Here is a 69,902-nt window from a genome sequence, read left to right on the forward strand (position 1 = left end):
TCAGTGGCAATGACCTAGTCTCCGGCCCCACGTGGTGCCCCACCATGGATACTGCAGGGACGGGTCTCTGAGCTGTCTGACTTGGTGGGCTCAGCCCAAGGTGTACACATGCCCACGGCCCTGCTTCTAGAACGCTGTCTCAGAACCACATCCAGCCCCCCACAGAGAAATGCAGAGAAAGCCCTTCTGCAATCACTGGCTCCCCCTCAGCTTGTCTGTGCAAAAAACAAGAAGGTGGGACTGTGCCCATTGCCAAGATGGAGAGCTTGCTGTGTGAAGGACTTAGCCTCACCCTCTCAGTGTCACAGCAAACTTAACCCGCGAGAGAGGCCCAGGAACAGGGCAAGGCTACAGAGCAGAGGATTGCTCCAAAGTGCCGGGGGCTGGACCCCATCCTCCCTTCAGACAAAAGGAGGTTTGTAATAAAGTGAGGGTGATTTCTGTAGGATCTCACCCATCCTTGGAACAAGACTAAACAAAAGGCATTGCTGCAAAGAAGAGCCACCAAATGAGACGAACCAAACTGGAATTATGTATGACAGCCCAGTCAAGGGCAATGGCAACCTTCCCAAACTAGGACTGGAGCCAGGTGTCCGACCTAGCAGATATTAAGAAGAGGTGGCAAGAATACATAGAAGAACTGTACAAAAAAGATCTTCATGAACCAGATAATCACGATGGTGTGATCACTCACCTAGAATCAGACATCCTGGAATGCGAAGTCAAGGGGGCCTTAGGAAGCATCACTATGAACAAAGCTAGCGGAGGTGATGGGATGCCAGTTGAGCTATTTTAAATCCTAACAGATGATGCTGTAAAAGTGCTGCACTCAATGTGCCAGCAAATTTGGAAAACTCAGCAGTGGCCACAGGACTGGAAAAGATCAGTTTTCATTCCAATCCCTAAGAAAGGCAATGCCAAAGAACGCTCAAACTACCGCACAATTGCACTCATCTCACACGCTAGTAAAGTAATGCTCAGAATTCTCCAGACCAGGCTTCAACAATACATGAACCGTGAGCTTCCAGATCTTCAAGTTGGTTTTAGAAAAGGCAGAGGAACCAGAGATCAAATTGCCAACATCTGTTGGAGCATCGAAAAAGTAAGAGAGTTCCAGAAACACATCTATTTCTGCTTTATTGACTATGCCAAAGCCTTTGACTGTGTGGATCACAATAAACTTTAGAAAATTCTGAAAGGGATGGGAATACCAGAACACCTGACCTGCCTCTTGAGAAACCTGTATGCAGGTCAGGAAGCAACAGTTAGAACTGGACATGAAACAACACACTGGTTCCAAATAGGAAAAGGAGTCTCTCAAGTCTGTATATTGTCACCCTGCTTATTTAAACTTATACGCAGAGTACATCAAGAGAAACACTGGGCTGGGAAAAGCACAAGCTGGAATCAAGATTGCTGGGAGAAATATCAATAACCTCAGATGTGCAGATGACACCACCCTTATGGCAGAAAGTGAAGAGGAACTAAAAAGCCTCTTGCTGAAAGTGAAACAGGAGAGTGAAAAAGTTGGCTTAAAGCTCAACATTCAGAAAACTAAATCATGGCATCCGGTCCCATCACTTCATGGCAAATAGATGGGGACACAGTGGAAACAGTGTCAGACTTTATATTTTGGGGCTCCAAAATCACTGCAGATGGTGATTGGAGCCATGAAATTAAAAGACGCTTACTCCTTGGAAGGAAAGTTATGACCAACCTAGATAGATATTAAAAATATTAAAAATATAGATATATAAATAGATAAATAAATATTTAATATCTAGATATTAAAAAGCAGAGACGTTACTTTTTCAACGAAGGTCCATCTAGTCAAGGCTACGGTTTTTCCAGTAATCATGTATGGATATGAGAGTTGGACTATAAAGAAAGCTGAGTGTCAAAGAATTGATGCTTTTGAACTGTGGAGTTGGAGAAGACTCTTGAGAGTCCCTTGAACTGCTGGGAGATCCAATCAGTCCATCCTAAAGGAGATAAGTCCTGGGTGTTTATTGGAAGGACTGATGTTGAAGCTGAAACTCCAATACTTTGGCCACCTGATGCGAAGAGCTGACTCATTGGAAGAGACCCTGATGCTGGGAAAGACTGAGGGCAGGAGGAGAAGGGGATGGCAGAGGATGAGATGGTTGGATGGCATCACTGGCTCAATGGACATGAGTTTGGGTAAACTCCAGGAGTTGGTGGTGGATAGGGAGGCCTGGCGTGCTGCAGTTCATGGGGTCGCAAAGAGTTGGACATGACTGAGCGACTGAACTGAACTGTCCGGCCCTGGGCGGTGTCTCCTGTGTGTCTCGCTCAGCCTCTGCCTTGGCAAGCGACCAGCAAATGTGACTAGGGAGGAAGGTGATTTGGCTTTTTTCCTTCCAGGCTCTTTGCTTTTGAGCCTGAGTTTAAGTTTGGGCCTCAGCAGCACAGCCTTTCGTGGTGGCCTCTGTCTGGCCAAGAGCTCACCCTCCCCACCTCCAAGCAGACCCTCAGTCCTGCAGGTGGCCAATGGCTTTAGGTGGATGGTGGAGAACTTTGCGGGGAGTGGTTCAGAGTGGACGGACAGAGGCCTAGAGAAAGGAAGACTAAATCTCCAAACAACTTATTTCAGTAACGTTCTCTGGCCCTATAGCCCAAGTGGGTCCAGAGATCCTGCTTAGGAGGGCTCACCCACATTGATCCAGGTGGGAGAGGATCTCCCAGGTTTATACAAGAGCTGGAAAGACTCAATCATCCACAGGAAGAAGTGGAGAAGGTACTGATGTTTGGAAACATGGAGTGAAATGGGCTGAGGCCCTCAACTGAACCCTCTAGCCTCCCCCGGCCTGCAGGCCTCAGACTGGGACCTGTATCAGTGTGAGCCCCAGAAACACAGCCTCTAATGCAGGTTGTGAAGCTCCCTCCTCACCAAGGACCCACCAGGTATCCCTCCCCTCCACCCAAGCCCAGCCTGTGCTGTGCTGTGCTAAGTCACTTCAGTCGTGTCCAACTCTTTTCGATCCTATGGACTGTAGCCCATGGGATTCTCCACACAGGCAAGAATACTAGAATGGGTTGCATGCCCTCCTCCAGGGAATATTCCCAACCCAGGGATTGAACCCTCGTCTCTTATGTGTCTACATTGGCAGGTGAATTCTTTACCACTAGCGCCACCTGGGAAGCCCCAGGCCCAGCCTAGGACCTCAAAAGTGGTCTGTGCTGACAACGCTGTTGAAGATGCTGTTTTGTAAACAGTTGTGTGTTTTCTCACTCCAACACAAGCCTGCTCTTTGCAGCCAAAAGTCCAGGATAGGGGCAGTCTATCAAAGCAGAAGAATTAGGTAATAACAGTTCTATTCCAGCCAAGAAAAACCAGGGTGCCCATGCTCTGTTGTGCACATAGACAAAAATTTCTGTGGGACAAATTCCTGGATTCAGATATGTTGGGGACTGTGTAACTTTTAAATGTTTGACAGAGATTGCTAAATCACTGTGAACAAAGACTGTTGGATCCCCAGGTACCAATGCTGATGAAGGTGGCTTATCAACTAGGCACTGTCATTGCATTCAACCTTTTTCCAAAGAGTAGGGGAATGGTGATACTTCATTGATCTGGATTAATTAGAATTTCTGTTAAAGATGCTGAGCATGTTTTCACGTGTGTTTTAGAGATATTTATATTTCTTTTTCTGTGTTGATGACTTCTCTCCAAGTTTCCTATTAGATTCTTGTCTTTTTAAAGACTACTTCCAAAAACTCCTTGATATGGTGAAAATTGAAATGTTCTACATCACACTTGTCAAGTTCTTACCACTTGTCTCCCTTCATGCCCACTAAAATTTCAGTTCAGTTCAGTCACTCAGTCGTGTCCAACTCTTTGAGACCCCAAGAACTGCAGCACGCCAGGCTTCCCTGTCCACCACCAACTCCTGGAGTCTACCCAAACCCATGTCCAATGAGTCGGTGATGCCATCCAATCATCTCATCCTCTGTTGTCCCCTTCTCCTCCTGCTTTCAATCTTTCCCAGCATCAGGGTCCTTTCCAATGAGTCAGCTCTTTGCATCAGGTGGCCAAAGTATTGGAGTTTCAGCTTCAACATCAATCCTTCCAATGAACACCCAGGACTGATCTCCTTTAGGATAGACTTGTTGGATTTCCTTGCAGTCCAAGGGACTCTAAAATGGTGATCATCAAAAACAGAGGTCATAACCAGTGCTGGCATAGATGTAAAATGGGAACCCCCAGACACTGCCCATGGGAGTGCAAAATGCTATAGCCATTTTGGGAAATCACCTAGTAGGTTCTCAAAAAGTTAAATATAGAATTCAGGTAACTCAGTAACTCAGTGTATACCTGAGAGAAATAAAAGCATACGTCCACACAAAAGCCCGAATAAAGATGCTTGGAGCAATACTAGTCATAATAGCCAAGAAGTAGACACAACCCTCATGTCCACTCATTGGTGAATGGATAGATATAACACAGTACACACATATGCAGTTCAGTTCAGTTCAGTCGCTCAGTCGTGTCCTACTCCTTGTGACCCACGAATCGCAGCACGCCAGGCCTCTCTGTCCATCACAAACTCCCGGAGTTCACCCAGACTCACATCCATCGAGTCAGTGATGCCATCCAGCCATCTCATCCTCCGTCGTCCCCTTCTCCTCCTGACCCCAATCCCTCCCAGCATCAGAGTCTTTTCCAGTGAGTCAACTCTTCGCATGAGGTGGCCAAAGTACTGGAGTTTCAGCTTTAGCATCATTCCTTCCAAAGAAATCCCAGGGCTGATCTCCTTCAGAATGGACTGGCTGGATCTCCTTGAAGTCCAAGGGACTCTCAAGAGTCTTCTCCAACACCACAGTTCAAAAGCATCAATTCTTCGGCGTTCAGCCTTCTTCACAGTCCAACTCTCACATCCATACATGACCACTGGAGTAAGCGTCTTTTAATTTCATGGCTGCAGTCACCACCTGCAGTGATTTTGGAGCCCCCCAAATTAAGTCTGTCACTGTTTCTGCATATAAGTTATATGTACTCTGCATGTAAGTTAAATAAGCAAGGTGACAATATACAGCCTTGGTGTACTCTTTCCCGATTTGGAACCAGTCTGTTGTTCCATGTCCAGTTCTAACTTTTGCTTCTTGACCTGCATACAGATTTCTCAGAAGACAGGTCAGGTGGTCTGGTATTCTCATCTCTTTCAGAAGTTTCTACAGTTTGTTGTGATCCAGACAGTCAAAGGCTTTGGTGTAATCAATAAAACAGAAGTAGGTGTTTTTCTGGAACTCTCTTGCTTTTTCGATGATCCAACAGATGTTGGCAATTTGATCTCTGGTTCCTCTGCCTTTTCTAAATCCACCTTGAACATCCAGAAGTGCACTGTTCACTTACTGTTGAAGCCTGGCTTGGAGAATTTTGGGCATTACTTTGCTAACATGTGAGATGAGCTTAGAAAGGGCTCCTGAATTCCAGCCCAGGATTCCGTCTCAGACATCTGACCCTTCAGCAGGTAACTTTCAGGTCTCACATGCCCTGTCTGGATCTCATCTTACAGGTCTCAGGTATGATCCTCCTTGGGCTGTATGTTATCCTGGAAAGAGAAACAGTGATTTCCCAACGTCTGAGTTCATGGAAGTCCCTCACCACAGCTGAACCAGGGCCCTGTGCTGAGAGAGACGGAGTCGTGACCGTCAGGGGAGCCTGACTCGGGATGAGAAGTACACACAGGGGAGGAAACTGGACCAAGGGAGCCCATCTGAGACAAGCCTGGAGATGTGGAGAGATGGCTGCCATCTGTCCATCCCACGGAGGGTCACACACCTGTGGCCATCGCCAGCCTTTGGCTTCGTGTCCTTGGCACTAGCCCTGGGCTCCCCTCCTGAGCGAGGAGGCCCAGGGCCCCTGAGCCTGGCTGTTTGGCGCCTCCTCCTGCCTCTAAGACCAAGGGGTCCCACAATGAGACCCTGACAGAGACTCGCTGAAGGTGGCTTCACTTCCAGCTGCCCATCCAAAGCACAGAGATTTAGAAAGTCCAGAGGCTTGGGACAGGATGGGAACTCAGTACTGGCGGCAGATGCTGTGGGCTCCCCAGTGAGTCTATGGGCTTGAAGGCAGAGGGTCCCTCGTCAGAGGGGCTGGTCACTTGGGCCGCATCAGTGGGGCAGGGCTTAGGTCACAAAGGGGCCACAGAGGTGACCACTGGCAGGGAGGGCAGCTAGGGACAGAAGCATTCGACCTTGGCCCTGACAGACACCCCAAGCAGGCACATGGCTGTGAACTGAGTGGGCCGGAAACGAGCTGGCCACAGGCGGGAGCCACCGTGCTCAGGTCCTGGGGAGGGGGAGAAGCTGCCTGAGGCCGGTGGCCAGCTCAGGGCTCAGCCACAGCATTGTGGAAAGGGCCTTGGTGCTCAGGTGGGTCTGGGGGTAGCCCTGGTGGGCAGGAGACGGCCCCGGGCGGCCGCCCATGTGCCCGGGCACATGGAGCAGGAGAGTCACCCCTGCCCCTCGTGCGTCACACTGAAGCTGCCGTGGAGCAGAGCCAGGGCGGGAAGGGATAGGTTACCGCCGGCCGGGAGGGTAGGCACCCTGTATCTGTGTGCGTCAGCCTCCCCACAGGTCAGTCTCTGGGAGGCACAGGTTTGGTTGGTGATTCCTGGCAGAGGGCACATGGCAACCCCAGATGGGCAGCTGAACTAAGACCCTGGGAGTATTTGGTGCTGGGTGTCTACACCTAGGCCCCAGGAGTCTCTTGGTTTAGACACCACATCCTCTGTTCAGCCCGGACACTTGGTCCTTACTTCTCTGGGCAAACGCACCGCCCCCCATGGATTCAGCTTTGGCTCAGGCTGCAGGCTCCTGGTCTGCCCCCGACACCCGAACCTCTGCTTCGGCCTCGAGAGCTACGTCCTATGGGTCCTTGTTGGCTGGAGGGATTCCTCTAAAGCAAAGGCGTTTCACAAGTGGCATGCCATCCCTCGTACATGTGGGCGAGACTGAGCCAGACAGCCCTGGGCTAAAGCAGACGCTCAGTCCTGGGACTCTTGCCTCCTGAGTGTAAAGGATATCTCCACGGGGCTCGGAGAGATGGGAACACAATGTGCAGGGCCTTCCACGGGCTGGAGAGACTCACCCCCACTCAGCAGACAGGTCCCAGCACAAATAGGCAGCCATTAGGAAGATCAGGGGTGTGTGTGTGTATGTGTACACAGAGGTGTGTGTCCTTCCAAAAAGGAAGCATCCGTGCTGGGCAAATGGACTGAATTACATGTCTCGCAGGTGGCTTTTTTGGGGGCAGATGATTTTAACAGTTGTTCTCCACTTTCCACCTGCAGCAGCACTGGGAGGGGCCGGTGTGGAGGCAGCAGGGCCCACTAAGCCTTGGCAGGACAGGAGGGACTCGGCCTGAACACCCATTTGAGGAGCCATGGCCAGGATCTGCCCTGGCCTGCTGCTCTGGATGACCGTGGCGGCCCTCGCGTCCAGAGGTGTCCAAGCCTGGGATTCGAAGAAGGTGACGAGGGAATTCCAAGACATCCCAGCCTCCTATGTGTACGTGCAGCAGGCGCTGTGGTTTGCCATGAAGGAGTACAACAAGGCCAGCAAGGACACGTATGTCTACAAGGTGATGAACGTTCTGAGGTCCCAGGAGCAGGTTAGTGGCTCTCGCTTCCCACCCTTTGTCCCTGTGCCCACCTTTGTGGGAGGGCCATTGTCAGCTGAGAGCAGCTGAGAGATACCTGGAGCCAAAATTTATAAACTTTAGGGGTTTGGGGAAGAAAGTTAATTAAGTTTTCTCTTTTATAATTCTGGGGTAAAACATAATATATCCATTCAAATAACTTAAAAGTAGTTATAGTCACATCAGAAAACAGGTAAGAGCACAGAGGGGCTCTTAAAGGGGCCACGTTTGGGATGGTGTGAGCAGATATCATCCACCTGAGTGTTGAAGGGGATGCGTTATAACACAGTGAACAAGCAAACAAACTCCACAGCCAGCTTTCATTGTAAGTAGGAATCAGGGCAGAAGGGAAGATTCCTTTTCTGCCTACTTAGAAATGTGAAAGAATAGGAAACTAGAAAATCACCTTTTGCAACCACCATGGTAATAACAAACTCAGGCAAAGATCAGCAATGGATCTGCCACCCAGGATGGAGAGAAGTAAAGGGAAGGGGCCATAGCTACAGGGATGGCTTGTTAATTAATTACAACCAGAACACGCTGGACAAACTGATACTACGTGCCTCTGATGGGACATCAGTGCAAGGACGTGGCATCACTTGTATACCGTGTTCTGCCCCAGATGTGTGAGGGTGCTCGTGAGGGACAATTAGACAAGTCCATGTTACAGGTGCTGCTTCCCAGGTGGTGTTCATGGTAAAGAACCCCTCTGCCAATGCAGGAGACGTAAGAGATGTGGGTTCAATCCCTGGGTCAGGAAGATCCCCTGGAGGAGGGCATGGCAACCCGTTCCAGTATTCTTGCCTGGAGAATCCCCATGGACAGAGGAGCCTGGCGGGCTACAGTCCATGGTGTTGCAAAGAGTCAGACACAACTGAACTGGCTGAGCACACACACAAGTATATTATGGGGCATTCTCTAAGACCACTTCAAAATATCAGTGCTGTAGATTTCAAGGAAAATAATACCGATGAACCTATTTGCAGGGCAGGAATAGAGACACAGACGTCGAGAATGCACTTGTGGACAGAGAGAGGGAAGGAGAGGGTGGGACAAATTGAGAGAGTAGCACTGATATATACACACTGCCATGTGTAACATAGATAGCTAGTAGGAAGGTGCTGTATAGCACAGGGAGCTCAGCTCGGTGCTCTGTGATGACGTAGGGGGTGGGATGGGGGCGTCAGAGGGGGGTTCAAGAGGGAGGGGATATATGTGTACATATAGCCAGTTCACGATGTTGTGCACCTTGTTGTACAGCAGAACCTAACACAACATTGCAAAGCAATTATACTCCAATTAAAAAATCGATAAAAATTTAAATATCAGTGCTGTGAAAGACAGAGTAGAGCAGGAAATGGATCTCATGAAAGGAAATTTAGGAAGCATGATGATAAAGGCAAGATGTGTTTCTGTGTTGTCTCTTGGATTTAAAATAATACCAGGGACTTCCCTCGTGGTCCAGTGGCTAAGACTCCGTACTCCCACTGCAGGGAACCTGGGTTCATATCCTGGTCAGCGTGCTAGATTTCACATATCACAACCAAGACGTGGTACAGCTAAATAAATAAACAAACAATAAAATAATGCCATAAAGGATGCTCTTAGAGCAGCTGGAGGTTGGAATATGGACTGTGTCTTAGAGGAACCAGCACTGTGTTTCCTGAGAAAGAGTGTTGTCCTGCTGTCTATGCAGGAGCCCAAGGTGGGGTTGTTGGGGTGCAGGAAGCAGTAGTCACGGCGGGCAGAAGGTGATGTGCTGTGGATGATGCTGGCCTGACCCACACCTCTCCTCCACTCAGCCCATCTTCCCTCCAAACTGTACTACCCACCTTCCAGCCACTGCCAACCTGCCTCCCTTTCCAGCTTCCTTACGTGGGCAGAAGTTTCACTGTGTCCTGACCCCCTAAGAGGTGGGGACACCTGGCACCCTGTCCATCTGCACAGGCTGCAGCCCTGGGCTCCCTCTGGTCCTCTCTGTAGCCCCAGTTATGTGCTTCGTGTTTTTAGGAAGCAACACCTGGGCCAGGAAGTGCGTTCCCCAATGGGTGGCTGAATTAAAACCCCACATCCCTGGGGGCTCAGACTTAATAGCTGTTCTTAATGAAGTTCCTGCCTTTCCTGGGACTAGTCCATTTTTCTTAATCTGTGCTCTCTGTTTATATAAACAGAAATAGATGGCTCTGCTTTATAGGCTGATATTTAATCTCTTGGGCTTCTCTGGTAGCTCAGTCAGTAAAGAATCCTCCTGCAATGCAAGAGGCCAAGGTTGGATCCCTAGGTCGGGAAGATGCCCTGCAGGAGGGCATGGCAACCCACTCCAGTATACTTGTCTGGAGAATCCCATGGACAGAGGAGCCTGGTGGGCTACATTCCATAGGGTCGCAAAGAGTCAGACACAGCTCAGTGGCTAAACCACCATTTAATAATAAAATAAACCAAAGACCCACATATCTCAAGACTTATATATCATTTCATACTGTTCGCTGGTTCTTTTCATGAATGTCCATTTTATTTCTTAGTTCACTGTCAGCTCTAGAATTCAGATAAGGATACAAAAGAATCAAGTGGAAACAGGTTTAAAAAGAGGCTAGGAGAGAGGTGTTTTAAGTTCACTTGAAAACATATTGAAGAAAGGAGTAAGGAAGAATACACCATCCCCAAGCAAAAGCTAAAAGAAAAATACTGGGTGACAATTCAGATAAAACGTAACAAAATACCCACAGGCCCTATAAATGGAAAATTGCTCTATTCCACTGAATGACTTAAGTTAAAACTACAAAGATATTTATCAGCAGTTGTCACTCACAGCCTGTAGCCAAATCTGGCCCATGGCCCTTCTTAGTACATCCCATGAGACATGAATGAATATAAGAAACAAAAGGAGACTATTTTGTGACATATGAAAATTATATTACACTGAAACGTATGTCCATAAATACAATTTTATTAGGACACTGCCAGGCACACGTTTTGAATGCTGTCTGGGCTGTGTCCGTGCTGCAAAGCCTGGAATATTTTCTCTCTGGCCCTTAAAGAAAAAACGGGTAGCTACCAGCTCCAGTTCACAGAGGAGGAAAACAGGCACAGAGACATTTAGAAACCTGCCAGGGTCACACAGATACTAAGAGAAGAGCCAAGATTTAAACTCAGGCTGTCTACTCTTAATCCACCAATGCTACTGCTTCTGAATGATGCCAGCTGGGCCAAAGATACAACGGTGCAGCCAGCCAGGAGGGCACGGTGTCACAAGAGGCCAGGGGAGTCAGAGAGCCCTGGCCATGGCAGGAGTGAGTGGCTGAATCCACAGCTGGACCCTCATTTGCCTCCCTTTCCTGGACAATCGGGGGCGAAGGTGGGGCTGGGGGTTGGTCAGTGGTTGTTGAGGATGATTTAAGGAAGTCTGTTTTTTTGGTAATTTTCACTTGGAAATTTACTCAAATACAAAGCACTCATTCTCAGTTGGGCATAGATTTTTGCTCTTCAGGGCATTTTTGGCCATAGCCTGAGATGTTTCTGGTCATCACAACTGAAGAGGCTGCTACTGAGATTTGAGGAACGGAGTCCAGGAATGTGGGTCATTATGCCTCAGGCATAGCACGGCCCCCACAGCCAAGAAATTCAAATGCCAACAGCCCCAAATGCCAACAGCACTGGGAAACTTGATATCCAGTCCTGGAAATGGAGAAGGCAATGGCACCCCACTCCAGTACTCTTGCCTGGAAAATCCCATGGACGGAGGAGCCTGGTAGGCTGCAGTCCATGGGGTCGCTAAGAGTCAGACACGACTGAGCGACTTCACTTTCACTTTTCACCTTCATGCATTGGAGAAGGAAATGGCAACCCACTCCAGTGTTCTTGCCTGGAGAATCCCAGGGACAGAGAAGCCTGTTGGCTGCCGTCTATGGGGTCGCACAGAGTTGGACACAACTGAAGCGACTTAGCAACAGCAGCAGTCCTGAAAAATGTGCTTGGGGTACACTTGGAAGTAGTTTTGAAAGTGACCACTGATTTCTTTACATCCCCCACAGACATCGATCCTGGTGGGCACACCTGCAGGTGTCATTTCATACACTTAGTGCATAGCTGAAAATTTTAAAGTATGTTTTATACTCATGAAACCATACTTAGATTTCTGCCTACACCCATTTTGTTCAATGCCCAGGTGACTTTTCCAGAACTTCCAAAATATTTACTCTATTTTCTGAATTATCTCTTATTCTTCTGCACTCAGGTACAGAATCTAACTAACCTGGTCATTCTCTTTAAATATTCTTTCCTTAAAGTCTTATAAACTTTGTTTTCCTTTTCAGATTGTTTTTATGTCCTGGCTATTGTACATAGTGCTGCAGCGGAACATTGGGGTACATGTGTCTTTTTGAATGATGGTTTTCTCAGGATATATGCCCAGGAGTAGGATTGCTGGGCCATATGCAAACTCTATGCTTAGTTTTTTAAAGTCATCTTCATACTAATCTCTATAGTGGTTGTATCAACTTACATTCTCACCAATAGTGTAGAGGGGTTCCCTTTTCTCCACACCCTTTCTAGCATTTTTGTTTGTAGGTTTTTTGATGATGGCTATTCTGACCTGTGCGAGGTGATACTTCATTGTAGTTTTGATTTGCATTTCTCTAATGTATAGTAAGGTCAAGCATCTTTTCATTCTTCAATCATGGGAGTGGACATTTACCATTGCTCATCTGGGTTTCTTTGTGAGGCCTCCTTGAGTACAGGGCTATGGTGGGCTCTGGACAGGGTAGGCGGTGGTGAGGGGAGATGCCTGGAAAGTCAGGAATTTGGGAGGGTGTATGACATGGAATAAGGTGTAGATAACTAAAACTGCCAAAGGGAAGCAATATATTCTAAGTGGATTTCACTGAAAATGTTGATTCTTTCCCAAGCTCCGGTGAACAAACCATTAGTTTTCCCAGAAAAATGGTCTTTAGGAAATAGCTTTCTTGATTTATCTCGGTGAGAGCTGTCATTGCTTTAAAATTAAATATCATAATGAAAAAGATCGAGAAACAGAGAGACAGAGAGAACAAGGTAAGGACCACTTCTGCGTTACCCCAAAACTCTGTCCAAAGAAACTATAGGAGGGAGGGAGGTGGGGAGACGTCCTTTGCCCCAAGCAGTCAATGACATGTTTGTTTGTCAGAAATGACAACTGATGCCACATATTCTTTGATGATCTCTAACTTGAAATGATTCACGGACAGGTCACGGATAGTTTGGATTACCTTCTTGAAGTCGAAATTGAGCGGACACAGTGCAAGAAAATTTCAGGGAAAACTGAAAACTGTTCAGCACAAGAGGATCCCCAAATGCAGAAGGTAGGTGCTGAGACAGCCTTCAGCAACCTTGAATTATCTTGCTTGAAATCACTCATTAGCCTCCGGATAGTCTTTCCCATCTCTGCCCTTACAGGGCTCATGCAACTCTTAGAGATTCCCCATTTCAGATCTCCTATAGGTTTTGAGCTTATCTGTTTTCTTTATTGAGTCTTATAAAAGAAGAAAGGGTAACTATCTGATCTCCTTGGGGAAAGGTTTTAAAACCTGGTATTATTTTAAATAGTTATAGGCCTGGTTCATGGAAGGTAGGAAATTTAAAAATTTTCCAAAGTATTAAGTAGCTGAAAATCAACTACAGAAGAAAAAAACAAAATCAGCTATAACTACCCTTATGGAAAATTTACTGCTGTCAACTTATTGTTATATATCCTAGTTTTTTTTTATATTTTATATTTGTGTTTTGTGTAGTAGGGAATTGCACTGTATACTATTCCATAATTTAGATTTTTACTTAATAATAAAATATAAGAATTTCTGAAACTGTACAGTTACTTGAGGGCAGTGCCACTGCAGACAGAGACTACAGCCATGAAATTAAAAGATGCTTTCTTCTTGGGAGAAAAGTGATGACAAACTTAGTGTATTAAAAAGCAGAGACATCACTCTGCTAACAAAGGTCCATATAGTCAAAGCTATTGTTTTTCCAGTAGTCATGTACAGATTTGAGAGTTGGACCATAAAGAAGGCCGAAAAAATTGATGTTTTCAAACTGTGGTGCTGCAGAAGACTCTTGAGAGTCCCTTGGACTTCAAGGAGATCCAACCAGCCCATCCTAAAGGAAATCAATTCTGACTATTCATTGGAAGGACTGATGCTGAAGCTGAAACTCCAATACTTTGACTGGCTGAAGTGAAGAACCAACTTATTGGAAAAGACCCTGACACTGGGAAAGATTGAAGGTGGGAAGAGAAGGGGACAACAGAGGATGAGATGGTTGGATGGCATCACCGACTCAATGGACATGAGTCTGAGCAAGCTTTGGGAGATAGTGAAGGACAGGGAAGCCTGGGATGCTGCAGTCCATGGGGTCACAAGGGGTCAGACGCAAATTAGAGACTGAACAACTAGAACAACTAATATGTTCCCCAACACTGCCAGGAACCAGCTCAACTCATCCTGATCCCCTGCAACCTGGACGCCCCCCCAGTCTGGATTCAGTTCCTCCATGGCCAGTTTGGGTTCCTGGTTGCTTGGTCCTTTCTCCCCCTCTACCTGACCCCTTAGTTCTTTGTATCTTACACAACTTCAGTTCTACTGAGCGCCACGTTGATGTAATGGAGGTTTTCTCACTTTATATTTTCATTCTGATTGAATAAAGATTTTAGGCGAGGAGAGGGACAGAGTGATCTCACCCAGGTCAGAAGCTGGGAGCACTGCTCCTTCTTCAGGCCCTGTGTCTCCTCCCAGCTCCACAGCTGCAAGCTTTTCCTGGTGGGACCTGGCCAGATTCTGATCCCCTTTTCAAAGCCTGTAGGACCCCGACTATTCTTGTGGTTCTGCCTCCCCTGGGAAGGACCCACTGGGCCCTCCATGCAGCATGGGGTCTCCAGGGGCTGCAGGAAATCTGTGTGGGGTGGTGGCGGGGGAAGTCCAGAGCTGGACAGGAGGATTTCTCCAGGCTAATTCATCCTGGGCTCCAATGCTTGCTCTCCTGGAGCAAAAGGAGCCCTGACTGTGATGGCCTCATATCACAGGGACATGAACCCAAGTGGCACTCATCTCAGTTGTGAAGCTGTCTCCTCAGCCACCAGGTCAACTGTTCAGGGGCCTGTAGGAGCATGACTGGCCCCTCCTTAAGCCAAATCTTGACACCTGGAAATAGGACCTTCTGGTTTTCTTTTTTGGGGGAATTTTTCTTGCTTATGAGTTATTATTCTTTTTATCTCTTCCAGGCATTTTATTGCACCTTTATTGTGGCATCCAAACCCTGGAAATTTGAACTCCAGATGCTAAAGAAAGAATGCAGTCCTATCTAATGGTCAGCTAGCCACTCTACAGCTCTCATGTGCATTTCAAGAAGTGAAGATACTTGTAAAACACTTAAATAACACATCTGACCTCTCAACTTCCCTTTTGTGGCCTGCTTGCTTTTTGTGCATTCTCCAGGTGCGAAGGCTATGGATGCGGTGCTGGTAGGGTAGCATCTTCTGCTTGGTCAGTGCATTTACCAGCGGGGACAGTCTGCTCCCAATGAATGGAAGAGAATGTGAACCTGTTACTGTATTTCACTGAGGTCTGGGCACAAATTACTTTCCACTGACAGCTCTTTGTGTGGAACTAACAGGAAGCCCCACTCCTCCATTGCTTTAGGTGGGGAATTTCTGCAAGGCCCTGAGGATGCATTGAGAATGTCTGTCCACAGATTTCCATGGATTTCCACGGAAAGCTCCCTCCCAGGGCTGCAGAAGGCACAGTGTCATGGCTTCAGCCATAGTTTTAACCCCTCCCGATCCAACCTGGGAGGTAGTTGGGTGATTGGGAGACTTGTGTTTTACTTTCGTTTTTGAATTGAGGCAGGGAAATGAGAGTGATGGTGCAGGAAGAGAAAGCTGCATTTGGGCATGTGCCTGTGCATGTGTGTGTGTACTCAACTCGTATGTGTGCTCGCACAGAGTGGGAAGTATGATCTAATGCCTTATAACTGATCACCCTACCCTTGGTGCCTCAAGCAATTTATCTATTTCGCTGTGGTGTCTGTGGGTCAGGGATCTGGGGTGGTTTGGCTGGTGTCACCTCTCCAGAGGTCACTCTCAGGCTCTCATGGCATGCCATGGTCTGAAGGTGAGCCTGGCTCTGGGGAGCCCACTCCCAAGGTGGCTTGCCCTTGTGGCTACTGGCTGGTGTTGGCTGTGGGCAAGTGGTCTCTGCTGTCCTCTGTGAGGGTCTGTCTGCACAGCCGCTGTGTACTGGGTGAGGCGGACGGCTTCCCCCAGACAGAGTGTCTGAAAGTCCAGGTTGGAAGCCATGGCACTCTCGGTGGCCCAGCGTCGGAGGTAACACAATGTCACCTCTTTGGGTTGTTGGCCACCTTGATTAACTTCAGTTCAGTGTGGGAGAGAGGGCTGCGAGGTGTGGCAACCAGGAGATGCCAATCAGGGGAGGCTCCTACCGTGTGTGTGTGTGTGTGTGTGTGTGTGTGTGTGTATCTGTCTGTCTGTCTGTCTGTCTGTGTGTCTGTGCATAAGGCTGGGCTGAGATGGTGAAGTGAATTAACAAATGAAAAAAAAGCACTTTCCAGAACATAGTGGTGGATACAACAGCCCTGGAGGGCAGGTCAGGGCCAGCCAGGTAAGTGTGAACAAGCACACAGGAGCAGGTGGGTACCTACCTGACTGCCGGGTGAATCTCCTGGGACTTCTCCTCCTGCAGAACCCACAGTGGGCACCTTGTGTGGGGCAGACTGGCCAGTGAGGGATCTGAAGCTCCTGAGAGGAGCCTGCAGCCATTGCAGGACTTGGGAGAGAAACACCTCAGTTCTTTTTTTTAGTAAAGTACAGTGTAATTGACATACAACACTGTTAGTTCCAAGTGTAGAACTTACAGTGATGCAATATTTCTCTATGTTACAAAGTGATGGCCACCATAACTCTAGTTACCATCTGTTATCCTCCAAAGGTATTAACAACATTATTGACTGTGTTTCCATGCTGGATGGTTCAGCTTCGTGACTCATTCATACCTAGAAGGTTGTCCCTCTTCATCTGTCATAGCCATTTCACTGCTTGTCAGCATACGTCATCAAGGATTTGGGGGGGGTGGAAATAAAAACTCACAAGCACATTTCCCAGCAGAACATGTTGCTTTCCAGGGCTGACTACAGCAAGAGGAACCCAGAGTCCAAATCCCAGGGTGACTCTAGGCCCCTGGGGGTCTGTGGACCAGGAGGGGAGATGCAGCCTGGGGAGCTGACTGAGGCCAAGGAGGTCCCACAGCTGGTCCTGCCCATCACTTGACAGCCCTGCCCCCACCCCTGTTTCCACGGGTGAGGTCCAGGGAATCTGCAGAGATAAGGTCTCCACTTGCTTGTTCCTTTGTGTTCAATCCTTATTTATTCAACCCCGAATATTCATTGGAAGGACTGGTGCTGAGGCTGACGTACCAATATTTTGGCCACCTGATGTGGAGAGCTGACTCACTGGAAAAGACCCTGATGCTGGGAAAGATTGAGGGCAGGAAGCGAAGGGGGCAACAGAGGATGCAATGGTTGGATGGCATCACCGACTCAGTGGACATGAGTTTGAGCAAACTCCAGGAGATAGGACAAGGAAGAGTGGCATGCTGCAGTCCATGGGGTGACAAAGATTCGGACATGACACTGAGCGACTGAACAACAGCAAGGGCTCTTCCTGGACCCTGACACCTGGGAAAGCTGAGGAAAGTGTCGAAATGTTTCCTTGCAGATGAGAAAGTGGCCACAGAGCAAAGCACAGGATCTAGAGGTAACACATTGGCCATTGATGCTGTACTTCCTTCCATGGCTCTCTCAGGACCCAGCTGTCAGCCTTGGTGATGGCGCCTAGGGCCAGCAGGTTAGCAGCTGGGAAGGCAGAGACCACTCTATAGTCTTGTTTCTGGAGAGGGTGCGCCTGCCTGAGCTGTGGGTGAGGCTTGGGGCCCAGCCACTTCGCCTCTACTGGGGGGGATGGGGTTGTTGCCCAGGGAGGGACAGCTGGGCCAGAAACCCACTCCCATGATTCCTCAGCACACAGATTCCGGACGGAGGAAGGGGCCAGGTCGTGCCATCCCAGGCGAGGTGCACAGGGCCAGGGAGGGAGCTCCTCCCTCCACGATGAGTCCCTCCATCCACACCTGGGCTCACGAAGCCAAGCACTCCCAGGGGCCCTCCCTTCTGGACAAGTGGGGCCAGTGGGGCCAGACAAAGCCAGGCCCTGCAGCCCCCTGCAGAGGCAGGACCACTGACACAGCCCCACTCCCGTGGGCTGACAGCAGCAGCGTCGTCCAAGTGGAAACACCGAAGCCCTCAGTACTTATAGTGGGAATTTCTGATAATGTACTTTCACAGCCTTGGGAAATTTCATAGAAATAGCACCTGGAAAAACAGCATATATCAAGAAACTGTGTTGATGATTATTTTCCACGTTTTTCTTAGAATAATAGTCTTGTTACAGACCCCAAGGCCAAACCCAGAAGGGAGTATGATTGGGACCATGAAAGCATGGACCTTGGAACACTGGGTCAGCATCAGGCATGAACACTGCCTACGCACTTGCTAACTGTTCCCAAAAATTTCCCAGAAGGGAACAGCTCAGGGTAAAAACAAGGAGATCTGGACTATGTCAATGTAGTGTCTTAGGAAAGATAGGTCAAAGAAAGCCTTGTAGTCTGCAATCGGAAATAAAAGCTGGACTCCGAGTGGACTTTGCACCTCAGTCCAATAGAGGCAGCAGGTCCCCTGACACTGCACCGGCTTTCATGTTCTGTTTTCAATCTCATCGCTTGCTCCTGGACCTTTAGGGCAACAAGTACCCCTCTTGGTAGCCCTGCCACTGCCCCAGGAAAGGGGTGAGCTCATGAAGGGCCAGCAGCTTCCCCACTCTGGAGTGACCCCAGGGAGACCCTTCCCAGGAGCTGCTTGAGGGGAAAAGTGGGGTTGATTCCTTGGAAACATGATGGGGATCACAGTGCCTAAAGGACCCTGAAAGCTTCCTTTGATGGAAGAGCCAGGAGCCAGGAAAGGCCTTGGAAGGAGCAGAAGAAGGGGTCAGGGAGGGTTGTGGAGAAGAACCAGTGGGGTCTGTGACCAGGTGGCAGGGGACAAGCACACAGCTGTGCCCACACTGAGCGGTGCCCGCCAACAGTGAGGATGCCTGCCAACAGTGAGGATGCCTGAAGCCGGGCTCCCTTCAGCCCTGCCCAAGCCCCGGGCTGGGAAGCCAGTCAACCCTGGGTGGAGGACACTCACATGCTGAAGAGTTCTCACACCACAAGACTGGCCCCTTCCCCAGGAAAGCCTGCCGCACACACGGGAGCAGGTACTGACCTGAGAGGTGATCGCGGGCAAAGGGCTTTCCCTGGGGCTCAGCGGGAAAGAATCTGTCTGCCGTGCCAGGAGCCACGGGTGACACAGGCTCGATCCCTGGGTCAGGAAGATCCCCTGGAGGAGGGCATGGCAACCCACTCCAGGATTCTTGCCTGGAGAATCCCAAGGACAGAGGAGCCTGGTGGGCTACAGTCCATAGGGTCACAAAGAATTAGACACAACTGAAGTGACTGAGCATGCATGCTCACTCAGGCCACACAGGGAGGAAGGGAAGAGGGGAGAAGGACCACACGACTGCTACCTAGAGTCCCAAGGCAACCACGGGCTTCTCCAGCAAACCGCCCTCTGAAGGGCTGCCCTGGGGCAGGGATGCTGAAGCCAGAGACAGAGCCCAGATGCACCTGTGCAGGTTGTTCCACCTGTGGTGGCTCAGGTGTGTGAAGGGGAGAGACCCACCCCCATGCCCAGCCAGCTGCCCTGATGGAAGGACGGCCCCAGCTGCCCAGCTCCCACCCTCTGGAACCAGGCTGCACAAGGCTGCTTGCAATGCTGACGTTTAATGACCAGTTCTACGGGGTGACATGGACAAGGAGGCGTGTCCACATGGCCTGGGTGCGACACCCAGACAGGTACTCATCCAGAGAACAGAACCAGAGCCGCTTAGACACTGAAGGGACACGACAAGGTGGCAGGGGTGCCCCCCAGGCTGGGGTGTGGTCTCACTCAGCAGAGCCCTCCAAGCAGGTGTCATTCAGAAGTTTAAACTTTGTTCTCCATGGGTCAGTGGCAATCGTAAAGTAAAGCAGATGTCAGTCTGTGGGAACAAGCACAGGGACAGAGTGTGGGGAGGCGGCCTCAGGAAGCTGGTGTCTCCAGCTCTAAAGCCGTACCCACCCTACCTACCTACCCCGGGTGGCCCCCAGGAGCAGCCCCAAGCTCATCCTAGATCTTCCTGACCTGGGACCCTCTGCTGACCCCAGAGGCACCTGGGTCACTCTGGCCTTCCAGCCCTGTGATCTCCAGGGACTCCTCCCCCCGACACCAGGATGCCCCACACAATCCACGCCCCCAGTGTCCCACTGGGTCCTCTGACCTGACCCGGGCTTGTTCAGGGGCTGGGCTCACTCCCCTTGTCACTTGGAGCAGTAGCAGCAGGGCAGGGCCTGGGAGGGAGGGCATGGGGACTCAGCCTCCATCTGTCCAGCTCTGGGCAGGAGGACCACTCAGCCACGGACATGCTGCCCCTCCCTCACACACTCCTTCTCCTGAAGGCGGGGCGGGGTGGTGGGTGACGACCAGGGAGGGGACATCTCATCTTCCACCCAGGGACCCAGACCACGTGGTCAGGAACAATCTAACCCCAGGGAGACCTGGGATGTAGCAGCAGAAATGGGACCAGTGAGCAGACAGGCCAGGGGCATACGAGTGACCAGTGACCCCTGGGCTGGCGTGCCTGGCTGGCCTCCATCCTGCAGACGACCCCTCGGTGTCCTTTGGAATGCCATCATCATCACTCCCCACACCGCCTGCCCTGATGCAGTGTCCACGGCCCTGTAACCTGATGGCAGCCAGTGTGTATCTTACATTGTTCACGTCTGGAGTTGCTTGAAAAGGACAGTTGCCGATGCCTTCGTCAAATTTCCTGCACCTGGTTCGGGCAAACTCCAGCTCCATGTAGAATACCAGGCCAATGTCCACCTGGGTTTGGACAGACACTGAAGTGGACATATCCCTCCTGCCCCCTTACGTACCTGGCAGGTAGACCCACACAGTGGGGCAGGACAGGGGTCTTTGCAGGAGGGGCTTGACTGCCAGCTTACTGGATATATCTGGGCTGAGAAATGGATATTCCCTTTTGCGCCCTGTTGTCACTACTTTCACCTGTCCTACAGCGAGGAAGGAGCCCCATGGAGCTGCAGTATGCTCTCACACACGCATGCACACTCAGGCACACACAAGCACACACAGGACGGGGAGTGCTCCTTCTGCAGAATGTTCTTGGCATTTCTGTCTGCAGCCCACATGAAAACCACATACCCCTGGTTACATTCTGTACAGATTCCATTGCTAGGAGAATGTTTTAGGATGAAGAACGCCATCTGGGATGATTATAAATCACACTGGATCACTGAAACGTGGACATCACCATATGTAAATTAGATGACCAGGGCATGTTCGCTGCATGCAGCAGGGCACCCAAAGCTGGGACTCTGGGACAACCCAGAGGGAGGGGGTGGGGAGGGAGGTGGGGGTGGGGTTCACGATGAGGGGGATACATGTATACCTGTGGCCGATTCATGTTGATGTATGATAAAGACCATCACAATATTATAAAGCAATTATCCTCCAATTAAATACATTAATTTAAAAAATCACACTGGATCCATGTAGACGGAGGCCCAGAAGGAGCCCACAGCATGTGGACTCCGAGGAGAGGCTGTGAGCTCCCAGAGGCCCCTCAGAACCAGGGGCCGTGGCTCCTGACACTCCAGGCGCTTTCCTCCCCACCCTGCTATTTGTACGTCTCTGTCTCTTTCTTTTTCTCTCTCTCTGTTTTGTAAATTAACCTCTTAATGTTATTTCCTTGAAATCTTTTCTGAATCTCTTTAATATTTTCTGTCTGCCTGTTAAAAAAAAAAAAAGCTAAGTAGCTTTATCCCCTTACAGTCTATATTTTGGTCATTCTTCTTTAAACAAGCTCAAATATAATGAAAACTGAAAATACATTTTACATGTGAGTAGACTGATGGAGCAGAGAAGGCAATGGCAACCCACTCCAGTACTCTTGCCTGGAAAATCCCATGGACGGAGGAGCCTTGTAGGCTGAAGTCCATGGGGTCACTAAGAGTCGGACACGACTGAGAAACTTCACTTTCACTTTTCACTTTCATGCATTGGAGGAGGAAATGGCAACCCACTCCAGTGTTCTTGCCTGGAGAATCCCAGGGATGGGGGAGCCTGGTGGGCTGCCGTCTATGGGGTCACACAGAGTCAGACACGACTGAAGCGACTTAGCAGCAGCAGCAGCAGACTGATGGAGATTTAAAACCCTCCCAAGTTATTTCTTTTCTAAAAACTGAAACTAACCCAACAGGTTGTATTTCCCTCTATTTTATGGACTTCAGATGATGATCAAGACCCCTTGTTAAGCACCCCCAACCCCTACCAGACCCTCATTAACAGCAGGTATGCACCAGCAGCAGGGGAGGGTACCTACAGGATCCTTCCACCACCGCAGTACATGCACCACTTTGTAGGCGTTTCTGCCCTGGCTCATCAGGTTGTACATGTGCAAGGCATACTCCACGGTGGCAGGGAGGTAGTTCTTCAAGAATCTCTGGTCGTCATTTCACTCTTTCTCTGTGGGACCGCAGATGTGACTCCCCAGGAGCCAGGGACCTAAGAGAAGCAGGAGCAGGGTCCAGGGCTGAGCCCACCTGCACCTCCCCTATCGGCCCATCATGGCTGCTGCCCCCAGGCACCAAGGCTTCACCCTTCCCATCTCCGGCTTCCACCTGGCCTTCCTGGGTGTGGGTCCAGTCTATCTGCTCCAGGACATACTCTCCCCTGGTCCACCCCTCTGGTCTGATACCCTGTCCCTTCCCTCTCGTGACCCTGCCTCCTCCATCTCAAGCTGATAACATTGCCTCCTGTCCAGGAGAGAGAGGGAGACCCAGGCAGGGTGGGTTGGGAAGGACCAACCGTGGAGGAGGGTCCACTGCTGCTAAACTCCAGCCACACGCCCACCTTGGCATTTCACAGGGGTCAGAGGCTTATGGGGTACCCCAGACTTGGATGCTGAAGGGTTCTGGGACACAGCAGCAGGTGAGGGTCGGAGAGACCAGGACAGACAGAGCCAAAGAGGATGAGTGGCCCAGAGTCAGCTTGTGGGTTACAGAAGGTGGTCTGCAATGGCTGGGAAGGATTCTAAAAGGCCTGCTTGAGAATCACTGGCCTGGAATGTGGGGGCTTTGTCTCTGTAGGGAACAGGCTTCCCTGGGCTTCTATTTCCTTGGTGCTCCTCCCCTGCTGCAGGCAGACTGGCCTCATGACAGAGACACGAGGAAGGAAGGAGGTGATGACAGCGGTCGTCGGCCACAGGCCAGGGAAGGGCGCCCGTGGTCGCAGCCTCGAAGGGGGAGAGGGGTTGGCAAAACTGGGCATTGGACTGGGAATCAAATTCCAGGGGAGTCAGTGACAGAGGAGGGAGCTAGGGGATCCAAAGACACCACATTATCAGTGCCTGGTCATTTTATCATGAACACAGCCAGGTACAAGTGCTACCAGTTACAGAGCTCTGACAAAGGGGTGACGAGGGATGTGAAGAAGCCACATCCAGGTCCGTGACACTCCCATGGGCTCATCAGGACAGCCATGTGAAGACCCCAGGAGTGATTTCAGCCCCATAATTATCAAGGACCCCTGAGTGTCATCTGGGGGGAAGGCTAACAAGAGAGGGTGGGGCACAAGACTCGGGCAGGGGATTGCCAGGAGCCCTGGATGAAAGTGAAGGACGGATCCCTCCTCCTCCAGCCTGTCCACCTGGGTCACCCCAATGCCCTCCCCTCACTCCCTGGGGACAAGACTGGCACCCCCAGTAGCCCCACACAGAGTGGGCTCCCCACATGAGGGAGCTGCTGCCACTGTCCCTTCTGGACCTCAGAACCATGGGGGTAGCCAAGCCAGGTTCCTGCTCACATTAGGACACGCACGCAGACTTGTCCCCACTAAGTGTAGAAATCCATAGAAGCATCTTCCTGTGGACCAATTTCCCACTTCCATCACTAGTCAAACGGCACCTTGAAGAAAGTCCACGGCACTGGTCCAGCTCATGACAGGATGGAGTGCTGTGGCCGCCATAGCAACTGAGCCTTGGGATGGGCAAAAGAGACCTCATCCATCACCAGCTCTAATGCTCCAAAGGATAAAGATAATGTGGTATGAATACACATGGAATACTTCTCAGCCATAAAAAAGGGCCCCGTTCTTCTAATGCAGCAATGTCAATGGATATAGAGAATATTACGCTGAGAGATATAAGTGAGAGAGAAAGAAACATGCTCTGTGTCAGCCTACATGCGGAACCCCCAATATTAATTCAAACAAATCTGTATGAAAAACAGAAGCAGATTCATTGATACAGGAAGAAACTAGTGGTTACCAGTACAGAGAAGAAGGAGGAGGGGCAAATTGGAGGTAAGGGATTAAGACAGACGAAGTACACAGTATACAATAGATAAGCAACAAAGATGCATTGCATAACACAGGGAAATACATTTGTTTTCTTGTAATAACTTTGAGTGGAGTACTCTTGATGAGGGTGAAAGAGGAGAGTGAAAAAGCTGGCTTAAAATTCAACATTCAAAAAACTGAGATCATGGCATCTAGTCCCATCACTTTCTGGCAAATAGATGGGTAAAAAGTGGAAACAGTGTCCGATTTTATTTTCGTGGGCTCCAAAATCATTACAGACAATGACCACATCCGTGAAATTAAAAGATGCTTGCTTCTTGGAAGGAGAGCTTTGACAAATCCAGACAGCATACTAAAAAGCAGAGATATTGCTTTGCTGACAAATGTTCCATATGGACAAAGCTATGGTTTTTTTCAGTAGTCGTGTACAGATGTGAGAGTTGGATCATAAAGAAGGCTGAGCACCAAAGAACTGATGCTTTCGAACTGTGGTTTTGGAGAAGAATCTTGAGAGTCCCTTGGACAGTAAGGAGATCAAACCAGCCAATCCTAAAGGAAATCAACCCTGAATATTCATTGGAAGGACTGATGCTGAAGCTGAAGCTCCAATACTTTGGCCACCTGATGCGAAGAGCCAACTCATTGGAAAAGACCCTGATGCTGGGGAAGATTGAAGGCAGGACGAGAAGGGGGCAACAGAGGATAAAATGATTGGATGGCATCACCACCTCACTGGACATGAGTTTGAACAAATGTGAAGGACAGGTAAGCCTGGCTGGTTGCACTCCATGGGGTTGCAAAGAGTTGGACATGACTTAGTGACTGAACAACAACAATAGCAACAATGTATATACACCTCTGTGTGCGTGTGTTAGTTGCTCAGTCCTGTCCCACCACTAATAATAAATCAACTATAATTCAATAAAAAATGTATAGAAAAAATTTTCACCCTAAGATTCCTTGTAATAGCTGTAATTAGAAAATTTTCAATTCTCAGGCATTGACTAAATATGAGAATGAGTTTTGAGTTTTAGGAAGACACCAGCTCTGAGACTGTCTGTGCCAGGGGCAGGAAGGGGACAGGCTGGCAGGATCAAAGCCCCACCTCTCCCCACACAGGCACCACCTACCTGCGGAGGCCGAGCTTCTGGAAACCCACTTTTTTCTCTGTCCCCAGGCATGGTAGTTTGACCCCTCCCTGATCAGTGATGCCCCCAGAAACCAGTCTCAAGCCCGCAGCCCCCAGCCCACATAAGTGCCTGACTGCTCAATGTGACTCTGCCCTGACCACTCCTGGGGGACTCTGAACTGGGCTACCCAGTCAGGTCGGCACCATCCCCTGGGAGCCAGCTAAGATGCACCTTCTCTGGGCCTGCCCGGACCTGCAGGGTAAGGATCCCGGGGATGGACAAGGCCCAGGGTCCAGGGCGTCCACAGGCCTCCATGAGTGCTGGGCCCCTCTGAAGTTCTCAAGTAGCTGTGGACGGAGCCTATATGTCTGTTGCAGAGGCACAGGCCTGAAGTCTTGTCTGGAAAGAGTGTGCTGTGTCGTGGTCCCAGGGCTGCTCTGTGCCCCTGCTGGAGGCAGTGAGGTTCTCTTCTGTGAAATGGCCCCTCGCTGCTCACAGGGAGTTGTGTGTCCCTGAGCTGTGGCCACGAGGCCCCCAGAGGGCGCCATCCCCCAGGACACAGCTCAGCTCCTGAGCACATGGGCTTCACGCTCTCTGCTTCCCCTTCACCCCTCCCCTTCCTCTGGTGACAGCCCCTGGACAAAGGGGACAGCAAGGGCCCGCTGAGTGTCATGGCCACCCCACCTGGGACACCTCTGAGGGAGGGTGTGTCTGTCAGCTGGCCAGGCCTCAGGCTGAGAACCCAGGAGCTGAGGGGTCATGTCAAGGGAGACTCAGGGATTCTGAGGGAAGCTCCTGGGTCCAGGACCTGCAAACCCTGCTCCCACCTGACCCCGGCACCCGCCCAGGGGCCTGGGAGCCCATGTTCCAGAACTCGAGGGCACTGGGGGCCACGGGGATGGGGGCACATCTGCACCTGAAAGACCCCAGCCCTCTGCTGCTTTCTCGGTGGGGACACCCTTCACCCCTAGGTGGGCCGCCTCTGTCACCCACAGAGCTGACTCCGGGCCACTCATCCTCTTAGGTTCCGTCCCTCCTTGTCTCTCCAACCCTCACCAACTGCTGCATCCCGGGACCTCCTTCCACTCACACTCCTTGCAACTGTGCCCTTGATTCGGCATCCAAGTCTGGGGTACCCCATAAGCCTCTGATCCCCCTGAGATGCCGAGAGGGGGCGTGTGGCTGGGCTTCCTCCACGGTTGGTCCTTCCCAACCCACCCTGCCTGGGTCTCACTCTCTCTCCTGGACAGGAGGCAATGTTATCAGCTCGGGATGGAGGAGGCAGGGTCATGAGAGGGAAGGAACAGGGTGTCAGACCAGAGGGGCGGACCAGGGGAGGAGTATGTCCTGGAGCAGATAGACTGGACCCACGCCCAGGGAGGCCAGGTGGGAGCCGGAGACGGGAAGGGTGAAGCCTTGGTGCCTGGGGGCAGCAGCCATGATGGGCCGACAGCGGAGGTGCAGGTGGGCTCAGCCCTGGACTCTGCTCCTGCTTCTCTTGGGTCCCCGGCTCCTGGTGACTCATGGCTGGCGTCGCAAAGGGGACAAGAATAGTGAAAACACAAATATCTTGGAGCTTTACCTTCCTGCCGTCGTGGAGTATGCCTTACACGTGTACAACCTGAGGAGCCAGGACATGAATGCCTACAAAGTGGTGCGTGTACTGCGGTCGTGGCTGGAGTTGGTAGGTACCATATTTTCCCCACTGCTGGCCTCACCAGCTGTTACTAGGGTCGGGAGGTGGTGTCAGCAAGGGATCTCAATCATCATTTGACAACCATAAAACAGAGGGAAATATAGCCTATTGGGTTAGTTTCAGTTTTTATTAAAAAAATAATAATGGGAATTTTTTAAACTCTGGGAGGTGTGTTTTCAGTTTTGTCATTTTTCACCTTGTTTTATGAAGAATAAGCAAAATATAAACTATGAGGGGATGAAACTATTTATTTAAAAAAAAAAAGAGCCAGACAGAAAACCCTGGATTAGAGATTTAGAATTGACATAATGGAAATCACATTAAACTAGGCTTCTTTAGGGAAAACAGAGAGAGAGAGAGAGCAGGGAAAGCCGCTGGAGGCCTCGTGTCCTGAGGAGCCTCTGGGTGTTCAGGGCCTCTCCTCTGACCCCATGTGCTCTGGGCTCCTTCTCCTCCGTGGATCGAGCAAGATTTACACTCTCCCCAGACCATGTTCTGAATCCTAAAATGTTCTCATGGCAATGGAATCTGCAGAACATGACCAGGGGTGCGATTTTCACACGCACTGCAGACAGAAAGGCCGAGAGCATTCTGCGGTCCTGTGTGTGGCCATGTGTGGATGTGTACCTGTGCTTTGCGTGAGTGCCTGGGGGAGAGGAGACATGCTGGGGCGACACCCCCTCTGCACCTCTGGATTGAGTGACAGAAGGAAGGCAGAGTGCTCTCCACGCGGCTCCAGCTTCCCTCCAGGGACAGGAGTGGGTCCCACCTGGCTCTCCTGCCCTCCCTGGGTCTCTGCCTGCAGTCTCTGGCCTGGAGTGCAAGACTGACTCTGGGTATTGGGAATAAAGGCAGGGCTAGAGTAAGGGGGCGCTACGAGGCCTGAAGTCCAGGCAGTGGAGAAGAAGACAGTGCACTGTGTGAGAGGGAGGGTGCTTCTTAAAGTCATTGTCCCAGCCCTGTGAATGTGCCTGTGTGCTTATGTCCTTGCGTCTGTGTGTGTTGATATGTGCGTGTATGTGTGTGTGTATGTGCATGTGTGTATCTGTGTGTTTGTATGTGTGAGTGTGTGTATGTGTGTCTGTGTGTGTGTGTGTGTGTATGTATGTGTGGGTGTGTGTGTCTGTGTGTATGGATATGTATGTGTCTATGTGTGGATGTGTGAACATGGATGTGTGTGTGCCTGTGTGTGCAGGAGTGTGTGTGCCTGTGTGTGTGGATATGTGCATATGGGAAGAGAAAGCATTCACTTCACAGTCTGAACAGAAAGAAGAAAAAGGCCTGGTGTTCTCCATGGAGCTGCAGTTCGCCCGAACCAGGTGCGGGAAATTTGACGAAGACATCGACAACTGTCCTTTTCAAGCAACTCCAGACGTGAACAATGTAAGACACACACCAGCCACCCTCAGGTTACAGGGCCGTGGACACTGCATCAGGGCAGGCGGTGTGGGGAGTGATGACGACGCCTTTGCAAAGTCCACCGAGGGGTCGTCTGCAGCATGGAGGCCAGCCAGGCAGGCCAGCCCAGGGGTCACTGGTGACTTGTATGCCCCTGGCCTGTCTACTCACTGGTCCCATTTCTGCTGCTGCATCCCAGGTCCCCCTAGAGTTAGACTGTTCCTGACCACGTGGTCCAGGCCCCTGGGTAGAAGGTGAGATGTCCCCTTCCTGGTTGTCACCCACCGCCCCGCCCCGCCTTAGGGAGAAAGAGTGTGTGAGAGAGTGGCAGCATGTCCGTGGCCGAGTGGTCCTCCTGCCTAGAGCTGGACGGATGGAGGCTGAGCCCCCATGCCCTCCCCCCCAGGCCCTACCCTGCTGCTCCTGATCCAGGTGACAAGGGGGTGAACTCCGCCCCTGGATAAGACAGACAGGTCAGAGGCCCTGCTGGGACACTGGGGGCATGGGTCATACGGGACATCCTGGTGTCAGGGGAGGAGTCTCTGGAGATCACAGGCCTGACAGGGCAGAGTGACCTGCCTACCCAAGAAGGTAGGGTTTGCTGGATGCCAGCTTTAGAGCTGGAGACACCAGCGTCCCAAGTCCCTTCCCCTCTACTCTGTCCCTGTGCTTGTTCCCACAGACCATCACCTGCTTCTTCACTGTAGACACTGAACCCTGGAAGACAGAGTTCCAACTCCTGAACGACACCTGCTTGGAGGGCTCCGCTGAGTGAGACCACACCTCAGCCCGGGGGGCACCCCTGCCACCCTGTCGTGTCCCTTCAGTGTCCAAGAGGCTCTGGTTCGGTTCTCTGGATGAGCACCTTTCTGGGTGTCACACCCAGGCCATACGGACACGCCTCCCTGTCCATGTCACCCCGTAGAACTGGTCATTAAATGTCAGCATTGCAAGCAGCCTTGTGCAGCCTGGTTCCAGAGGGTGGGGGCTGGGCAGTTGGGGTCGTCCTCCCAGCAGGGCAACTGGCTGAGCCCGGGGGATGTGTGTCTCCCGCTCAGACATGTGAGCCAGCTGCCGGTGGCACAACCTAGGAGCACAGGTGCATCTGAGCTGTCTCCCGGCCTCATGAGATGAGCGTGATCCTTAGAGGGACATTGGCATGGCTGGACAGGCAACCCTCAGTGCAGGGTGGACCATACAGGGTCTTGGGCCCCTCAGCACATGCCCAGGGGCTTGCTCACACACATCCACTGATCTGGGAAGCTATGGGATGGGGGAATGTAGGAGGGGCTCTAGCCTCCACTCAGATGGGCCCACCCACCACAAGCCGCAGTGTCTCCTGGAGCCTCTTAAAAACATGCAGCTGCCCAGGGTCTCTGGACCTTTGGAGCAGCAGGTGCATTTCCTCTAAACCCAGGGCCCCTGGGACGCTCAGAGCTGAGAAAAGCTGCTGGTGCTGTGGAGCCAGCAACTGGTCTCCCAGAATAGGACTGAGCAGGCACGTCTGTCAGGGGAAAAGCAGGAGCAGGGTCCAGGGCTGAGCCCACCTGCACCTCCACTGTCGGCCCATCATGGCTGCTGCCCCCAGGCACCAAGGCTTCACCCTTCCCGTCTCCGGCTCCCACCCAGCCTCCCTGGGCGTGGGCCCAGTCTATCTGCTCCAGGACATACTCCTCCCATGGTCCGCCCCTCTGGTCTGACACCCTGTTCCTTCCCTCTCGTGACACTGCCTCCTCCATCCCGAGCTGATAACACTGCCTCCTGTCCAGGAGAGAGAGCAAGACCCAGGCAGGGTGGGTTGGGAAGGACCAACCATGGAGGAAGCCCAGCCACCTGCCCCCCTCAGCATCTCAGGGGGATCAGAGACTTATGGAGTGCCCCAGACTTGGATGCTGAATCAAGGGCACAGTTGCAAGGAGTGTGAGTGGAAGGAGGTCAAGGGGCACAGCAGTTGGTGAGGGTTGGAGAGACAAGGAGGGACAGAACCTAAGAGGATGAGTGGCCCGGAGTCAGCTCTGTGGGTGACAGAGGCGGCCCACCTAGGGGTGAAGTGTGTCCCCACCGAGAAAGCAGCAGAGGGCTGGGGTCTTTCAGGTGTAGATGTGCCCCCATCCCCGTGGCCCCCAGTGCCCTCGAGTTCTGGAACATGGGCTCCCAGGCCCCTGGGCGGGTGCTGGGGTCGGGTGGGAGCAGGGTTTGCAGGTCCTGGACCCAGGAGCTTCCCTCAGAATCCCTGAGTCTCCTTTGACATGACCCCTCAGCTCCTGGGTTCTCAGCCTGAGGCCTGGCCAGCTGACAGACACACCCTCCCTCAGAGGTGTCCCAGGTGGGGTGGCCACGACACTCAGCGGGCCCTCGCTGTCCCCTCTGTCACTGTCCCCTTTGTCCAGGGGCTGTCACCAGAGGAAGGGGAGGGGTGAAGGGGAAGCAGAGAGCGTGAAGCCCATGTGCTCAAGAGCTGAGCTGTGTCATGGGGGATGGCGCCCTCTGGGGGCCTCGCGGTCACAGCTCAGTTAAGTTAAATCCTATCGACTGACTCTTTGCCACCCCACGGGCTGCAGCACGAGAGGCTCCCCTGTCCATTACCAAGTCCAGGAGCGAACTCAAATTCTTGTCCATCGAGTCCGTGATGCCATCCAACCATCTCATCCTCTGTTGTCCCCTTCTCCTCCTGCCTTCAATCTTTCCCAGCATCAGGATTTTTTTTTCCCAAAGAGGCAGTTCTTCGCATCAGATTGCCAAAGTATTGGAGTTTCAGCTTCAGCATCACTCCTTCCAGTAAATATTCAGGACTGATTTCCTTTAGGATGGACTGGTTGGATCTCCTTGCAGTCCAAGGGACTCTCAAGAGTCTTCTCCAACACCACAGTTCAAAAGCATCAATTCTTCTGTGCTCAGCTTTCTTTTTAGTCCAACTCTTACATCCATACATGACTACTGGAAAAACCATAGCTTTGACTAGATGGACTTTTGTTGAAAAAGTAATGTCTCTGCTTTTTAATATGCTGTCTAGGTTGGTCATAGCTTTTCTTCCAAGGAGCAAACCTCTTTTAATTTCATGGCTGCAGTGATTTTGGAGCCCCCAAATATAAAGTTTGTCACCGTCTCCATTGTTTCCCCATCTATTTGCCATGGAGTGATGGGACCAGATGCCATGATCTTCATTTTTTGAATGTTGAGTTTTAAGCCATCTTTTTCACTCTCCTCTTTCATCAAGAGGCTCTGTAGTTCTTCACTTTCTGCCATAAGGGTGGTGTCATCTGCATATCTGAGGTTAATGATATTTCTCATGGCAATCTTGATTCCAGTTGGTGCTTCATCCAGCGAATGATGTACTCTGAATAGAAGTTAAATAAGCAGGGAGACAATATACAGCCTTGACATACTTCTTTCCCAGTTTGGAACTAGTCCATTGTTCCATGTCCAGTCTAACTGTTGTTTCTTGACCTGCATATAGATTTCTCAGGAGACAGGTAAGGTGGTCTGGTATTCCCATCTCTTGAAGAATTTTCCACAGTTTGTTGTGACCCACACAGTCCAAGACTTTGGTGTAGTCAGTGAACCAGAAGTAGATGTTTTCCTGGAACTTTCTTGCTTTTTCTATGATCCAATGGATGCTAGCAATTTGATCTCTGGTTCCTCTGCCTTTTCTAATACCAGCTTGAACATCTGGAAGTTCTCATTTCACGTACTGTTGAAGCCTAGCTTGGAGAATTTTGAGCATTACTTTGCTAGTGTGTGAGATGAGTGCAATTGTGTGGTAGTTTAAGCATTCTTTGGCATTGCATTTCTTTGGGATTAGAGTAAAAACTGACCTTTTCCAGTCCTGTGGCCGCTGCTGAGTTCTCCAAATTTGCTGGCATATTGAATGCACCACTTTAACAGCATCATCTTTTAGGATTTGAAATAGCTCAACTGGAATTTCATCATCTCCACTAGCTTTGTTGATAGTGATGCTTCCTAAAGCCCACTTGACTTCGCATTCCAGGGTGTTTGGCTTTAGGTGAGTGACCACACCATCATGGTTTTCTGGGCCATGAAGATCTTTTTGTATAGTTCTTCTGTGTATTGTTGCCACCTCTTCTTAATATCTTCTGCTTCTGTTAGGTCCATACCATTTCTGTCCTTTATTGTACCCATCTTTGCATGAAATTTTCCCTTGGTATCTCTAATTTTCTTGAAGAGCTCTCTAGTCTTTCCCATTCTATTGTTTTTCTCTGTTTCTTTGCACTGATCTCTTAGAAGGCTTTCTTATCTCTCCTTGCTATTCTTTGGAACTCTGCATTCAAATGGGCATATCTTTCCTTTTCTCCTTTGCCTTTCACTTCTCTTCTTTTCTCAGCTATTTGTAAGGCCTTCTCAGACAACTATTTTGCCTTTTTGCATTTCTTCTTCTTAGGGATAGTTTTGATCACTGCCTCCTGTACAATGCTATGAACCTCTGTCGTCAGATCTAATCCCTTGAATCTCTACAGGTGGATTCCTTACTAGCTGAGACACCAGGGAAGCCAGACCTCAGCTCAGTGGCACACAACTCCCTGTGAGCAGGGAGGGGGCGTTTCACAGAAGAGACCCTCACTGACTCCAGCTGGGGCACAAAGCAGCCCTGAGACCATGACACAGCACTCTTTCCAGACAAGACTTTGGCCCTGTGCTCCCACAACAGACATTTAGGCTCTGTCCACAGCTACTTGAGAACTTCAGAGGGGCCCAGCACCCATGGAGGCCTGTGGACTCCCTGGACCCTGGGCCTTGCCTATCCCTGGGATCATGACCCTGCAGGTCTGGGCAGGCCCAGAGAAGGTGCATCTTAGCCGGCTCCCAGGGACGGTGCCGACTTTGTCTCTGGACCTCACTCTGGGTGGCCCAGTTCAGAGTCTACTGGGAGTAGACGGGGCAAAGTCACATTGAGCAGTCAGGCACTTGTGGGGGCTGGAGCTTCAGACGTGAGACTGGTTTCTGGGGGCTACACTGATAAGGGAAGAGTCAGAATACCATGCCTGGGGACAGAGAAAAAAGTGGGTTTCCAGAAGCCCAGCTTTTGGTGATGGTGCCTGAGTGAAGAGAGGAAGAGTTGGGGTCTTTGCAGGGGGTGGGGGCTCTGAACTCCACCCAACGCCTCTCTCTCCTCAGGGTGTCCACATTCACAAGACTGCTTACAGCTCATGCCCCCCACCCTGAGATGTTGTTGCCTAGTTTCTGTACAGGTGAGCACCCCAGCCTCTTCAAAGAAAGAGAGTCCTTGTGATTATTCTTTTTACTTTTTGCCAGCTGCATGGCTTTCAGGATATTAGTTCCCTGACCAATGATAGAATCTGAGCCCTTGGCAATGAAAGCACAGAGTCCTAACCAGTGAGCCAGCAGGAAATTCCCTGTGATTTTACTTTTCAAGCAGATTCTGTGGTCACTGTGCCCTGATCTCCAAGCACAGCACTCAGTCCTAGCCGGAAGATGTCTTTTTGCCATTTAGTATTTGCAACAGTGAAGTGGGGCCATGTGATCAAGTATGAGAAGCAACCAGATCTGCGGGGAAAACTCCCAAGAGGTCATGTCGCTGGACTGTCTTTCAACCTCAAAACCGAGGGAAGTTGCACCAAGATGGATGGACCAAGAGGAAATTATGGTGACAGAAGGCAGACAGAGGGCAACACGAGGCATCCTTATACTTTCGTGAGGAAGCCAAAGTAGGCAGACTCACAGAGGTGGAAAGTGAAGCGGGGGTTCCCAGGGCCAGAAGGAGGGGAGTTGGGGAGGCTGTCAGAGGACACGCGTCTCAGTTACAAGATGGATAATTTCTGGACCTGTGCTGTCCAACTTAGGGCCTGCAGACACTGCCATGGACGTGCATCTGGGCTGAGAGGGTAGAGGTGGAGTGCTTTCCATACCAGAAATGAACAACATTTAAAAAATGAAGGTACAGGAGGGCACTTTGGGAGCCGGTCACCTGTTTGTGGCCTGGAACGTGCAAGCTTTCTCACACGGATCCCAAACTCCAAACTCTTAAGTGTAGACATTGGATGTGTGTGGCTTCTGTCTCTCAATCATACTTTCACAAAGTCGTGAAATCAAAAACTCCACAACAGGCTGTCCCTTTTCTCGGATGGCTGTAAGTTCACTGAAACCGCGAAGGGAATGTCAGTGTGCTTTTTCGCCCAAGAATGAGTGTTCAGGAATGCAGTTGGGATGGATTTGGCTGCAATTTTAGCAACATCTCAGTGGATTTGAGGGGGAAGAGCCTGTGGAGACATGTATGAATAGAGTCCTGATATACCTGGACAGGTAAAGAGTCCAGGAATGCCCACAGCTGCCACTCAGAGTTTGTCATTGGAGAAGCCTGAAAAACAGGAGTCTGTCTTGTCACGTCCTGAAGGCAAGCAGCCATGTGCATTCGGAGCAGGTGTCCACAGACAGTCTCACTTTCACACGGCTTGGATCCCCATGCCCAGCATGCGTCCTCACCATGCAGTCCAGGGGAGAACAGGTTGGGTTGGCCACAGCTGGCCCGGGTCACGGCATGTGGACACGACTGGACCTGACAAGCGGTGCAGAGCCCCTGGATCCATAGTGGTCTGGGGGAGGCCCCCTTCATAGACTGAGAGCTACAGGCACCATGAAGACCAGAACCCAGAAAAAGAGGGTGAATGTGGACCTTAGACTGCGAGGACCCGAGATGTAGGCACAGACAGGGCTGGGGCCTGGGAAACCTAGACGGTGTGCTGTCCTGGTGGGGTCCATCGGTCTCCGGTCACAGCTCTGCACCCGGCCCCGCCTGCACCTGGACTGGACTGACTGCCTTTTCTCTCAAGATGCCTACACATCCTTCTTGTCTGGATGGGATGTCCCCGCTTTTACAAAGCTGCCCTGATGCCCTGTGGAAGAACTCTGTCTCCCCAGGCAGGATCATGGGCACCAGGTGGCCCCGTTTCCCAGGAGACTCAGGGCTTCTGTCGTGCCCATGTTCATGCTGCTGGCACCCAGCTCCCCCAGGGGTCTCACAGGGAGCCCCCTGGAAGTGGTCCCTGCAGTGAGACTGAACCCATGAAGCCTACCCTCCTATCTCAGAGGCATTGATTTTAAGGGTCAGAGAGTGAGAGCAGGGCCAGGACCAACCCCTAGCCCTTCTCTGGAGATCTGGGGTGAGCAGTCAGTCATCTCTACACAGGACAAAGGACATTCCTCCCAAGCACACCCCCCCGCCCCCGCCATTCCCTGCCACCCACCTCATAACTCCACACCTTCCTTCCAAGAAGGCCTGGTGCCCTGTCCTCGTGGCCTAGCCTAACTGGCCGCTCCCTTTCCCATCTCGAGTCTCCTTGCTGGGATCACACACTGGGTCTCCAGAACACCTCCTGCTTGACACTCCTCTTGGGGCCCCATCCAAATAGCCAGAGATCTCCCAGACTTCCCAGGAGCTGGGAAACAAGGACGTGTTTGAAGTCCCCGATGGCAGAAAAAAGAACAGGCAGAGATACCTCAGAATGGAGCTGCGTGACCTTTGTTGGCCAGGGGAATCAGCTGGGGCAGAGCTGGGTCTGCGCCCCTGCAACCCTCCACCGCACCCCGCCCCACCTCTCCTCCTACCTGGAGGCCCCTCATTTCTTTCTTCAGTGACTTTGAGTTTTGCTCACTTCAGGAATCCTCTTTAGGTTTCCATCAAATTTAAGTTAAAAAGAAGCCCTACAACAGAATCTGCAAGTGGCAAAAATACAAATGTTACCACCAAATAGGTGAGGCCTCAATCCATCTAAAGACACAGGTGCCCCTTTTCATCCTCCATGGATTCACTGATGGGCCATGCCCAGGACCACCGGGGAGGCCCTCAGGGCGGTCGGCTCTGAGCTGGGGTCTGGTTTCCAGTTCTTACTTGCAGTTCCAGGGACACATTTCTACTTTCTGTCAGCTTCTGTCTCTACAACCACAGGATGAGAATCACAGGCATTTGCCTGGAGGGTGGTGATAAGATGAACGAGGCAGTGTGTGGGCAGCATCGTGGAGACCTCAGCCCAGCTGGGCTCTGACAAGCGGTTCTCTGCCATCCATGCCTCTCCCTCATCACGGGGCAGAGTCCCTGAGGAGCAAGGCCTGGTCCGGACATCCTGGTCACCAGCAGTGAGACTCAGGTTCTGAGCTGCAGCACAAGGAGTGGGGACAGCAAAGGAGGGCCTCGTGGGCTCCGTCAGTGCCTGGCAGATCCCAGAGGTGGGGCAGATGCAGGCACAGGGTGGGCCTTGCTACCTGGCCTTGGACTGATTCATGCCGGGACCAGAGCTCCAGAAAGCTCTTCCTGGAGAATCAATTGGGGTGAAAGGCTCTGACAGCCAAACTTGCCTGCCCAGCTTCCAATTCCATGTGCTGGGGAGCCCGGGGTTCCGTCCCTGTGTTCTGAACACAGGGCTGTGACACAGCAGCTGTGACCCCAGCAGGTACTCAGCCTTCCCAGCCTCTTCCCTCTTCCTGGACTTGGCCTGGGGAGCCCTGGAAGTTTGTGGAGCCCTACCCCAAGGCCACAGGTGCAAGGCCTTGCACCAGGGCACAGACATGGAGTCCAGAAACAAGGTCATGTCGGGAACTGACTGAGACCCTTGGTGACCATTGCCAAAAGCCCCTCCCCTCCCCAATCATCATCAGCCTGACCCCAAATTAGGCGAAAATGCCCACCCTCTGCTCATGCTATAGTGCCATACCCAGTCACCTAATGCCAGGCTTCCAGCAGGAATTTTGTGTTGAAAGTGAAAGTGCAAGTTGCTCAGTCGTGTCCAACTCTTTGTTATCCCATGGACTATACAGTCCACAGAATTCTCCAGGCCAGAATACTGGAGTGGGTAGCCTTTCCCTTCTCCTGGGGATCTTCCTAACCCAGGGATCTAACCCAGGTCTCCTGCATGGCAGGCTGATTCTTTACCAGCTGAGCCACCAGGGAACCCCAAGAAAACTGGAGCGGGGAGCCTATCCCTTCTCCAGGGGATCTTCCCAACCCAGGAATCGAACTGGGGTCTCCTGCATTGCAGGCGGATTCTTTACCAACTGAGCTTCTTTGTCTTGAGACTATAAAAATTGGCCGGAAAATCGCCGGCTCTCCCCGGCCTGTCAGGAGGTTGGCCTGCTGCATTTGCAGCGCCTTTATTATCTCTACTCTTTGCTTTTAATAAACTCAGTCCCTTCTGAAATGCTCTGTCTGGAAATTCTTTTCCAACCCGAGCTCAGATTGCCATGACAAAGTTCACGAAGGGCGTGGGCAGCTATGCTGGGATCCCTCAGTCTGGCTGAACCCTGCCGTCCCTGCCCCCACTGCTGCTGGCCAAAATCTTGGCCTTCTCTGCCCACCAAAGCTGAATTTTCGGAGATGGAGTTTGGAGGAAATAGAAAGGTGGCGGAGAGGGGGACAGAGTAGGCTCAAACCTCAAGAACTGTGCCCTCTCCTTGAGGAGTCTGGGGGTTTATATAAGACGAGGGGCTCGCAGTTATCAGTGATGAGGAACAGAGGTGATAGGATCTGGATTTCTCCCTCTTGGATTGTTTCGAAGACAGTCATCGACTTGCGTTAGTAATCCGTAATTGAGTCTGGCAGTTGGGTGGCTCTGCGGCCTTCTTTCTGATATGTAACTACAAGGGGAAGGGTGTTGTAAGGGTGAACACCAGATAGGGGATGTATTTAGCATGGAGTCAAAGGGAAAAATGTGAACTGTAGCTCCTGCAGAGTTAGGGGGCAGAAAAACCAAACTTAGTTACAGACATGCGGAGTTAAAGTAAAAAAACTAGGAATGCTCAGGCCTGCTCACTATTCTTTTTATCATTTTTATTCTCTGGAAAGGGCAAAAGAAAAACTCATTCCTCTCTTTTTCCGCTTTTTCACTGCAACACCACCCCCAAGTCAGCAGTGTAGGACTCTTGTTCTCTCCTGGGACGAAATCAGGCAAGGGATCGCACAACCTCCCTCCAGTCAAGTGCCTCCCTCCACCCCTCCTGGCCAGAGCTCTTCCCATGGTGCCTTTGGGGCTGTCCTGGCAGAGCCACTTTCTCACGCCATGTGGAGCCCTCCAGACGTTTCATTCTGACAACTCTGGGCAGCGTTTACCAATGCTCTTTTCAAAACGGTTTTTTAGATCCTGCCAATTTGACAAGCTTGTCCCTGTCGCCTTCGCGGCTACTCCTACGCAGATGCTGGCTGCTTTCCCTTGAAACGACTTCATTCAGAGTTGGTTTGGGGTCTCTGCCACAGTCTCTGTCAATTCAGCCAAATTTCTACTTCTTCAATTCACATTGTCTGGGAGTCAGGCCCTACACTGGTGCTTATTTTAGAAACATCACACATCAAACTTGGTGTGGAGATGACACTCCCTTTCAGGGATCCAAAGACTGATCCATCCATGCTCTACCTTCTTTATTTTTTCAGGCACCTCAGCTGTTCTCCACCAAGCAAAACTTTCTGAAGCCTCCCACCACCCACATGAACTTGGGCTAGTCAGACTTGAATCTACCTCCACAGTGCCCACACACAGAGGCTCCAGTCAAAGCACATGTAGTGCATTGTAGTATTGGTACTTAGTAGTACCAATACATGAGCACCAGACACTGGAGGGGAGGGCCATCCTGTGTGGGTCCACCACCCCTTCCATATCAGAGATCACACAGGCAGTCTGATACCGGCCAGTTCAGGGCAGCAACAAAAGCCTGCAACCAGACCAGCCACAGGGAGGCCCTGGGGGAACTGGGACATAGTGACTTGCTCCCGCGCCTGGTCGGCAGCTTGGAGCCACAAAGGGGCTGCTCTTCCATACATTTGTCATGAGTTGATTTGAATTTGAGAACAAAGGAAATAATGGTTCCCAGCTTTTTGCTTCCCTGTGAATGTGAAGAGAAGCTGTGAGCCCCCCTCAGAGTGATGTGGGGTGGGGCATGGGCAGGAGGACTGGATGGGGGAGGCCTTCCTCTTTGTGGGTGTCCTCCACAGGATGTCCAGGTGAGAAGCGGGACAGAAAGAAAGGATGGTGCTGGTGATAGCCAGGGCTCACTCGAGGAGTGGTCTGTGGCACTTGTCCTATAGACTTTCTATCTAAAAGTTTAAGATACCCAAGGGGGCAGGGCTCTACTAACTACTGCCTGCCCCAGAGCTCAAATCCTAAGGAGGCTGCTCTGCCCTCAGGGTCCCCACCTCCCCAGGTCTCTGGGCTCCTCCCTCTTCTGCGCTTGCATTTCAAGAGATATCAAGGTTTGCTTCAGGAAAAAAATGAATTCACAGCAATGTTGACTTATTCTGGCACTAGCAAACCCAACCAACCAAACAAAAAACCAGAAGACACCAAAGGACTCCTTAATGAAAGGGCAGGAGACCATCAAAACCTTACCTGATCCTGCTGAAGGGCAATGGGAGGAGTGAGAAACCTGATTCGGTTGGAGACTGACCATTCCAGCAGTGAAGCCACGGTTCTCAACATTAACCTGCAGCACAAGCCCCTAAGGGGTGGGGAACTCCTTTTCCATTGTGCCGGACTTAAGTCACTCAGTCATATCCAACACTTTTGCCCCTTCATGGACTGTAGGTCTGCCCCTCCTCTGTCCATGGAATTCTCCATGCAGGAATACTGGAGTGTGTTGCCATTTTCTACCCCAGAGGACCTTCCCGACCTAGGGATCGAACCCTCATCTGCTGTATTGCAGGCAGATTCTCTTCCGCTGAGCCACCAGGGAAGCCCAGTTACCCATTGCTGTGAAACAAATTAGGCTTCCCAGGAGGCTCAGTGGTAAAGAATCCACTTGCAATCCAGGAGACACAAATTCTATCCCTGGGTTGGGAAGATCCCCTGGAGGAGGGCATCACAACCCACTCCAGTATTCTTGCCTGGAGAATCCCATGGGCAGAGGAGCCTGGTAGGCTGCAGTCCATAGGGTTGCAAAGAGTTGGACCTGACTGAGCTTGCAGGCACGTGAAATAAACTAACAACTTCAAACAGTGAGCACTGATTATCTCACAGTTTCTGTGCCCCAGGAATTCAGGTACAGCCAAACTGAGTGCACTGCCAAACTTGATGGCGCTGGCTGGTGGGGGACTTCTTCCAAGTGCCCCATGTGGCTGCTGGCCCACCTCGGTTCCTCATCTGTACATCTCTCCAGGGGCTACCTAAGCGTCCTTGTGGTCACACTGAGCCAGCCAGTGTCTGAGGTTGGAAGCCGCAGTCCACAAACATTTTGGGTAGATTGGGCAGTGATGGTCATCACTTCTGCTATCGTCCTTTCATTCAAAACTAGTTACCAACTGTACAAATTCTGAATTGAAACTTACGAAAAAAAAATATTTCTTTCACACAATAACAAGAGACAGGTCAGGAATATTGGGATCAAGATTTAAGTTTTAAAATTTAAAAGGTTGTTATGTGGGGTGTTTTCACTGGAGTAGCAGATGACCTAAACATAAGAGAAAAATACTTTCTGTTCTAAAAACCAAATGGCATTTTAAAAAGACATCAGCAAAAGAGACACAGATGTATAGAACAGTCTTTTGGACTCTGTGGGAGAGGGAGAGGATGGGATGATTTGGGAGAATGGCATTGAAACATGTATAATATCATATATGAAATGAATCACCAGTCCAGGTTCATTGCAGGATACAGGATGCTTGGGGTTGGTGCACTGGGATGACCCAGAGGGATGGTATGGGGAGGGAGGTGGGAGGGAGGTTCAGGATGGGAAACACGTGTACACCCATGGCGGATTCATGTTGATGTATGGCGAAACCAATACAATATTGTAAAGTAATTAGCCTCCAATTAAAATAAATAAAATTATATTTTTAAAAAATTAAAAAATAAAAAATACGTCTTTATTCTCCAAGAAATCAGATGCAGTTGTAGTGATGATCTGTTTTCTCTAAAATTTGACACTGCCATCCTGTATATTGCTATTATTGTTGATTAGTCACTAAGTTGTGCCCGACTCTTTTGCGAGTCCATGGACAGAGGAGCCTGGAGGGCTGCAGGATTTCCCAGGCCAGAATACTGCAGTGGGTTGCCATTTCCTCCTCCAGCAGATGTTCCCAACCCAGGGATAGAACCTGAGTCTCCTGCATTGGCAGGCGGATTCTTTACCACTGAGCCACCCAGGTACATTGTTGTAAATATTCTGATGGAAATCAGTGATTTGCCCTAACTTTGCAGACTGCTCTTCCTGTTTTCTGAAGCTTAGACCTTATTTGTCTATTTCTTCATTTGTTTATAAAGGCGGGCTCTGGTTCCACTGAATGCATTATCTTGTGTAATGTGCTGATTTTATGTCTTTTTAAAACTAACTTGATGAAATAAATTATTTTTTAAACTGAAAAAACAAAAATTAGTCACCAAGTCCAGCCCATACTCAGGGGAAAGGCATTACATGAAGGCAAGAATCTCAGGAGATGGAGGTCAGAGAGACCAGCCAGGGTGCTGCCTGCCAGTTAATTAGCAGGATTATGGAGCTCCACCCAGACTTTATCATTCAGCAGGCAAGGGCCGGAGCCAGAGAATGTTCACTCCTAAATAATTCCTGGCAGGCGTTGCTGCTGCTGGTCCAAAGACCACATTTTGGGAATTGCTGCTTTAAAATCCCTTCATCCAATAAATAAATAAATAAAACCCTTTCGTCCAATCACAGGGGGAAATAAAACCCCTTCGTCCAATCAGAGTGGGAAACAACCTGGAGCTGCTGCAGGAGATTGGACTTCACCCAGGCAGCACTCAGCCCCAGGCCTCCAGTGCTGAGATTCTGGCTGAGCCTGAGCTGAATAAGAATTTAGGGAGGATTATGAACTTTAAAAAAAAAAAAAAAACTTTGGATTTTTAACTCACAGGAGAACAAGAGCACTCTATTTGGGGTTTAATTCCTTTGGACTTCAATTTCTTAGGACTTCATTTCGCAAGAGGAGTTAACCTTGAAATCTTAAATTTGCTTTTTTTCCTGGGAATGAGATAATAGAGGTCCAGTCAGGGTGGAAATTTCTAGGTTGACTTGTCATTAGAGGACAATTGTTTGACTGTACTTGTTTAATTTTGTTGAGGCTTGGAAATGTGGCCAGAAGTTATTTGGGATTGGAAAGAGAATACACAGTAAACATTTGGTTTGGGTAAATTGTAACTTTAGAGTGAATTTTTACAATAACCACTTTATTCAGATATACTTCACAAACAGCACAATTCAACCATTTCATGTGTACAATTCAATGGTTCTTAGTATATTCATAGAATTGTGCAACTATTCCCACTATCTAATTTTAGAACATTTTCATTATTCTCCAAGACAACCCCCTACCCATTACAGTCACTTCCCGCCTCTCTGCCACCCCCAGCCCTGGGCAACCACTAGTCTCCATTCTGTCTCCATAAATTTGCCTCTTTTGGCCATTTAACATAAACAGAATTATACAATATGTGGTGGTTTTGTTGCTGACTTTTTTCAAAGCATAATGTTTTCAGGGTTCACCCACGTGGTAGCATGGATAAATACTTCATTCCTTTTATTGTCTGATTATATGTCATTGTACAGATATACTACATTTTGTTTACTTGTTCATCAATTGACAGACATTTGGGGGGTTTTTTCCTATTTCTTTGATACTATGAATAATATTGCTATAAGAATTCATGTATTTTTTTTTTATGGTCACATTTTCATTTATATCAGCATTTATATAGGAGTAGAGTTGCTGGATGATGTGGTAACTCTACCTTTAACCTTTTGCAGCTGTACCTTTTTATATCCCCACAAGCAATCTAAGAAGATTCTAATTTATTTTCTGTCTTTCTTATTATAATCATGTAGTGGATGTGAAGCGGTACCTCAGTTTGATTTGATTTGCATTTCCCTAGTGGCTAATGATGAGCATTCTTCATGTGCCTATTGGTCATTTGCATGTCATTTTTGGAGACATGTCTGTCCATATTCTTCGGTATCTTTAAATTGAGTTATTTTTCTTTTTAAAAATTTAATGGGGTTATTTTTTAATTTTTAAAATTGGAGCTTATTTATTTATATAAATGGATTAGTTGTCTTCTTACTGGTTGTAAGAGTTCTTTATAAATTCTGGCTACATGTTCCATATCAGATATATGATTTCCAGATGTTTTCTTCCATTCTGTGGGTTGTCTTCCCTCAGACAATCTTGAAGATTTGACAGTCTTCCACAGGATTGCCAAATGACAAAATCAAAACAATTTAGGAGCAAGTTTATATCCTTTATTCAAGGGGAAGATATCCTTGGGTTAGGGGTTACAGTGGTACACCCTCTCAAGGGATTTTGGTCAAGAGCGAGTTTCTGGAGCATTAGAAGCAGCAGTGTAGAGACAGGGCATAACTGATTGGGCTTGCATATCTAACTTTATTTAGAAAGATCAAGGAACAAGGAAATAAGCATGGAGCCAGAGGTGGTTTGGTGAGTAGGGTTGGACTGATTGGATATTGCATTCCTGGTCCAAGGAAGCATTTATGAGAATGTGAAAGGTCAGTTTGCTGACACGGCACCTTCAGCAGAGCAGTCCCATCTTGGGCCTAGACATTTATTTCCACAGTCCACCCTTTTGGTCAGCCTCTTGGCCGCTCTAGTGGTTTGATGAAAACCATTGGCCTTAGTATGAGTCAGTTATCATTACATCTTTGGGTCCCAGTGTGGTGTTCACAGGAGAAAACATCAAGTTCAAATTCTAGGAGTTGGCTATGTCCTCTGGTCTCTTTCATCATCCTAGGCCATGAGAGACTAACCATTGCCTAGTCAATGGCTGCCCACATGCATTTAAAGCTTTTGAGAGAATGAATGTATTATGAAGACAGCAATTTTTAACAACGAGACAATGTCCATGGTTTGAACACTCCTGAATGGGAGTCCCCATGAACCAGTTAAAGTCAAATAAATCAAGAAATGATCCACAAGAAGGAGATACTGATCTTCTCAACTTACAATGTGCTTACAGCCTGGTAAACCCATTATAAGCTGAAAATATCATAAGTCAAACACACATCTAATATACCTAACCTACCAAACGTTGAAACTCAGCCTGAAAAGAAAGTAAAAGTCGCTCAGTCATGTCTGACTCTTTGTCACCCCATGGTCTACAGCCCACCAGGCTACTCTGTCCATGGAATTCTCCAAGCAAGAATACTGGAGCAGGTTACCATTCTCTTCTCTAGGGAATCTTCCCCACCCAGGGATAGAACCTGGGTCTCCCGCACTGCAGGCGGATTCTTTACCATCTGAGCCACCAGGAAATCACCTCAACTGTGTTCAGAACACGTACATTTCCTGTAGTTGGGCAAAACCATCTAACGCAAAGCCCGTTTTCTAATACAGTATTGACTTTCTCATGGAATTTATTGAATACTGTACTGAAAGTGAAACAGAGGGGTTGTGTGGGTCCAGAACAGTTGGGGTATGTCGGTGTTCACCCTGTGTTGAGTGCTGATGGGGAGTGTCAGCTGCTGCCTGGAGCCACGAGAGAGGATTAGAATATCTGTTTGGACATGAAAAGGAATTTCACCCAGAAGAATAAATATAACATATTAAAAATAAAATTTAGGAAAGAATAGAGAGGATGGCTCTTACCTAACAGATATGAAACCATTATATTTCAAATGGAGTAGTTGGCACAGAAAAATGAACCCAGCTAGATTCACCACTGACATGCAGAAAGCAACCCCTGATGCTGTGGGAACGATGCTTTGTCTTTTGAAGCAGTTCTTAGAAAATCCACAGAAAAAAAAAAGCCTAATCACCTCATTTGAAAACATTATGTTAGACTCTTTGAAGACACCATCTAAAACTAAAACCTGTTGACATTCTGACTGGAGACGTGAGATGCATTTATGTGACAAACTTCAGTGGCTTCATGTGTTGTGTGCCATTCTAAGTGTTTACAGGCACGAACACACAGGATTCCCGTGACCCCACAAGGAAGGAGCTCCCTGGTCCCTCCCCACCACCCCGAACACCTGCAGCTCAGCACAGCAGGGAGCTGGGAGGTCACATGGCCAGTGCAACATTCATCCAGCTTCCCTGGGCATCACCCCTTCTGTGCCAGTGCCCACAGGCACCAGCCCCAGACCCACCGCATGTGACAAATCCCTCGAACACTGGGAGGTGAAGTCCAGCCATTTTCTCTTGCTTGGGGCTCTCATGGGACTGCAGTCAGGTGACAATCAGAGCTGCAGCTCCTGGCGAGTCCAGACGGGCTGGACATCCATGGTGGCCCAGGCACCTGGCAGCAGGTGATGTCAGCTTTGGCTGCGAGCTCCTCTGAGGATCTCCTCATGGCTTCCCCTAGGGCAAGTGTCCAAGAGAACTCAGAGAAGGAAGCTTTCTCTGCAGCCTAGAGGTCACGGGGCCACTTCCTCTGCAGTTTTTGGTGGAAGGAAGCCCACAAGCCCACCCAGAGTCAAGAGATGGCTTCTACACGCACCGCTCAATGCAAAGAGTGTCAGTCTGCCAAACAACTGCAAAATATAGACAGATCAATGAGCATTCGTCCGGAGCCAGGCACTGGGCTAAATCTATTTCTATGACGACTTTCACTTAAATTATACACAAAGAGAAAACCCACAGTCCCCAAATGGTGTCACGTGTGCTAAACCCCAGGATACAAAATTTAGATTTAACACCTCACATAATTGTAGTCTCACCTTCCTTAGAAATGTCACCTTAATCAGCAACATGGGATTTTCTGCTCAGCACCATGAGGTCACCTGTCGCGTGGGAGGTCCAGAGGAAGAAGAGGCAACCCACATGGTAAAACCTATGTCCTCCCTGCTCCCTTTCCTGGCATCTGGGGCCAAAATACCCGCCTCACACACACACACACACACACACACACACACACAATTTTTTGCTGTCTTCCTCATCCATCCTCCTCTCTATAGAAGCTTCTGTGTTCTAGGACTCCTCTGCATGCCCTCGTGTCCCTCCATGAAATGCTACCAGATTCATGAGCCCTTGGGTGAAATCAAGACTTTCAAATTCACTCAGTTGAATTCTGCTTTTTAGCCGCACTTTTATTTATGTTTAAAATAAATAAGCCTAAAAGTACAACCATGCAGACGAATGTAGCAGGAGCTGCGTTTCCTCCCTAGACACACTGGTCTGGGTGGCCTCCTGATCAGCGAACCTTCTGGGTCACCCCACCCCACCCACAGTCCCGCCTACTCCCTGGGGACTTGGGGTGGTGCTAACCTGAACCCTGAGGTGTGGGCTGCACAACAGGGGGCTGGGTGAAGACAGGCGAGCCAGGTGAAGCACACCCCGACCCGACCGCCCTGACTTCCACAGGAACAGGGCATTGGAAGCATCACAAAGGGATGACTTTATGGGAAGTCAGCCTGGATGCTGGCTGACTTGTGGAAAGTCAAGATTTTCCACCCAGGAGAGCCTCTGCAGGGAGGCTGCCCCAGCCTTCACTTCCATGTCCACAAGTCCCGCAACTCCCTATAGGGACCAGGCCCAGGTCCAGATCTGGCCAGTGCAAGGCTTGTGGGCAACCTTTCACTCCTCGAATTCCAAAGCCCTTTTGTTAAGTCCCATCTGGGGTGAGAAAGCTCTGCTGTGCACTACATGAAGATAGAGACAAGGGAGGCCCCTGGGGCCCTGTGAGTCAGGGAGCAGCAGGAGGGAGGGAACGGTCCCCACCTCTTCCTGGCATCCTAGTTCTAGTTCTGCAGGTGCACCATGGCATCTAGGGTGGCCTCAGAGCCACCTGTGTGAGTCCTGTTTGTCACTTTGCCTTCTGTGGACACCGTGGCACAAAAGGAGGGCTGGTCAACGTTGCCCTGAGTGTCTGCCTCTGGGAGGGCAGCCTGTGAAGAAGTGTCACCCTTGGGGTGAATGGTCAACATGAGAGCAGTGCTGGGGGTGGGGAGCAGGACTGGACCATTCCCAGCTGGGGGCACTAAATATCCACTCTGCTGCCCAGTGATGGTGACACTGACAGGTGACATCTCCTATTGATTAAACACTCCTTAGGAAAAGAAGAAAGTCCACTGTGTGTCTTAAGTTCTACACGCCTTCCGTGGCAAGCTGTGCTAAGACTCGTCTCACCTCGGAGCCCAGAGAAGGGTGGGAGGGGTGTGAATGAGTAAACTCCCTATAGATTCCACAGCTCCTGAAACGTATCCAGGAAGTTCTCCTACTTCACTCTCAATTCTGACCTTCACTGACCTTGATTCTGATGGGTACTCCCCCCACCCCATTTCCATCAGTTACACATATTTTTAATCTTTGTCTTTTGGTAGGAGCCCAGAGTTGTTGTGGAACGAGGATGACATAAGCCACTCCTTATTTTGCTTCTAGGGAACATGACCAGTGAGTCATCCAAGCCGTCTGATCAGCTCAGCACATGCGCAGCTCCTCAGAGGGTGACCTACGCCTTGGGCTCCATCACACTCCCCGGCCCTCCTGTCCAGCCCCAGTGCATGGTCTGACATTTTGCAAACACAGCAGCCAAGTCTCTGGGGTCAGCAGCTCAGGTCCCCTGCTCTCCCCTGTCTGACCATCAGAAGTCACCGAAGCTGAAGGTCCAGCTCCCAGCCGTGTCCGCTCCCCGCCCCCTGCCTGCCCTCAGAGCCAGTGAGAGGGGTAAAGTAACAGCGTCGACCCTTCCTTCTCAACCTTCTGAGACAGTGAGCAACTCAACGAGTAGCTGCTGTTACTTTTTTATTGAGTAAAATAGCAGAGCACCGTGCACTTGGAAAGCAATTAGAAGAAAGAAACGAGTTAGAGTCCCCCTGGCAGATCAGACAATGCCCAAGGAGCCTGTGTCTGCAGGGGCGGCATGGGGAAGGCACGGCCAGTAGGCAGTCACCCACCACAAGTGTGGGCACTCTGCAGGAGCGTGAGTGAGAGGCGGTCAGTGGCCTGCCTGTTAATCCTGGCAGCTAAACTTCACCAGGTTGATGGTGTTCATCCATGGGACGACGTAAACCTGGAAGGAGCACAGCTTTTCCTGTGAAAGGAAAGAGGGGAACAGTGGGTCAGGGTTACAGTTAAAGACTGAGGTGCACCCCCAGCCCCCCTCCCCAGAGCGCTGGCACTGAGACAGGTCCAGAGGGAGGACCCAGAGGCTGGGATACAAGTCCAGGAAACCCCTGCAGAGGTGGGGCCTGGGAAAGGTGACCAAGGAGTGCAGCCCTCCCTGAGGCCAAGACCCCCAAGAACCAGCCAAGCCCCCGGGAGAGCCTGGGCTTTGGTGAGTGGGCAGCATCTCAGGGTTTCAGCACGGTTCAGGCCTCTGTGTGCATACTCGTTAAGCCGCTTCAGCTGTATCCAACCTTGCGACCCTATGGATTGTAGCCCACCAGGCTTTCCTGTCCTGGGATTCTCCAGGCAAGAATACTGGAGTGGGCTGCCATGTTCTCCTCCAGGGCATCTTCCTGACCCATGGACTGAACCCCCATCTCTTATGTCTCCTGCATTGGCAAGTGGGTTCTTTTCCACTGGTGCCACCTGGGAGGCCTTTACAAGCCTCTAAAGCCTTCTAATCTATCTGGGGTGGGAGTGGGGGACAAGGATGGGATTAAAGGGCCCTTTCTTGCTCCCTAGCAAACACCCCCAGCTGTGTCTTCCATCCAGCAGACAACAACCCCCAAAGCACACGGTACCCCAATTCCCCAGTGGAAACCCCCTACAGACACACAGCAGTCATGTGCACACGTGCATCCTTCCCCATCACACCCCCAGCCACAGCTGTGACGTGTCCCCAAGGGCACCCCCATTTTTGCTCCCAGCAGGCACATACCCTCTTCAGGTGCGGCTGGTTATGGAAGGGACAGCTGTCTAAGTTGGCCTGGGACTTGGTACATGTAGTCCGGCCAAGCTCCACGTCCAAGAAATAGTTCATCCCTGACACGACCTGGATATGCAGAGAGCAGACACAGTTAGCACACCCTGTGACTGTGAACATGCACACACACACACACACACACACACACACACACACACACGTGGTTACATTCCTCCCACCACACCCCAAGTTCATGGTCACAAGTTGCCAGGGCCGCACCCTGGAAGCACAGTGGCCTCTTGACAGCCCCTGTATCCCAGGCCCTCCCTGGAACTTCTTTACCAGCTGCTCCAACCAGGAGTCTCCCACAGGGACCCAGAAAGGGGAATCCACAGGCCAACATGCTAACCAGGTCCAGGAACAGAAGGCACAGCTTTGAGGAGCCAGCCAGGGTGCAGACAAGAAACCGACCAGCGCCCCAGGCCAGGGCGGGGACTGAGCACAAGGTGCGGCCATAGCCCACGCTGCACCCACAGGAAGGCTGCTGCCTGGTGGTTCCTTTAGCGGAGCTTCAGTCCCCAGTGTGGAGCCCATGGCATCCCATTCCCTGTTCGTAGTTCAGGTTTATCCACTCCCTCTCGGAGAGGGGGAACCAAGAGCTTCACATTCACGGATGTTCAGGCCAATAGAAGACTGCCTGGCATGCCTTCCTCTTAAGTGTGACTTCTGAGAGCGTGTCACATCCTCTGGGTCTTTTACACTTGAGGTTACAGGAGACATGTGAACTCTAGCCTCACACGGGCACTCGAGACATGCCTGGTTAGAACTTGCAGAAGCATGAGGGGCAGGGACCGGGCTCCAAGTCCCACCTCGTGGAACCATGATCCCTTTCTGCTGTCACTTTCCCATATGGCCAAGGAGCTAGTGTCACCCTGGAGAGGAGCAGGCTGGAGAGGACCTGGCAAGTGGGGAGAGCAGTCACATTCAAAGGGAACAGCACCAGCCCACTGCCACGGGAGGAGAGATGGCTGTGGCCCTGACCCACCTCCTGTGGTTTCAGGAGAAGGTAGCAGGAAGCCCTGAGGCTGGCAGGCAGGACCACACTTCCGCTGCTTGTGTGGCTGCAACCCACTCTCCAAGGGGACATAGGCCAGATGGTCTCAACTCTAGCCTTTCAAGGACCAGTGCAAAGCCCTGTAGTCCTTCCTAATTCTCCCTCCTGCCCTCTTCCCAACTCTGACAACAGGCTCCTCTCTGGCCAGAACCCCAGGCAGAGGTCAGGCTGTCAGCAACGGTGTGTCCATCTCAGGGTGGGGGTGTGACGTCACAGCCCAGAGGCTGCTCCTATGGACAGGACATGTGAATGAACCACAGTCCACGAGCCTGTTTTCTTAGGCCAGGTCCCCTGCTGTGGGACACACCTGAGACCACAGGGCCCACTCATGAACTCATCTGTTTGCTGATAACCTCCGGGTTCTCTGGAGAGCAGCCAAGCCCCCTGCAAGGAGGGTGTTTGGCGTGTCTGACCCCCATGTCACTGCACGATGATGAGAGGACCACGGGAGGCCAGGTGTGTTCAGTGGCACCTGCGGAGAGGAGGCTCAGAGGAACTTGCTCTTCTGTGTGACTCAAGGCTCAGTTTGAGGAAACAACAAGCCAAACCCAGACCCAGTGAGCGTCTGAGCCATGACTGGCAGACACTTCAGAAGCAAAGTCAAGGTCATGAGACAGACCGGCAGCTGCCCCAGAGTAAAGGAGATCACAGGACAGAGGCTAAGGTGGGGGGCCAGGGAATATCCTTGGCTGTAACAGACACAGTGGAATGTCAGTGACATCTGAATAAGACCTGTGTATCAAAGTGTCAGGGTTGATACCTGATTTTCAAAACTGTATTGTGGTTATGGAAGAAAATGCCTGTTTTTACGAAATATACACAGAAGTGTTCACCTTCAAAAACTTCAGAAAATAAATGCATATATGTACATCCCTACACACAGGTACGTGGGGAAGAGGTGGATCAAGCAAATACGGCAACTTTTCAACAGTTAGGGCATCTGGGTGAAGAATCCACAGTGAATCTATGCTAGGTACTGTTTCTGAAACTGCTCTGTAAGTCTGAAATTGCGTCAAAATAAAAAGCTAAAAGGAAAAGGTGCATAAAGAATCACTCAGTGTGCAGTCAGGTGTGAGTTTTCCTTCGTCTGTGGTCATTTAGTTGACAGCTCGCGATGAACCTCGGGACCCAGTGACCCCAGCGCCTGCCTAGCAAGCTGGCCAGTCCCGCGAAGGGCTGCAGGCGCCGGGAAAGGCCGGGGGCCGCGCCCGGGTGAGAAGTGCAATTGCATCCCTGGCGATTCCCAGGGCCTCTAGGTGCTGGGGGCTGCCCTCCCGCGCGAGCTCGGGGCCCCCGGGCGGGGCTGGTGACTGCGCGCAGGCCTCGCCCTCCGGGGGCCGGGCTTCGGCAGAGTGCCCGCACCCCTACCCTGAGGCCTGACCTGCGGCCCCTGATCTCCGCACCCTGCCCCGGCGGACGCACCTGCTTGCGGGCGCGCACCACGCGCACCACGCGGCTCTGGTAAGCGTCGTTGCTCCGCTTGTTGAACTCGCTGACCGCAAAGGACAGCGCCTCCTGCACGCCCTCCTCATTGACGTCCGCCTCCATCAGGCCGCCCAGCAGGCGACCCTTCCTAGGGCCCTGCGCTGCCGCGGGGCTCACGGCCAGGGCCAGGGCCAGGGCGACGATCAGGGATGCCAGCAGGAGCAGTGGGGCGCGCGGGGAGCCCACCATGGTCTCTCGGATGCAAAAAGACTGCAGTCGAGGGGCGATCCGCGGGTGCTAGCATCACCCGGTTCGCCGCGGCGCCTTTATAACCGGGCCGTGGTGGACCGCCCCGCCCCCTTCCACTTGGCCTCGCCTCTTCCGCCCCGTTGCCCCGCCCACGTTCTCCGCCCTAGCCCCGCCCCTCCCAGAATTACCGTCCTCCCAACCCCGCCCACTCTTTCCCAGTCCCGCCCTCCTCCCATGGTCCCCATCCTCCCCGCCGGCCGCAGCGCCTTTACGCCTGGGCTGTGGGGGACCGCCTCGCCCGCTCCTGCTTGGCCCTGCCTCTTCCGCCCCGTTGCCCCTCCCGGGATGCTCGGTCCGCCAGACCCCGCCCACTCCCCCAGTCCCGCCCTCCTCCCGTGGTCCCCACCCGCCCTGCCCCCTCCCACTTGGCCCGCCTCTTCCGCCCAGTTGCCCCGGCCACGGCCTCCACCCTAGCCCCACGCCCCCGACTCTGTCTGCTCCAACCCTGCCCGCTCCTCCCCAGCCCCGCCCTCCTCCCGTGGTTCCCCATCCGCCCCCAGCCTGTCCCCGAGTCCTGATCTTGTGCTCCGGTGCTCCTCGAGCCGGCTCACCGCGGTCTTTCAGAGGATGTCCCCGCACCGGGCCGTCGAAACCTATACACCCGAGCTCTGTCTCCTGGTCTGAGAGGGCCTCTCGGCCTCCTGGCCGTCCGGGCGCCTGCTCCGCGTCTAGGAGTCCACAGAGAGCACGGCTGAGGTTTCCGAGGCAGCGGGAGGAAGACCTTGGTTGCGCCCTGTCTCGGAAAGTTCTTCCCCACAGAAGCTCATCGGGTTCTCTTTCTCACAACTCGTTTAATTATTCAACCATACACCTTTCTGGGGCTTCTCCCTGGCCAGGGTGTCTGGGGCCTGTAGCTGGGGGCGGGGGACTCTTGAGGCAGTAGAGCCCCCGCTTGACCGAGGGTTAAGCCCCCGCTTAACCCGTGCATAACTACATTTTCTAGGAGACACATTAAAAAGTGTAAGATGGTAACGGACGAACCTATATGCGAGACAGCAAAAGAGGCACAGATATAAAGAACAGACTTTTGGACTCTGTAGCAGGAGAGAGTGGGATGATTTGAGAGAATAGCATTGAAACATGTATATTACCATATGTGAAATAGATTGCCAGTGCACTGGGACAACCCAGAGGGATGGGATGGGGAGGTGGGAAGGGTGTTCAGGATGGGGGACACATGAACACCCATGGCTGATTCATGTCAATGTATGGCAAAAATCACTACAAATTGTAATTAGCCTCCAATTATAATAAATGAACAAATTTTTTAAATGTAAAAAGAAAAAATGTATAACAATGATTTTTATTTAACTCAATATATCCAAAATGTTATTTCAACATATACAAGCAATTGTGAATGACAACTTTTACACTCTTCTGTGTGTGTACATTTTACCCTTAGAGCAGATGTCAAGGCCAGTAGGCCTCATCTCCCAGAGGAACTGTGGTCTTGCCTGGCCCGGCTTTAGAGGGGTGGGGTGGGGACTGGGTCAGTGATCAGTGATTAAGATAAGGGGTGATGTGGGGTTGTGTTGGAAGTGAAGGGTGAAATAGACATTGGTGCCTCTGGATGCTGGTCAGGGAGGCCTCTGAGAGGACAGACGTTTGGGCTAAAACCTACCTAAAGGGCAAGAAGTCCTGCCGACACAGAGGAAGAGCACTTCAGGCAAAGGAAGAGCCAGTGCAAAGGCCCTGGGGTGAGGCTGGGCCACCCTGCTCTAGGGACAAGAGACTGCTGGTGTTTAAGGAGGGAAGGGGAATGACCCGGAAGCTCACCCTGGCAGCTGGGTGCACCCTAAACCGTGGGTGGGGGGACCCCTTCCTCGTGGGTGTGGGAAGGACAGCCCCTGAGGGAATGGATGGAAGCCTGGGGGCTGCTCTCGCTCCTCTCCTCAGAGAAGCACAGCACTGGCTCTGGTCCTCTGTCCACTGCCTGGAAAACTTGCTTGATTCTTAAAAATCAACTTGAATGAGGTATGACGCACACACAATAAATGCCTTATTTTATGTGTCCAGACAGGAATTTTAGCAAATGCATACATTGGTATTACTTCCCCTCCAAGCTCTAGAACACTTCCATTAGCCTATTTCCTCCTACCTCTCTGTGGTCAATCTCTTGCTCGCCCCTGGGCTTGGACGATGCACACCCCTGTTTCTGTGGACTGAGGCCTTGCCTGTTCTTGAACTTTCCACAAATGGCCTCATGCAGTGTGTTCCTCTGGGTTTTGAGCATACAGACTTTTTATTTAATAATAAAATACTTTTTATTTAACCCAATAAATCTAAAATATTATCTCAACATATACAAGCAATTTTTGAGCCTCCTCTACTGTGTTAACCTAGTTGTTGGTTCTCTTTCTTCCCAGATTGAGAGGATGTGGTCAGTTGGGTATTGATTGGGCTGCCAGATCCTTTAGTCTAGGACCATGCAGATCCAGGCCGGAGAATGGCCCTGGGAGTTGGGGGAAAGGCTGTTCTCTAACCTGTACCCTGTGTGCCCGAAGATGACCTAGTAACCGATGACCTAAAGAGATGGTGGCAGAAATACCAGATGGCCTCTGGGCCTGTGGTGCACATCCAGAGGAGGACTCTCCCAGGAGTGGTCAAGGCAATGGTCAGTGAGCATCAGCCCACAGCCACTGTGGCCTTAGGGCTGGACCAGCAGGAATCTGGCATGAAATCCAGAATGATATTAACAGTGAATATTTATGTTCAGTATTTCTGAGACCCTGTTGTCTTGAGGCCCAGTTATAACTGTAGGGGGTGGGAAATTTTTCCTTATACCTTTCTAGGTTCTTTGGCTGGCCTAATAATTAAATTGCCATAAGACAGATTAACAAGAGAAAAATACATTTAACTGTGTACATTTAGAAACCCCATAAAGGAAAGACACAAAGGCAGTCAGGCAGTTGAAGCTTATAAGCCACCCTGACCTAAGGAAAGGAATGGGGGCTGGGACTTCAAGTAGAGCAGGGGTGACTCATGGGAAGATGAGATGAGCAGGTGCTTGGGGATCAGATGTCAGCCCTATGGCACAGATTGCTCTTTCAGATAAATATGTCTCTCTGGTATCTAAATTCCTTTTGGCAATTCAGAGGAGGTAAAAGCTTTTCCTGAGGCTGCTGGATCTTGATTCCTTCCGTTCAAAATACCCCACCTGCCATGGTGGCACGTTAGGGGTGGTGTCTTCTGCCCCCTCTCCATCTCCCCCTGCTCTGACTCAGGGGTGTGTGTGTGTGTGTGTGTGCTCAGTCGTGTCTGACTCTTTGCAACTCCATGGACTATAGTCCGCCAGGCTCCTCTGTCCATGGAATTTTCCAGGCAAGAATACCAGAGCTAGTTGCCGTTCCCTTCTCCAGGGGATCTTCCTCACCCAGGGATCAAACCCAGGCCTCCCGCACTGCAGGCAAATTCTTTATCCTTGCACCGCCTGGGAAGCCCAGGAGCCTCTGGAAAAGTTATGGCACCCAATAGGTGAAGAAGGGTTGCCTTTGCAGTACAGTAAGAGAGAGGAGTGAAAAGCAAAGGAGAAAAGGAAAGATATACGTATATGAATGCAGAGTTCCAAAGAATAGCGAGAAGAGATAAGAAAGCCTTCCTCAGCGATCAATGCAAAGAAATGGAGGAAAACAACAGAATGGGAAAGACTAGAGATCTCTTCAAGAAAATTAGAGATACCAAGGGAACATTTCATGCAAAGATGGGCTCAATAAAGGACAGAAATGGTATGGACCTAACAGAAGCAGAAGATATTAAGAAGTGGTGGCAAGAATACACAGAAGAACTGTACAAAAAAGATCTTCATGACCCAGGTAATCACGATGGTGTGATCACTAATCTAGAGCCAAACATCCTGGAATGTGAAGTCAAGTGGGCCTTAGAAATCATCACTATGAACAAAGCTAGTGGAGGTGATGGAATTCCAGTTGAGCTATTTCAAATCCTGAAAGATGATGCTGTGAAAGTGCTGCACTCAATATGCCAGCAAATTTGGAAAACTCAGCAGTGGCCACAGGACTGGAAAAGGTCAGTTTTCATTCCAATCCCAAAGAAAGGCAATGCCAAAGAATGCTCAAACTACTGCATAATTGCACTCATCTCACACACTAGTAAAGTAATGCTCAAAATTCGCCAAGCCAGGCTTCAGCAATATGTGAACCGTGAACTTCCTGATGTTCAAGCTGGTTTTAGAAAAGGCAGAGGAACCAGAGATCAAATTGCCAACATCCACTGGATCATGGAAAAAGCAAGAGAGTTCCAGAAAAACATCTATTTCTGCTTTATTGACTATGCCAAAGCCTTTGACTGTGTGGATCACAATAAACTGTGGAAAATTCTGAAAGAGATAGAAATACCAGACCACCGGCCTGCCTCTTGAGAAATCTGTATGTAGGTCAGGAAGCAACAGTTAGAACTGGACATGGAACAACAGACTGGTTCCAAATAGGAAAGGAGTATGTCAAGGCTGTATATTGTCTCCCTGCTTATTTAACTTATATGCAGAGTACATCATGAGAAACGCTGGACTGGAAGAAACACAAGCTGGAATCCAGATTGCCGGGAGAAATACCAATAACCTCAGATATGCAGATGACACCACCCTTATGGCAGAAAGTGAAGAGGAACTAAAAAGCCTCTTGATGAAGGTGAAAGTGGAGAGTGAAAAAGTTGGCTTAAAGCTCAGCATTCAGAAAACGATGATCATGGCATCCAGTCCCATCACTTCATGGGAAATAGATGGGGAAACAGTGGAAACAGTGTCAGACTTTATTTTTGGGAGCTCCAAAATCACTGCAGATGGTGAGTGCAGCCATGAAATTAAAAGACACTTACTCCTTGGAAGGAAAGTTATGACCAACCTAGATAGCATATTCACAAGCAGAGACATTACTTTGCCAACCAAGGTCCGTCTAGTCAAGGCTATGGCTTTTCCTGTGGTCATGTATGGATGTGAGAGTTTGACTGTGAAGAAGGCTGAGCGCCGAAGAATTGGTGCTTTGAACTGTGGTGTTGGAGAAGACTCTTGAGAGTCCCTTGGACTGCAAGGAGATCCAACCAGTCCATTCTGAAGGAGATCAGCCCTGGGATTTCTTTGGAAGGAATGATGCTGAGGCTGAAACTCCAATACTTTGGCCACCTCATGTGAAGAGTTGACTCATTGGAAAAGACTCTGATGCTGGGAGGGATTGGGGGCGGGAGGAGAAGGGGATGACAGAGGATGAGATGGCTGGATGGCATCACTGACTCGATGGACGTGAGTCTGAGTGAACTCTGGGAGTTGGTGATGGACAGGGAGGCCTGGCGTGCTGTGATTCATGGGGTCGCAAAGAGTCGGACACGACTGAGTGACTGAACTGAACTGAAGAGAGAGGAAGTGCTTTCTCAGTTAACTAGAAGAGAGGGGAACTCCACAAAGGGGAGAGTGGGCCGCCATGGCCCACGCTTCTGAGTGGCATGACTGTCTTTTAAGGGCAGGAACTGTCCTCACCAGGGTTTCCCACCTCGCAGGCAGCTGGGACTGCTGCCTCAGGAGGTGTGCTGGGTAGAGACAGACAGGGTCCTCCCATCTGTGTTGTCATCAGGGAGGAGGTGCAGGGCAGCAGAGAATATGGGAGCATGGTGGTGGGTGTGAATGTGTTGGGGCAGCCTGAATGCTGACCTGTGTGGCTGGAGGTCAGTTACACTGGTGATAGGCATTTTGATATAGAGACATCTCTTATCCCAGGAAGGGGTGCCCACAGAACTGCCAGAGTGGCCTGCAGGACAGTCTGATGAGGCAGAGAAGGCTGGGCTTCTCTTCTAGCTGTAAGGTGACCTTGGAAAATATCAGAAGTGTGGCGAGGCCAGCCGCTTTGTTAACCCTAGGGACTGGGGTCAGGAACACAGACATGGGCAGGCTTTGGTGGGATGTGTAAGCATGGGTAAAGATGGCAGAGCACCCATCACTCTTACACTGTTGGTGGGAATGTAAATTGAATGATGACTGTGGAGAACAGTATGAAGTTTCCTTGAAAAACTAAAATTAGAACTGTGCTATGACCTAACAATCCCACTACTGGACGTATATCCTGAGAAAACTATAATTAAAAGGACACGTGGATCCCAATCCCAGTGTTCCTTGCAGCACTATTTACGATAGCCGGGACACGGAAACAACCTAAGTGTCCAACAGCTGAGTGGATAAAGAAGATGTGGTACATATATACAGTGGAATACTACTCAGCCATAAAAGGAAAGAAATTGGGTCATTTGTAGAGTCGTAGATGGACCTAGGGTCTGTCACATAGAATGAAGTAAGTCAGAAAGAGAAAAACAAATATACTAACTCATGCATATAGGATCTAGGTCTTCCCTGGTGCCTCTGGTGGTAAAGAATCTGCCTGCAATGCAGGAGACCTGAGTTTGATCCCTGGGTCAGGAAGATCCTCTGAAGAAGGGACTGGTTACCCACTCCAGTATTCTTGCCTGGAGAATTCCATGGACAGAAGAGCCTGGCAGGCCACAGTCCATGGGGTCACAAAGAGTCAGACATGACTGAGCAACCAACATACTTATGGAATCTAGAAAAATGGTACAGATGAACCTAGTTCCAGGGCAGGAATAGAGACCCAGATGTAGAAAATGGACTTGTGGACACAGAGGCCAAAGGGGAGGGTGGGATGAATTGAGAGAGTAGCATTGAGATATATACACTACCAAGTGTAAATTAGATAGCTAGTGAGAAGCTGCTGTATAGCACAGGGAGCTCAGCTCGGTGCTCCTGATGACCTAGACGGGGGGATAGGAGGAGTGGAGGGAAGTCCGAGAGAGGGGACATATGTATGCACATAGAAGATTCATTTTGTTGTACAGCAGAAACTAACACAACATTGTAAAGCAATAGTCCTCCAAAAAATTTTTTAAAAATGAGCAGCCCGTGGCTTGGGGTCTGTGACCTGTGGCTCCTGGGATAAAGCAGGAACCCAGAGAGAAAGAGCAAACTGAAGTTGAGATAGGGGGTTCTGGCACCCAACCATCAGGTGCAGCGTGGAGGGGCGCATGTCTGCACAGGAGATGAGTATGTGTCCTTCTGCTGGGTGAAGAACAAACCAGTCGTATTTCCACAAAACTGTGTGTGACTGCTGATCTCATGATCTGAGTTAGCAGAGTGAGGAATTAAGGCGAGAGAGTGGCAGTTCTCTAAAATCAGTAAGCAATCATAAGTGGATATGAAGTAATACTTTAATAAATACATGGCCAAGTGCATAAAACATTCCCCCAAAGTGTAAGTGACCACATCAAGTAGCTAAGAGTTGAGATTCTCAGCACTGGGGCTTTTGAATAATTAAAACCTGGTGTTTGAAGAGTGGGCTTGCCTGGGCTTGCCAGGTGGCTCAGTGGTAAAGAATCTGCCTGCCAAGTAGTAAATCCAGGTTGGATTCCTGGGTTGGTAAGATCCCCCGGAGGAGGAAATGGCAACTCACTCCAGTATTCTTGCCTGAAAAATTCCATGGACAGAGAAGCCTGGCGGGCTACAGTTCATGGGGTCACAAAGAGTCAGACACGACTTAGCAACTAAAACCACCACCACCACAGAGGTAGCTTGAACTGAGCAAGTCCTGGGTTTTGTGGCATCTTATCATGGAAAGGTTGAGAACCTCTCTTATGGAGGCACAGGGTTCTCTGGGGTGGAGCTCTGGCGTCCCTTACACACACCTCCCCACAGTGCCCCCTTCCCACCCTCACGCTCCGGGAGACTCAAGGATGCTTCTAAACATGTGCCAATATGGGCAAAGTATCTAGGGCTCTGCTAGGGGTTGATGCCACAGCAGTAGGGCACCAGGATGCTCAGGATAAAGGCTGCCAACAGCCCCCATAGAAGAGGCCAGAGCAAGCCCAGCAGCCTGAGGCTGACCTGTCCTTAATGTGGAAGAAGAGAGTCCTCTCAAAACTTGTGCTCAGGTCCACGTGTAAATGGCCCTCCTTGCCTTGTGTTGTCAGTTACCATTTACCAGGGCTGCTCCTGAGCGTGTGTGTGTGTGTGTGTGTGTGTGTGTGAAGCAGCACAGCCAGGGTGTTAGGGACAAGGAGAGGAGGTCCAGGGATGGGGGAGGGGCAGCTTGTGCATCATCTGCCCTGCTCCCCAGACTCCTCCATCTCTCTGGGCCTCAGTCCAACCAGGAGGAAAACAGCATGGCTCTGAGCCGGATTGAGCAATCCCCTTGGCACCTCCGGGTGGTAAGCATTTCCTTTCCAGATCCACAATGTAATCACTGCTTGACTTCCTCTGGGTGTTTGTGCTGCCTTGAAATCTCATTCCTTCAGCAATCTGCAGTGGGGCAGCCCTGTTAAAGCTGGATCCCTGGATGCTGGGCCTGGCACTCCCTGCCCCAGAGGACAAGTGTTAGGATAATTTCTTTCACACTAGAAGCCAGGCAGGCCGGTGCTCTGTCCAACCCCAGGTCTTGCCTGGAACATGGTGAAAATACTCTTGCCAATTTGGGGCTTGTGAGATGAGGGAGAACCAGAAAAGGGAGATGAGGAAAGAGAGAGGCAGAGAAGGGTGGGTGCAGGAAGGAGGAGGGAGATACATTTCCCCTGACATTTCATTGTGGAAATTTTCAAACAGGCAACCAAGTTAGAAGGATCTTATCAAAACACCTATACTTTCACCACCCAGATTGTGCCACTCATACTGTACTTTAGTTATTTTATCACGTGTGTGTCTGCCTGTCCCTCTTTCTCTTCGGCCATCGACCCATCCTTTTAAATGTATTTCAAAAGGAGGTGTCGACATCAGTGCATTTCATAGCCAAATACTTACACACTAGACCTTGATGTTTGCTTATAGCTTCATTAGTTGTAAAATTTACCAATTGTGAAATGTACAAATCCGAAGTGAACATTCACTTGATTTTGAAAGGTATGTGTAACCCTCACCCCTAGCAGCTAAGAAAGATGACCATCACTCCAGAAAGTCACCTCACCCCACTTACCAGTCACTTTGGGCCCCCACTCTCAGAGACAATGCTTCACTGACTGATTTTTTTTAAGTATATAGATTAATTTTATATAGAAACTAAGTATATAAAAATTAAGGGTTTCCCTGGTGGCTTAGATGGTAAAGAATCCGCCTGCAATGCAAGAGGTCCAGGTTCAATCCTTGGGTCGGGAAGATCCCTTGGAGAAGTGAATGGCTACCCACTCCAGTATTCTTGCCTGGAGAATCCCATGGACAGAGAAGCCTGGTGGGCTACAGTCCATAAGATCACAAAGAGTCAGACATGACTGAGCAACTAACACTTAACTATAGATTAATTTTGTCTATTCTGGCAGTTTATTGACTGGACTTCTACAATATGTGGACTTATCGATGTGGCTTTTTTTCACTCAGTTTCTGAGATCATGACTTGCTGTTTAAGTTGTATATTTATAAGTCACCCCTTGACTGCCACCAGAACCCTCCAGAAGAGTCTCAGGAGGGTCTTGGGCCCTCGATTGCAGGCACAGCTACAATGACCAGGACACCAGCTTTTGATTATCCAGAATGTTTGCTGAAGCTTCTCTTTGCAACCTGAGACAACCTCTTTCCCTTTTCCTCGCGGCCCGCTCCCCGCTTCCCTTCCTTGCCCTATCCTCAAAACTGGCTTTAATTTTTGAAAAAAAAAAAAAGATGCCACCATCACTAGAGGAAAACCTGATTTTAAAAGACCAAGAGTTGATGTTCCCAATGCTTCCTTGTATCTGAAAATAAAATTTCTTGTTCTTCTTCTTTTTTTTTTAATCAAATTAGTTAAGTATGTTTGTTATAAAAACAAAGAAAAGTGTACAGGGGATAAGTTGCCCGTGGTTGCACCTATGTGGGCATGTGTACAGGTGGTGGCTATTTACCTCACTGAGGTCATGTGATGACTTATCCCTGTCACGTTTCTCCCTGTCATTTCATCATGATTATTTTTCATGAAGTTAATCATCTTCAAAAGCTCTGCTATGCTCCCTATTCAACTTGCCATTCCATAGTTTAATTTTTTTCTCTAATGCGAGATGTTTAGGTTCCCCCCTTTTTTTCCTGTAATGAATAATACTGTGATAGAGATTGTGATAGGAAAAAGTCTTAGTGTGTATTTTGATTTTTTGCTTGTTTGTTTAAAGTCTTTATTGAATTTCTTACAATACTTCTTCTGTTTCATGTTTTGCTTTTGGGGCCACGAGACATGTGGAATCTTAGCTCCCTGACCAGGGATTGAACCTGCATCCAATGCGTTGGAAGGCGAAGTCTTAACCACTGGACTGCCAGGGAAGTCCCTTGGTACGGATTGTTTTCTTCCTGGAATTTGAATTATTAGGTCAGAGGCTACAAAGAATTTTTTTGGGAGGTGGGAGGAATGCTACAGATTGCCAAGGAGTTCTCTGGAAAGCTGTGCCTGACTCAGTCGGGTCCAAGGAGCAAAGAGAAAGTAACGGTACTCAAGTCAGATCAGAAGCAGCGTTCTGTGTTTTACTTGGTTTGGGGCTATTTACAAGCCCAGGCGGCCTCGGTGCCACTTCCCTGGGCTGAGACGCTCGGTGCTGCCACCTCTCTGGCAATTCTGTCCCCAGACTATAGCCTTTCTACCTGGATCACATTGTGGTGGTCCCATCTTGGACTAGTTATCTTCCAAGAAAAATGTGACCAGTTCCATGTCTATGCTGTTTCATCGACTTAGAGAACATTTGTAGAACACAAGATGTCAGAGACTAACTTAAAGATGGACAAGCTCGGCTCCTGCCCTCCAGAAGTCCTGGCCTAAGGAGAAAGGCTTGTAAACAGGTATTTCAACACTGAATGATGCAAACCATCATGGTTTCGGGAAGGCCCGGAGGCTGTGCTCTGGGTTCTGCCTGGGCCTCTCACCAGGCACGTGGCCACGGCTGCAGAAGGAGCAGTGTGGTCTTGATTCGCTTGTGAACCCCAAGAAAGCTGGAGGGTGGCCTATTTTTCCTGGTCTAAGTCTGGAGAATTCCCTGGTCCAGCCTCCTTGCCAGCCTCAGCCAGGGCCCTACACTTGCAGCCCCGAGTGCACCTTCCCTCGAGGCCCGGTCGTTCGCAGTTGTAATATCCTCCATGCCCACGACTCCCACGCCGTGTCTCCTGCACAGATCTGCCACCTCACCCCTGATGGTGTTATTTGCATGGCGAGCCCCACCTTCCAAAGTTTCCTTAATGCCATCTCACTTTTATGAAAGACCTGCTTTCACTAATGGAAGGGGATCTGCAAAGGATTTTCATTTTTACAAAATAAAGGGGCAGGAAATGAAAATTGCATTCAGCCTCTGTTCTCATCAAGCCTTTACAGGGTCAGTACACCCCAGGAGCGGGAATAGCCCCACCAGCTCCTTCCCTGGAATCATGATCATTGTCTCATCTTCAGCTGTCAGAGCCGTGAGCTGTGTCTGTGAGCATCTGGGCCAGATCTCCATGTGTTTTGTGCATCTGTCAGCAAGATGTGTCTTAAGGTAGCTGCTTCTTCACCCTAGGCCATTTCTTCCATGAAAGTTTTCCTAGGACACTCTACTTTTGGATACTGGGGAGAACCTCTAATAAGAAACATATATTTGGTCTCCATCCTGTTCTTGGCACAGAGCTTCTAAAACTCTTGCAGTTTCCTGAGGAAGGAAACATAAAGGTATCTTTCATTATGCAACTGAGGAGACGTTTGGAGCCCCACCCAAGGCTGGGGGTTGTTTTCCAGGGGATCCAACCATATGGTTAGAGGGTGGGAACTTTCAGATCCACCACTCACCCTTCACCTTGGGAGTGGACAGGAAGAAGGGCTAGGGGCTGAATCAATCTTGAAACTGGCTTCTGAAGTGGGTGGGGGAGTCAGTTGGTAGGAGTTTACACTTCACATAGACAGTTGAGTTGAATTAAAGGACACCCAGCTGGTATCAGAACACTGATAACTGTGGGGAAAGTTCACACCTCTGAGCTGGTGACCAGCATCAGTCACTGGTACGAGAAGCCTACCTCCAAATCCATCTGATTGCCTCTCCACTTGGTGGCCTGAGACCCCTCAACACAGCCCATCCCCAAACTGCGAGCAGCTTTGCCCCTCTCCTTCCTGCCCTCACAGAGTTCCCCACTGTGGTCGGGGCTGTAACTTCAGGATCAGCCCCTCAGGGACACCTTCCACCACCACACAGTTTAAAATTGTGACTCCCTCCCCCTTCTCCACCCTCCTAGCTTCCTTCCCTACTTTATTTTTCCCGTTGTACCTTCTGAATGTGTGGGTATATAGTTTCCTTCTTTTCTGTCTCTACCCACAGAATGCAAGCTTGGTTTTCCTGTTTTGTTCACTGCCTTTCCCCTTGCCTGGCCCATTACCATAATAATATGAGTGCTACCTAAAATAATGAATGAACTACATTAGTTGTCTTAAAAAAAAAACTGATTTTTGTTGTTTTTGTGAAAATGATGTCACCGTTTCCTCCCACTATAGCTTGTCTTTTTTTCCGATGTTTATTTTTATTTCTTTATTTGGCTGCGCCTGGTCTTGGTTGTGCCATTCGGGATCTTCAGTCTGTGTTTTGGCGTGCCAACTCTTAGTTGTGGCATGTGGGATCTAGTTCCCTGACCAGGGGTTGAACTCCATCAGCATGGAGTCTTAATCACTGGATCACCAGGGAAGTCCCTATAGCTTAAGTCTTATAGAATTGAAGTTAATTCTTTTCAATAAGACAGTGAAAGGAAAGCCCTTCAGGGAATTGGAAAAAAGAGAAGTAAAACTGAAAACAGTCCCTGCTATCACTTGTTTTTCATGTCTCAGGAATTTGGGGAAATGAAATCTACAGCGAAGTCAGGTTCTGTGGTTGAGGCACAAGGAAGGCTGCCAAGGAGGTCAGGTCTAGACACACTCATCTGAAAACAGCTGATGGTTAAAGCATAATCCCATCCCCCTCTGCTTCTTATTGGCCCTCCAGAAGCATGCTTTCTGCACCTGAGGACCTTCACAGAATAAAGCTGCTTCTCCCTGAGCTGTTCTTGGTCAGTGCAAGAGGGAGGCTGGGAGGCTGCCAGTGGATGGAAAGTGGCAGAGAATGACATGAAGACGGAACAGGGGGTGCCCTCCCTGCCTCCCCGCACAGCTTCCAAGGCCAGGGGTCCTGACTGAGCACATCCAACTTGTCCAAGGAGAGGGAGTCTTTGCAAAGACGGACAAGTGTTAGCCAGCCCCCTGGCAGACGAGACTCTGTCTGCCCATGAGGGTCATGGGGCGGGGGCGGGGAGGCGGGGGTTCCAAGCGCCATGGGCCAGTACAGTGGGGCACCAGCTCATTTACCATGACCACAAAGACCAGAACAATGGCCACTGTGTTCTCATGCCTGTGTGTGAAAAACTCAGGTCAGCTTGCAAGATGCAGAAGAAATACAGAGAAAACAGGGCTATTTGGGAAGTTTGGGATACGGGCCCAAAACACGACAAAACAGCGGTCTAAAAGTAAAGCACCGAGTTTTACTTTGGGAGGAGACTGTATCATAATTTGTCCAACGTGTTCCTCTGGTTCAGGTTAGTGTGTGGAAGATGAGAGAGAAATAAAATAAAAAGAAAAACGGGAAAAGAGTTTTATTTTTCCCTCGGTTACTCCTTCGCTTCTTCTTTATGTGGACCCGAGTTTCTGCCTGCACTGTTTTCCTTCTTCCCAAAAAAAGAGTGATTCATTTTTCAGTTGTGAGGAGCTCCGTGGCTGATGCCTGACGCCCCATCGGAGAGACTGTGCATGCGGATTCGCTCAGGGATTGGCAGGTCGGGTCCTCTAGGGGCTGCAACGGACTCAGGAACACTCGGGAATGGAATTGTACAGCCAGGCCAGCAGGCTGGGTGCTTGGACCCTTAGGTCTGAGTGAGGAACTCACAGCTCAGCACATGAGACTTTTTATTTAGAAAGATTTCAGATTTAGGAGAAAGTTTGTAAAGATAGATGGTGGGTTTTCTGTGTGACCTTGTGTGCATCCCCAGTTAATCAAGTCCTAATTTGAAGCTGTTGTGAAGGTTCTTTGTGGATGTGATAACAGTCCAGGTAGGTTTGCATGAAGGAGGGGCAGGTATTCTGGGTGACCTGGGTGAGCTTCCTGCAACAGGTCCAAAGACCTGAGAGCAGAACTGAGTTTCCTTGAGTTGGAAGGAACTGCCTGGGGGTGGGTGGGGGGTCCTGGGGCCACAGCTCCAACCCAGCCATCCCAATAGGCCTTTCTCCCCTGGTCTTGTAGCCACCAGAGTCTCACCCCAAACCTTGTGGCCATCTCCTTCTGGCTCTGCTTCTCTACCTGATCCCTGCCAATGCACACACCTGTATCACTTGCGAGCTTTTGCCTGATCATACCCACACATAAACACACACCTATAAAATTAAAAGTTCAAGTTTGTCCAGGTTGGCAAATGCTCTTAGTCCCAAAACACCTCTAAGGGCACCACTTAACTTTCAGAGATCTCATCTCCTCTTTGATTTTGGACTTTTGTTTCTTGTTATCTTGCCAAATCTTTGATGCTTTAAGAAATTAAGATTTTGAGTCAGTAGTTTTTGTTATTTCTAGTGGGAGGTTGGTCCCACCCCCATCCTGCCTTCTTCCTGGAAATGGAGTCCTTCTCTGACCTTCCCAGACTTGGCTGAACTGCACACTTAGAAACTAAAATCCAACATGATTATCTAAGCAAGTTAACATGTGGAAAAGCAGGTGTAAGGTTTTCAAGTCTTCTGTTCTTTAGGCAAAGAATCACTGCAAGTTTCCTTCAAATAGACTGTAAAAATGGAATTGCAAAAAACTACAAAGAAATAGAGGAAAACAACAGAATGGGAAAGACTAGAGATCTCTTCAAGAAAATCAGAGATACCAAAGGAATATTTCATGCAAAGATGGGCTCGATAAAGGACAGAAATGGTATGGACCTAACAAAAGCAGAAGATATTAAGAAGAGATGGCAAGAATACACAGAAGAACTGCACAAAAAGATCTTCACGACCCAGATAATCACGATGGTGTGGTCACTGACCTAGAGCCAGACATCCTGGAATGTGAAGTCAAGTGGGCCTTAGAAAGCATCACTACGAACAAAGCTAGTGGAGGTGATGGAATTCCAGTTGAGCTATTCCAAGTCCTGAAAGATGATGCTGTGAAAGTGCTGCACTCAATATGCCAGCAAATTTGGAAAACTCAGCAGTGGCCACAGGACTGGAAAAGGTCAGTTTTCATTCGGATCCCACAGAAAGTCAATGCCAAAGAATGCTCAAACTACCGCACAACTGCACTCATCTCACACGCTAGTAAAGTAATGCTCAAAATTCTCCAAGCCAGGCTTCAGCAATACGTGAACCGTGAACTTCCAGACATTCAAGCTGGTTTTAGAAAAGGCAGAGGAACCAGAGATCAAATTGCCAACATATGCTGGATCATGGAAAAAGCAAGAGAGTTCCAGAAAAACATCTATTTCTGCTTTATTGACTATGCCAAAGCCTTTGACTGTGTGGATCACAGTCAACTGTGGAAAAATCTGAAAGAGATGGGAATACCAGACCACCTGACCTGCCTCTTGAGAAATTTGTATGCAGGTCAGGAAGCAACAGTTAGAACTGGACATGGAACAACAGACTGGTTCCAAATAGGAAAAGGAGTACGTCAAGGCTGTATATTGTCACCCTGTTTATTTAATTATATGCAGAGTACATCATGAGAAACGCTGGACTGGAAGAAACACAAGCCAGAATCAAGATTGCCGGGAGAAATATCAATAACCTCAGATATGCAGATGACACCACCCTTATGGCAGAAAGTGAAGAGGAACTAAAAAGCCTCTTGCTGAAAGTGAAAGTGGAGAGTGAAAAAGTTGTCTTAAAGCTCAACATTCAGAAAACTATGATTATGGCATCTGCTCCCATCACTTCATGGCAAATAGATGGGGACACAGTGGAAACAGTGTCAGACTTTATTTTTGGGAGCTCCAAAATCACTGCAGATGGTGAGTGCAGCCATGAAATTAAAAGACACTTACTCCTTGGAAGGAAAGTTATGACCAACCTAGATAGCATATTCACAAGCAGAGACATTACTTTGCCAACAAAGGTCCATCTAGTCAAGGCTATGGTTTTTCCTGTGGTCATGTATGGATGTGAGAGTTGGACTGTGAAGAAGGTTGAGCACCGAAGAATTGATGCTTTTGAACTGTGGTGTTGGAGAAGACTCTTGAGGGTCCCTTGGACTGCAAGGAGATCCAACCAGTCCATTCTGAAGGAGATCAGCCCTGGGATTTCTTTGGAGGGAATGATGGTGAGGCTGAAACTCCAATACTTTGGCCACCTCATGTGAAGAGTTGACTCATTGGAAAAGACTCTGATGCTGGGAGGGATTGGGGGCAGGAGGAGAAGGGCAGGACAGAGGATGAGATGGCTGGATGGCATCATTGACTCGATGGACGTGAGTCTGAGTGAACTCTGGGAGTTGGTGATGGACAGGGAGACCTGGCGTGCTGTGATTCATGGGGTCGCAAAGAGTTGGACACGACTGAGCGACTGATCTGATCTGACCAAAATTGAATTGATTTCAAAAAATTCTGAAATTTTCTAAGAAACATTTTTAAACATTTAATTTTATAGTCACTACTAAATCATTTTAAAATTGCAATGCTTTATCCAGAAAGTACCACTCCAGCAAACCCGACCCCTAAGAATGCAAGAGTAATGGCTCTGTGTAAGCCTATTATTATTATTAGTTTAAAAAATTTTTAGTGGAGTATAGTTGATTTACAATGCTGTGTTACTTTCAGCAAAGTGAATCAGTTATGCATATACATATATCCACTCTTTTTTAGATTCTTTTCCCATATAGGTCACTACAAATTAATCACTAAAGGGAGGTTGCCTATAGGTTAAAGTATACACAACAGTCCATCTCCTGGAACCCTGCATCACTGGCCTGAACATTAAGCTAAAACACCCACTTTTTTTAGCTCTCCTGACCAGACTGACAACTGGACCAGGAAACATTTGCAACAACTTATAGCCTTTTTTCGGAGAAGAAAATGGCAACCCACTCCAGTATTCTTGCCTGAGAAATCCCATGGACAGGGGAGCCTAGCAGACTACAGTCCATGGGGTCACAAAGAGTTGGACACGACTGAGCAACAAATACACATGGCCTTTTTTATGGGCTTCCCCAGTGACTCAGCAGTAAAAGAATCTGCCTACAACGCAGGAGCTGCAGGGGATGCAGATTTGATCCCTGGGTGGGAAAGATTCCCCTGGAGGAGGAAATGGCAACCCACTCCAGTGTTCTTGCCTGGAGATTCCCATGGACAGAGGAGCCTGGCAGGCTACAGTCCGCAGGAACTGAGCGTGCACACACACTGTCTTTTTTATTTACTTCCTCACCTGCCCTTTTCTTTGTTCTATAGAATAAACCAGCATACAGACCCAAAGTAGTTCTTAGGAACATTCATCCACCCTCATCTCAGTCTGCTGGCTTTCCTATTCCTTTCCATTCACTATTCTGTCCCCAACCACTCGGATCTCAATTGATCGTCCTGTTGTTTGGTAAGCAGTAGAGTCTGGATTCGGTATATTACTAGTTGGAGTCCTCATTCTGGAACTTGGGCATGCTGCCTCCAATCCCCTTGGCTGGGTAGGGGTCCAGGTGGTGTATGGTGATGCTAGGCTGAAGATCCGTGGCAGAAAGGGCCATCCTACTCCTGTGTGGGTCTCTTCCTCAAATCCCCACCACAGTGCTTAGGAAATGTCATTCCCTTTCTCCCTGAGGCTGTGAGGATGGTGATGGGAAATGGGGACGACCTGGAGGGGGCAAGCGAGGGGAAGGGGGAAGCGGCGGGAAAATGAAGGTGCCACCAGGTCCTTTTCTAAGTGCTTCCTCACTTTCTGCCAGTCCGAGA

At 49.8% G+C, this 69,902-nt stretch overlaps 4 protein-coding genes across 8 annotated transcripts; 2 read left to right on the plus strand and 2 right to left on the minus strand.

Annotated features, from left to right (window-relative positions):
* Positions 1 to 6,175: 6,175 nt before the first annotated feature.
* On the plus strand, positions 6,176 to 15,085 carry LOC531692 (cystatin-13). 3 transcript variants are annotated; one of them, XM_059892946.1, is made up of 4 exons: positions 6,176 to 6,396; positions 7,317 to 7,636; positions 12,886 to 12,999; positions 13,668 to 14,383. In XM_059892946.1, exons 2-4 carry the CDS (start codon positions 7,409 to 7,411, stop codon positions 13,668 to 13,670), a joined length of 345 nt encoding a protein of 114 aa, XP_059748929.1. In that variant the 5' UTR covers positions 6,176 to 6,396; positions 7,317 to 7,408; the 3' UTR covers positions 13,671 to 14,383. The 3 variants fall into 3 exon arrangements, with proteins under 3 accessions (XP_059748929.1, XP_010809610.1, XP_024856817.1); XM_010811308.4 differs by lacking the exon at positions 13,668 to 14,383 and adding an exon at positions 14,913 to 15,085 and having other exon boundaries at positions 6,177 to 6,396; XM_025001049.2 differs by lacking the exon at positions 13,668 to 14,383 and adding an exon at positions 14,913 to 15,085 and having other exon boundaries at positions 6,177 to 6,396; positions 7,320 to 7,636.
* Positions 15,086 to 19,701: 4,616 nt separating this feature from the next.
* Positions 19,702 to 22,481, minus strand: LOC781567 (cystatin-9). The gene is given in 4 exon segments (XM_005228547.4): positions 19,702 to 19,818; positions 19,821 to 19,835; positions 20,606 to 20,736; positions 22,235 to 22,481. Coding segments are annotated over 4 exon segments (471 nt in total). The 3' UTR covers positions 19,702 to 19,740.
* A 4,217-nt stretch (positions 22,482 to 26,698) lies between these two features.
* LOC505033 (cystatin-9-like) lies at positions 26,699 to 29,394 on the plus strand. 3 transcript variants are annotated; one of them, NM_001428344.1, is made up of 4 exons: positions 26,699 to 27,028; positions 28,298 to 28,423; positions 28,638 to 28,692; positions 29,121 to 29,394. In NM_001428344.1, the coding sequence occupies exons 1-3, from the start codon at positions 26,783 to 26,785 to the stop codon at positions 28,662 to 28,664; spliced, it is 399 nt and encodes a 132-aa protein (NP_001415273.1). In that variant the 5' UTR covers positions 26,699 to 26,782; the 3' UTR covers positions 28,665 to 28,692; positions 29,121 to 29,394. The 3 variants fall into 3 exon arrangements, with proteins under 3 accessions (NP_001415273.1, NP_001039372.2, NP_001415274.1); NM_001045907.3 differs by lacking the exon at positions 28,638 to 28,692; NM_001428345.1 differs by lacking the exon at positions 28,638 to 28,692 and having other exon boundaries at positions 29,146 to 29,394.
* An 18,684-nt stretch (positions 29,395 to 48,078) lies between these two features.
* CST3 (cystatin C) lies at positions 48,079 to 52,004 on the minus strand. The gene is given in 3 exon segments (NM_174029.1): positions 48,079 to 48,384; positions 49,177 to 49,290; positions 51,698 to 52,004. Coding segments are annotated over 3 exon segments (447 nt in total). The 5' UTR covers positions 51,950 to 52,004; the 3' UTR covers positions 48,079 to 48,303.
* Positions 52,005 to 69,902: the final 17,898 nt, after the last annotated feature.

The sequence above is a fragment of the Bos taurus genome, chromosome 13, assembly GCF_002263795.3.
Source record: "Bos taurus isolate L1 Dominette 01449 registration number 42190680 breed Hereford chromosome 13, ARS-UCD2.0, whole genome shotgun sequence".
Taxonomy (NCBI): domain Eukaryota; kingdom Metazoa; phylum Chordata; class Mammalia; order Artiodactyla; family Bovidae; genus Bos; species Bos taurus.

Bases quoted from the DNA above. Each gene is read 5' to 3' on its own strand.
- LOC505033 (NM_001045907.3), top strand. From the start codon at position 26,783: ATGATGGGCCGACAGCGGAGGTGCAGGTGGGCTCAGCCCTGGACTCTG. The intron at 27,029-28,297 runs GTAGGTACCATA...TTCACTTCACAG, and splicing joins TGCGGTCGTGGCTGGAGTTG to TCTGAACAGAAAGAAGAAAA. The intron at 28,424-29,120 runs GTAAGACACACA...TTGTTCCCACAG, and splicing joins CAACTCCAGACGTGAACAAT to ACCATCACCTGCTTCTTCAC.
- LOC531692 (XM_010811308.4), top strand. From the start codon at position 7,409: ATGGCCAGGATCTGCCCTGGCCTGCTGCTCTGGATGACCGTGGCGGCC. The intron at 7,637-12,885 runs GTTAGTGGCTCT...ATTCACGGACAG, and splicing joins TTCTGAGGTCCCAGGAGCAG to GTCACGGATAGTTTGGATTA. The intron at 13,000-14,912 runs GTAGGTGCTGAG...TATCTCTTCCAG, and splicing joins AGGATCCCCAAATGCAGAAG to GCATTTTATTGCACCTTTAT.